Source organism: Desmodus rotundus, chromosome 7 (genome assembly GCF_022682495.2).
Source record: "Desmodus rotundus isolate HL8 chromosome 7, HLdesRot8A.1, whole genome shotgun sequence".
In the NCBI taxonomy this organism is placed as follows: domain Eukaryota; kingdom Metazoa; phylum Chordata; class Mammalia; order Chiroptera; family Phyllostomidae; genus Desmodus; species Desmodus rotundus.
This window is the reverse complement of record NC_071393.1, coordinates 94,148,947-94,215,743: the sequence shown is the minus strand read 5'-3', so window position 1 is coordinate 94,215,743 and position 66,797 is coordinate 94,148,947. Positions and strand designations below refer to the sequence as shown.

The 66,797-nt window shown below is 53.8% G+C and overlaps 2 protein-coding genes and 1 long non-coding RNA gene across 5 annotated transcripts; 2 read left to right on the top strand and 1 right to left on the bottom strand.

Moving 5' to 3' along the window:
- Nucleotides 1–1,370: 1,370 nt before the first annotated feature.
- PIF1 (PIF1 5'-to-3' DNA helicase) lies at nt 1,371–10,705 on the top strand. 2 transcript variants are annotated; one of them, XM_053929114.2, is made up of 13 exons: nt 1,371–2,315; nt 3,251–3,798; nt 4,696–4,828; nt 4,914–5,039; nt 5,162–5,315; nt 5,410–5,524; nt 5,607–5,713; nt 6,942–7,081; nt 7,424–7,530; nt 8,272–8,359; nt 8,500–8,645; nt 9,508–9,699; nt 9,922–10,705. In XM_053929114.2, the coding sequence occupies exons 2-13, from the start codon at nt 3,262–3,264 to the stop codon at nt 9,979–9,981; spliced, it is 1,905 nt and encodes a 634-aa protein (XP_053785089.1). In that variant the 5' UTR covers nt 1,371–2,315; nt 3,251–3,261; the 3' UTR covers nt 9,982–10,705. The 2 variants fall into 2 exon arrangements, with proteins under 2 accessions (XP_053785089.1, XP_053785090.1); XM_053929115.1 differs by lacking the exon at nt 1,371–2,315 and adding an exon at nt 2,487–2,542.
- Nucleotides 10,706–29,663: 18,958 nt separating this feature from the next.
- Nucleotides 29,664–39,228, bottom strand: LOC139441044 (uncharacterized). Its single transcript, XR_011651444.1, has 3 exons — nt 39,091–39,228; nt 31,533–31,683; nt 29,664–29,753 (listed from the first exon to the last, which is right to left on the bottom strand). It is a non-coding gene; the product is annotated as an uncharacterized lncRNA (long non-coding RNA).
- On the top strand, nt 38,787–63,705 carry RBPMS2 (RNA binding protein, mRNA processing factor 2). 2 transcript variants are annotated; one of them, XM_045202073.3, is made up of 8 exons: nt 38,787–39,162; nt 53,743–53,820; nt 54,423–54,461; nt 55,142–55,204; nt 55,543–55,693; nt 56,207–56,358; nt 62,369–62,463; nt 62,570–63,705. In XM_045202073.3, the coding sequence occupies exons 1-7, from the start codon at nt 39,082–39,084 to the stop codon at nt 62,429–62,431; spliced, it is 627 nt and encodes a 208-aa protein (XP_045058008.1). In that variant the 5' UTR covers nt 38,787–39,081; the 3' UTR covers nt 62,432–62,463; nt 62,570–63,705. The 2 variants fall into 2 exon arrangements, with proteins under 2 accessions (XP_045058008.1, XP_024424177.1); XM_024568409.4 differs by having other exon boundaries at nt 38,788–39,162; nt 62,369–62,438.
- The last annotated feature ends 3,092 nt before the right edge of the window (nt 63,706–66,797 follow it).

Here is a 66,797-nt window from a genome sequence, read left to right as displayed (position 1 = left end):
GAATGGAACAGGAACAAGAATCTAGAACCAGGAACCCAGAAGGCAGAACCTAGAATTCAGAACTTGGGTTTGAACTGCAGTTAGAATACAGAATGAGGAAAATAAAACAAGTGACAGATCACTTGAAGAGGGGTTCCTAATACAAGACAGTTGGAGAGAGGCTCATCTGTTTCTACATGAGGTAGAAAACTTGAATGTGTAGTTCCAGTCCTTCTGTGCAGGGAGATTCTCCTGCCTTCCTTTTCCTCCCTGCAGGCAAACGAGCAGGCCAGGGCCTGCATTTCCCTCACCCTGCATCCCTTTTCTCCCTGCTCACATTCTATCAGCAACCACCCTCATTCTACTGGGCCACCAGGTGTGTGGAGTGGGGGCCTCCTCAGTGACCCCCACACCTCATGAACCTCTGGGTAGCCTGATTCTGCCTCCCATTCAGGGAAAGTTGTGCTGGAGTTGCTGATGGAATCAATTAAATGTTTACTATTAAAAAGCCCTGGCTGGTGTGGCTCAGTGGATTGAGCACTGGACTGCATAGCAAAGGGTTGCCAGTTCGATTCCCAGTCAGGGCACATGCCTGTGTTGCAGGCCAGGTCTCCAGTGGGAGGAGCATGAGTGGCAACCACACGTTGATATTTCTCTCCCTCTCTTCCTCCCTCCCTTCCCCTCTCTCTAAAAATAAATAAAAGAAAAAAATGCTGCCAAAACTTGAGTGCTGCATTAAAAAAAAAAAAAAACATTTGTTTCTTATTGCTGTTGCTACTGTATCAAATTACAACAAATGTAGTAGCTTAGAACAACACAGATTTATTATCTTGTAGTTCTGGAAGTTTGAAATGTGTCTTACTGAGTTAACATCAAGAACTGCATTCTTCCTTCTGGAGACCATAGGGGGCAACCCACTTCCTTGTCTTTTCCAGCTTCTAGAGACCTGTATTCTTTGGCTTGGCTCATGGCCTTTTCCTCCATCTTCAAAGCCAGCAGTAACATCTTCAAATCTCTCTCTTTCATCCTCCCCACCCCCCTCTGCTTCCTTCATCACATCTTCTCTGACTCTTTCTGTCTCCTTCTTTCCCTTATAAGAACCCTTGTGATTCCATTGGGCCCACCCAGACAATCCAGGATAATCTCCCCATCTCAAGATCCTTAATTTATTACATCTGCAATGTCCCTTTCGCCATGTAAGGTAACATACTCACAAGTTCTGGGGATCGGGATGTGGACATGGGGGCGGGGGGTGGCCTTTCTCTGCCTACTGCAATGACTTTGAAATTTCATGCTGCTCGTACTTATAAGACTACACTGAAGAGGAAACATATTTCTCACGATTTTTTCCTAACAGTTTTATTGAGATATAATCTACATACCATACTTCACCCATTTAAAGCAAACAATTCAAATAGATTTTTCAGTAGTCCCAGAGTTGTGCGATCATCATATTTTCACCTTTTTCCCGGTTTTTTTTTTCCCCCCCACATTTGTGGAAACAAAGGCTTGAGGCATTAAGGAAATTTGCTTAGGGTAACCTCTAATGGCAGGACTGGGGCATTGCAGGGGCCGTTAGGAGCTGAGATTCCACTCCAGGCTTGGGACTCCCTTCCTGAAGACCAGTAGTCACCCGGGAGCAGCGCGGGGCAGCAGTGAAACACACAGGTGCTTCGGCCAGGTTAGACTCGGGTTCGAGGCTTTATTTCTGCTATCTACAAGCTATGCGATCTTTGGTGAAAGTCTTGGAGCCTTGGTTTCCTTATTTGCAAAATGAGGACTATAAAAATAAATGGGAGGAGGGGAGAAGGAACCGGACTCACCTGTAAGATCCCTTCCAGTTATGTAATTCCAAGCTTCAATGGCGGGGAGGGAGGGGAGTAATTAAAAATAAGTTCCCCAAGCATCCAGGGGGCAACAGAGGGATGGATAAGTATTCTCTGTAAACGAACTCAACGCTTCCCTGGCACAAGCCTCAGAGTTCCTCACTGAACGCCCTCAGCAGGGTGGGATAGACAATGCGTAAAACGACCCTTACAAAGGCAAAGAAGGGGTGGGAAGAGTTGAGGCCTTGGGGTGGTCTGCCCAGAAGTGGGCAATGATCCCAAGAGTGGAAGCAAAGGTGGGAGGGATCAGTGAAAGCTCTTCCCCAAGACCAAGTTCAGCCACTGTGTAAGGGCTAAATGGGAGGGGGAATGAGTAGGACGGATGGTTCTGAACATAAATCTTCGGAGCGGGGTTGGTGGACACCACACCTTGTGCAGCGCAGCGGCAGCCCCCACGACTGTTTCCCGCCACGCCCACTCGTCCACACACGTAGTACGCTCCGCCACCCAGTAAGTCTCCTTCCTCTGGCCTCTGGCGTGCGATTGGTACCGCCAAAGCTGGTGGGGAGGCGGAGGGGGGGGGGGGGACACGCCCCTGGCTCTGATTGGCTGGAAAATTTAAAGATCCGGCCACGGATAGGGTGATTTTCTACTGCGAGTATTTGAAAAGTTTCTAGAGCCTGAGCAACGCCGGCAAGTCAGCTCTGTTCAGCTAATTCGTCCGAGTACCCGCACAAGTGAGTGTCCACCCGATCTCAGAGTTGGGAGGAAGACAGCCTGTTTCTTCCAGGGGTCTCTGCCGGGAGGGTGCAAGCGAGGGGGTTAGTCGGAGGGAACACACGTTCCAGGGCCGCAGGGTCCTCTCGGCGATTTCCCCAGCCGAATACTCTACCCCTTCCCCACCTTGGAGATGGGAAGCCAGGGCTTCAGAAATCACACCACCCGGGACTCCTACCAGACGTGTGGGCTCTCCCAGCCCGTTTCCACTTTTGTGAACGAGGAATAGTGAGACCTGCCCGGCTACGTGTAAACCAGTGAACGTACCTGGAAGGCGATAACTACCTGTCAGCCCCCTTGCTCATCTCCCCACATGCGATTCCCCTGCTTCCTGGGGAAAGGACTCTTGAGTATCCCGTGCCCTCCCTGGGTCTCCTCGAAACCGACTTCTTTTCTGTTCAGGGTCTCCCTTCTTCTGCGGCCCTGGCCGGACAGCCGAGGCTCCTTCCCCCAAACCAAGGGGCATTTGACGCTGCCCACCCGCCACTCTGGAAATTATTGTGTAGGACAGTAATTTCTAAGTGAATTTCCTAAGTTGGCCCCAGGATCCTTTATCCATCACTGTGACCTTTTTGTGTTACCGGGCTCTGCGTCACGGCCTCTATAACATCTATTATGTCCTTGAGTCCCTGTTACCCCCGTGCTCCGATCCTTTTGCTGACTTGCAGAGGTGGTGACGATGCTGTCGGACGCTCTGGCTGTGGCAGCTGAATGTGAGGACTCGGAGTTGCGGTGCCGCGTGACTGTGGAGGAGCTGAGCCCCGGCGGGCAGCCACGAAGGCGCAAGGCCTTACGCATCGCGGAGCTGAGCTTGGGTCGCAATGAGCGGCGCGAACTGATGCTGCGGCTGCAGGCGCCTGGGCCCGCGGACCAGCCTCGCTGCTTCCCCCTGCGCGCCACGCGCCTCTTCACCCGCTTCGCCGCCTCTGGGCGCAGCACGCTGCGGGTCCCGGCCGACGGCGCTCCCGGGGCAGGCACGGTGCAGTTGCTGCTCTCGGACTGCCCCCCAGACCGCCTGCGCCGCTTCCTTCGCACTCTGCGCCTCAAACTGGCTTCCGCCCCGGGTCCCGGGCCGCCCTCCGCCCGCAAGCAGCTGCTTGGCCCGAGGTCCCGCGACTTCTTCACCATCAGCCCTGTGCAGCCCGAGGAGCTGCGACGCGCAGCGGCCACCCGGGGTCCAGACACCACGCCGGTGAAGCGGCCTACGGAGTCCCAGGTGGGGGCAGAGCCCAACACTGTGAGAACACGAAAGGGGGAATGAATGCCTTAGAGACTGGGTGTGCCACTAAGTTGGAAAAGACCGAGGATACCCAAGTTTTGGGAGAAGATGTTATCTCAGAGGAGATGCCCATTGGACATCTGAGTATGACAGAGATTCGGGAATTGGGCGGGTGCTTCTCATAGTGAAATCCCTGGGACTAGATAAACCAGAATAGGGAAAGGGGGCCCAGGTCACATTAAAAGAGAAAGCAGAGAAGGAAGGCCTGAAAAGGAGACTTCAAAAGAAAACTGAAGAATGTAGTCCCCCTAAAGAAGAAGAAAAGCTTTGGGGGCAAACGAAGTGGTCAGAAGTATCCAGGACGCCAACAGGTCCGATCAGATGGGGGTAGGGACAAAGTCTGGTGGTCTTGACAGTTTCTGAACTGGGGCAGACGAATCGCAGACCACTGAGGTTTGAGACTAAGCTGGTGAGAAGATGGAGGTGGGACCAGAAGGGGTCCTGGCTGGGCAAGCTTTTGCTTGGGTGTTTCAAGGTGAGAGATAAGTTTGTGGCAGGAGGAGAAGTGAGAAGGAAGGATGGGTGAGAGGACCAGAAGAGGTAGGGAACCCAGGGAGGGAGCTGAGGGAGGACCCAGACCCACACAGTAGGGTCTTCAGGGAACCAGGAGTCAGAGGAGACCCAGGCTTGGTCCCCTCCTCAAGGAGAGACCTGGACTGCAGTTGTTACTGGCAAGCTCTCCAAGTGAGCCAAGGCTTCCCAAGGGCTCCAAAGAATGAAGCCAGCAGAGACTCAAGGACTACCAGGCCTAACATCGCACCTGGGCCAAGAAGGGGTGGTGGCGGCAATGCCTGGAGCGAGGCGGGAGGCTCTGAGACAGTCCTGTCTCCCCAGGAAGGCCCAAGGTGGCCGCTGCCAGTGAAGAGGCTGAGCTTGCCGCCCACCAAACTACAGCTTTCTGAGGAACAGGCTGCGGTGCTGAGGGTGGTCCTGAAAGGCCAGAGCATTTTCTTCACTGGAAGTGCAGGTTGTGGGGGGCAGAGTGAGGAGGGAAGAGAATGGTGGTAGGGTAAGACAGAGGAGAGGTGGTCTTAACTTTGCCCTCTGCTCAGGGACGGGGAAGTCTTATCTGCTGAAGCGTATCCTGGGCTCACTGCCTCCCACAGGCACTGTGGCCACTGCCAGCACTGGGGTGGCAGCCTGCCACATCGGGGGCACCACCCTCCATGCCTTTGCAGGTAAGTGAGAGCCCCTGGGGCTAGAGCTGGGAGCAAGCCAGGCCCTTGGGAAGGGAGGAAGGGAAAGTCAGGGTTGAGACAGGGCTGGGGTCTTTGCCCAGGCTGACTGATGTCACTCACAGGCATTGGCTCAGGTCAGGCTCCCCTGGCCCAATGCGTGGCCCTGGCCCAGCGGCCAGGTGTGCGGCAGGGCTGGCTGAACTGCCAGCGGCTGGTCATCGATGAGATCTCCATGGTGGAGGCAGACTTATTTGACAAGCTAGAGTCCGTGGCCAGGTCAGTATGTGCAGTGAGGGCTGGGGTCTGCTGGTTTCCCACGAGGAACCTGCCCCCCACCCCCACCCCTAAAGCACTGCTTGCTTCTCTCCAGAGCTGTCCGGCAGCAGAATAAGCCATTCGGAGGGATCCAGCTCATCATCTGTGGGGACTTCCTACAGCTGCCACCTGTAACCAAGGGCTCCCAGCCCCCACAGTTCTGCTTCCAGGTACCTACCACTCACCCTCCTGTCCTGCCTCCCCACCCAGAGGTCTGCTCTGCTTCTTGACACCCCCACCTTCCCCCACCAGGCCAAGAGCTGGAAGAGGTGTGTCCCAGTGACCCTGGAGCTGACCAAGGTTTGGAGGCAGGCAGACCAGACCTTCATCTCTCTGCTGCAGGCCGTGAGGCTGGGCAGGTGGGCTCTGTGAATGGAGAAGGGGTCACAGATGAGCATCCAAGTGTGTGTCACAGAGGAGCATGTGGACCCAGAGAAGGGGAAGAAATGCTTCCTGGGCCTATAGGAGATGGTCACTCCATGAACACTGAGCCCCTGCCTCCCCCAGGGTTGGGTCCTCGTTACCCAAACAGGGCCTGGCACAGAGTAGGTGTCAGGGAACTATGGGCAGGTGGACACACAAAAGGAGTTTAGAGATGTCAACACTCTTATTTCACAGATGCAGAAACTGGGGCTCAAAGACGTGAAGTGACTTGCCCAATGTCACAGCTAGGAAGTGACTGAGCTGGGATTTAAACCTGGGTCTGAGTCTAAAACCTAGGTTCTTTCCACTCTTAAAGCCCGTGGGGTCACTTGGTGGGAGGGGGGAGGTTGCAGACATGATCCCAGCCCAGCTAGGACAAAAGGTTGAAATGCTATGACCACTCTAACATGGGAGTGGACAGGCCAGGAGGGCCGATGACATGGGCCAGAGCTGAGCCTTGAAAGCCAGGTCAGATTGGGACGAGCTTGAGGAGGGGTGGTGGTAGTGAGCCGCTCTCTATGCCTGGGGACAGGAGGCAGGTAGGAAGGTGCACAGCTTGCACCAGTATGCATGGGGGACAAGAGGAAGACTGAGTAGCAGAGCAGGGAGAAATGGGCCCAAGTTGGCCCCCGTCCTCCCACGGGAGTTGCTGTTGCACCCAGGCTTCCCCCGGTGGAGGAAGGCTGGAGATGGGGGGAAATAGAAACACAGGCTCAGTTTTTTTCCCCTAAGGCAGCAGGCTGGGGGCTAGAAGATTGTCCTCTGGAGGCTGATCTGATTAGGCTACCAGCATTACAGGTATCAACCTAAGTGCCTGGTCCAGGTCCTCTAAGCCCTCAGACTGTGTGCACTCAGCATGTCACATGTTGTGGGGAGCACTGGGGATGGGGAGGTATCTAGTTCCTTCCTGGGGGCAGGCACAGGAAAGGGTACACACCCAAGATCATAGCCAAGCACCCCAAATATCCCATGCTCAGCCCCCATGTACAGGGCCCAAGTGGGAAAAAGACAAATTGGCCAGCCTGGGGCCAGCCATTCTTGCTCTGGTGCCCCTTTCCTGGCCCCAGGCCTGATCCATGGGCCACTGCTTGGGCCACACCACATTCATGCCCCACCTTCCCCAGTGTTCAGGTGGGCTCTGCCCTAACAGCCCAGCCCCCACAGGTGCTCAGATGAGGTGACCCGCCAGCTTCAGGCTACGGCCACCCACCAGGTGGGACGAGATGGGATTGTGGCCACGAGGCTCTGTACCCACCAGGATGATGTGGCCCTTACCAATGAGAGGCGGCTGCAGGAACTGCCAGGTGAGCAGCGAGCCAAGGCTGGGCAAGACCAAGTGGGAGGGGCTCTCAGGCAGATAATGCCCCTCCAAGGCAGCCTGGGCCCTTGGGATCATGTAGATATCTAGGCCCCAACCTCTGTGGCCATAAGGCCCTTACATTTGCAGAGGAACTGATTTTGAGTGGTGTGACCTTGAAAGGGTCAAGATCATGCAGCCAGTAAGTGCTGGAAATGAGTCTTAAATCCAGGTCTCTGAGTCTAAAGCCCCAGCTAGGCCTGAGCTACCCCCACTACCTCCCCCCATGACCTGGTCTGATGTGGTTTTGGAAACTAAGCCATAAGTGACTAGTAATCTTTTTTCCCAGGCAAGGTACACAGCTTTGAGGCCATAGACAGTGACCCTGAACAAGCCCGGACCCTGGATATCCAGTGTCCTGTTAGCAAGCTCCTTCAGCTAAAGCTGGGGGCCCAGGTGAGTGGAAAGCAGGACCTAGAACCTGGAAGCTTGGGCTTCCCCAACCTTTGCCCCTCTGCCCAGGTTGCTCCATAGCCAGAGCGCCCAGCTGCGACCACAGCAAACTCCCTTCCTCCTACTCCCACACACCTTCCTCTCTTTAACTTTCCACTGCCCTCCTGTTTCTCTGCCTGGAGCTGCAAGCAGTGTTGCTTTGGATAAGTCCCTTGCCCTTGCTGGAGCTTGGTTTTCTCGTCTCTAAATCGGGGAGAGAAATATCCACCCCACACAGTTGCCCTCTGTACTATACCCTATACTGTGAGAGTCTTCCTTCCTTCTACCATGTTGGGGCTGGGCCAGATAGGAGCCTTTCCTCGGGTTCCGAAGGGCACCTAAGGGAAAAAGGCAGGCACCGTGTTGTTGGAAGAGGCATGGCAGGATCTGGGGGCTATTCCTCAAGACTGTGGCCACACACATACCGAACGAGAGACGTGGGAGTTTTCAAAGCCCTGTGTCCTCTGTTATCTTATTGCTCTTTACCCTCACCTGAGCAAAGGCCTTTCCCCTTGACACAAGGGGAAACTGAGACCTGGGGAAATAAAGCATCTTGCTGCAGGGGTCACAGTCAGCTAAGGATTAGGACTCAGTCCCTCCATGACGGGTCCCGGCCTCCCAGAACTGCAGCAGCGACTGCTGCCCCTGAGAGCAGGCATGGGAGTGGAGCAGCTCTCCATGCCTCCTGTTCTCTTTCCCCTGCAGGTGATGCTGGTGAAGAACTTAGCGGTGTCCCGGGGCCTGGTGAATGGCGCCCGAGGGGTGGTAGTCGGGTTCGAGACAGAGGGGAGAGGTGAGTGATGGGGATGCAGTCCTACTCTGTGGGGCAGCAAGTCCCCCAGGTAAGTGTGAGGATGGAAAGCTGAGGCCTGCATCTCACCTCTGAGCCCTGAAACAGGGTTGAAAAGTTGGACTTCTCCATGTCTCCCTCAGGGCTGCCCCAGGTGCGGTTTCTGTGTGGAATCACCGAGGTCATCCGTGCTGACCGCTGGACAGTGCAGGCCACTGGGGGCCAGCTCCTCAGCCGGCGGCAGCTGCCCCTCCAGCTGGCCTGGGCGATATCCATCCACAAGAGCCAGGTGAGCAGCCAGTGTGGGGGATGGGGATAGGGCAGGGCAGAAGGGGTACAAAATAGGTCTGGGGCATGTTGAGGGGGGCCTTAAAGGCTTTATGGGGGTTGAGCTTGCCCTGGATGGAAAGTTCCAGACCAGTGGTAGAATAAACCGGTTTTTTTTTAGACTTTACTTATTTATTTTTATAGAGAAGGGAAGGGAGAGAGAAAGAAAGGGAGAGAAACTTTAATGTGAGAGAGAAGCATTGATTGGCTGCCTCTAGCGTGCCCCCAACCAGAGACCTGGCCTGTAACTCAGGCAGGTGCTCTGAATGGGAATGGAACTGGTAACTTCTCAGTTCACAGGTCAGTGCTCAACCCACTGAGCCACACCAGCCAGGGCTAAACCCTTCTTTAGTGCATTTCCCAACCCACTCCCTCCCTTTCCCCTCTGTCATCTCCTGCCCTGCCATTTTCTGAGCCACTACCGGATATGTTAAGTGTAATACTTCAACAACTATATGAGGCATAGATGCAATAATCACTCCTGTTTTTACAGAGGTGGAAACCGAGGCTCAGAGTGGTTAAGTAACTTGTCTAAGGCCACACAGCTAGTGAGAGGCAGAGCCTTGATTCCTTTCCATGGCTGTCTGAACCAGGCCTGAGTTCTTCCTTTCACCCTTATCCCTCTCTCTCATCCTGTCTCTGTCTCCTAGAGCCCCTCCTACTCAGATGCCCAATCCAGGGTCACCTAACCCTCTGCCTTGAGAATCTCTGGACTGGGCGAGGAGATCCAGGGGCAATAGCTGGGCTGGTGACATAGGGTCAGGCTCTTGGACACAAAAGACTTCAGGCAGATCTGGCTCCATTGCTGTCTCTCCATCCCGCAGGGCATGTCCCTGGATTGTGTGGAGATCTCTCTGAGTCGTGTGTTTGCCAGCGGCCAGGCCTACGTGGCCCTTTCCCGGGCCCGCAGCCTGCAGGGCCTGCGTGTGCTGGACTTTGACCCCACGGTGGTTCGCTGTGACCCCTGTGTGCTGCGCTTCTATGCCACCCTGAGGCGGAGCACTGGCCTTGGACTGGTAAGAGGGAGTTACCCAGTGGTGGACCACATGGCCGTGGGCTGCCTAGGAGCTAGAACAGAGGAAAGGCCAAGAGACCCTGAGTAGGGGTGGCAGACAAGCCAGAACCTTGTCCCTCTGGCTCTGCTGGGGACAAGGGCAAGAAGGAGATGCTGGCCCCCCAGATTGTGGCCCTGAGGGACAGCAGAAGTCCGTGACTCGCGCTCTCTGGCTTCAATCTAGGAGCCCCCAAATGACGACGAGGCAGCCTCAGACAAGGAGAATGTGGACCCAGATCTTTGAGCTTCAGAGAGAAGACAAAGGATGGTCTCCCCCTCCTCCTACTCCCCAGCGGGTCAGGGCCCAGGGATAGTAGGGGGAGGCTGTGCCCCTTTCTCCCTTCACTGGGCCTCTCAGCCTCCAGCAGGGGTCTGGGGATAGTGCTTCCCACCCATTTGCCCTCTGTGCCTCAGTTTCTCCCCTTGCCCTGAGTGAGCTGCTTCCAGGGCCAGGAGTAACTTTTCTGTGCCCGTTGGGAATGGGCCTCTGGTGGTGCCTGGTGTTAAGAGCACAGAGCTGTTTGTGAGGGCTGGCCGCAGGCCTGCAGGCATGAATGCTGCCCCCTTCGGGCTGCAGAGGGGAGAGGCGCTCCAGGGGCAGGAGTAGGCCACGTGGGTCCTGCGGGAGTCCTGCGGGAGTCCTGCGGAGAACAGGCCCCCAAATCGAGAAGGGAACCTGAGGTGATTTCCCAGCCAGGCCCAGCCTAGCACAGCCACGACAGACACCTCCTGAGCCTGACGACGTGACAACACGACAGCAAACTGTGTGCCCGTGTCTTAAGCTGCTTTTAGGGGAAAGAAATAGTGTGTAGGGATTGAAATGGATGTTCTCAGATTGTATTTATTTTGGGCAAATAAACATGTGAATTGTGTAAGGACTGTGAGTTGAGTCTTCTGCTCCCTTTAAGAAGGCTCTCCTCCCCAGGGCACTGGCTGCTCCCGGTCCCAGGAGGCTAAGCCTGCGGCCCTGCCCCCAGCCCTGCCTGTGCACACGAGTGTTAACGCCCTGATGGCTGAGCTCCCAGACCTTTCTGTGAGGTTTTCTTAATATCCCCGGTTACCAGTATTTGGAAAGCTGAGTTACCTGAGGTCGATGACTCACCAGGAATGACCAGATGCACCCAGCAGTCAGATAAAGACAAACTGGTGGGAAACGGGCCGTTGCGGCATCTGAAGAACGCTGGGAGCCGTGGTTGAGACGTTCTCACTTTGGGCCTTTCTGAAAATCCAGCTTGGACATTCTGATGCGGGAGGGGTCCCAAACAAACTAGCTTCAGTTGATCACAGAGCTGCTGGAAATTGCCCAGGGGCCCTCACAGACTGGTGGAAACTGTTAAGGTTCCCTGCTCATGAGCGAAAGGTGTAAACCCAGCCATGGTGGAAGCATGGATTGGCAGCTACACAAAGCAATGACTGATAATATAATAGAATCGCCAATGATGGGAGGGGTCGGGAGTAACGAAACCATGCTGGTGGCTGGGGAACAGGAAATATGAGTGTTTGAAGGCACTTACCCTTGTCTCCCAAAAGCCAGCTGAGGCCCCAGTGCACAGAGTGGGTGCTCAGGGAGTGTCTGGTTGAATGGTGGAGGCCTTTGACATGGGGGCTCGGTGCTGTGGTGGCCCAGAGGGGCTACAGCGCCTCACACCCTCACTGTGGGCCTCGTGGAGGAGGCAGGGCTATGGCCTATGAAGAGTTTGATTGACGGTGAAAACTCAGAGGATAGACCTGGCTTTCCATCCTGGTTTTGCCACTTGCCAGCTATGTGACTTTAGGCGAGTTACACCACCTCTCTGAGAGGGTTTCCTCACCTGTAAGTGCAGGTGGTAACTTCTTTTCACAGAGGGTCCTTGGAAGAAAGGCCCGCCACATGGCAGGAACTCAGTAAGTAGCTGTTATTAACAGCTGTGATTACCAATGATTATCACCACGATATCTGGTTCCTACACCGGCTCCTTTGGCAGACAAGACCTGGAAACTCAAAGGGGTGCCAGCATGGCCCCTGGACAACCTCTGACTGTCTGGCTCTTACTACCACCCTTCCTGACCTTGAGGAGTCAACTGTTTTTCCGTAGCATCAACCCTTTTCTCTGCCCCCAGTAGCAGACACTCTTAGGAGAAGCCATGCTCACCGAGTGACCCCCTCAACAAGTGGGCAACCATGAGAGCCTTTAAACATGGTACCTCGAGGGCCAGGGTGCTTCCTATCTGCCCACCTCCCTCCCAGGTCCAGCTGTTAGTAAGTCACACCGTCACCCTGCCCTCAGGAAGCTTACAGTCTGGTTGCACCATACATCCTCTCCTTCCACTTAGCACAGAGTTTGGGGACATCCAGTTCAGCGCAGATGGCATCGTCTTGTATTTTCTGGGAGCTCTGCATCCTTTGGGGTTCTTGGGTGGAAACAGGAGAAACTGACTCAGGATAACCTAAGCAGGAGAGGAAGGTAATGGAACAGAAGGCTAGCTCAGAGAAGTGGTATGAAGCCCAGAAAACCAAGGCTTGGAAATAAGTGGGAACCAGGGAGGCTAGAACCACTTGGTCAGAGTGGAGCTGGGAGCCGCTGGCCAGGAGGACCTTCGTAGCCACCCCTGGACACCAAGCACAGCCACCAGGGGAAGGAGTCCTGCCCTCTTCTGCCTCCTCTCCCATCGCCCAGTTCAGACCTAAAGGCGTGTATGTGACTGGGTGAGCTTGGTCTCCCACGCGGGTCCTGCAGCCACTGGCGAGAGGCCGGACATGCAATGAAGGTGCAAGGGGCACCGGGGCTTCTGCAGGCAGCTGACTCCTACATCGCCTCCCAGAGCTGGACTGTTGAGCATGTCTGAGGTCATCTCCTGGGATCCTCCTCTCTGCCTCCACCCTCCACACACACTGCCAAGGCGCCTGCCCCGCCCAGCCCTGTCCCCTCACCCAGGCACCGACGTCCACTTTCCCTGGTCTCATGTGGACCTGCCCTCCTTCAAGATGTCTTCCTCACAGGACTGCCTGGACATCATAAAGTCCGGCCCTTAGCAATCCCTTCTCACTGTGAGGAGACTCTCCAGAAGGCCCCTGGAGAAAGGTAAACGTGCTCTCTGTGCGGGGAGCTCCGGACACCCCCGCCTGCCGGGGCAGGTCCTCACAGCGGGTCGTCTTGTGAGGGGCATCCAAGCAACCACACAGCTCTTCATTTTCTTGACGTCTAATTTAATCTGACTTTTAACCTATATCCCTGAGGGTGTAGGGAAACCCCATCTCAGTCAGTATTGGGGTCTCCCCGCCCCCAGGGTCTTACAGGCAGGGAGGGGGCCTTGCAGGAGCAGGCCTTTCATCTCCAGGGCCTCCTGGTGGCTGCTAACACCCACAGTGACAGGCATCCACAGGCCACAACCCCGCCCAGGCTGAGGGCGAGGGTGGGGAGGTTACAGGGCGTCTTTCTGAGAGCCAGTCTCTTCAGGGGCCTTGCACCCTGGAACCCTGCCATATCTACCTGTGATGCTCTCAGGGGACCCTGTAGTGCTTTGCCCTGCTCCGGTCTTGGAGAGCCTCCTCTTTCTGACTCTCCTTCCCCCAACATAACCCCCGCAAGGAATTGGACCTAGGAAGCAAACGTCAGAAGAGCTGTCCTCAGATAGCTTCCTTTGAGGCAAAGAAACAGAGGTCTGGTGACCCCCTGAGAGTGCAGGGCAGGAGCAAAAGAACAAAGGGTGGAACATCCCCAGTAGTCTTGTGCTGAGACAAAGGCGACTTTGTCTCATTCATTCATTTCTTCCACAGACCTTTATCTGGTGCCTCCAATACGCCAGGTGCTGGACTATACCCTGGAGACCCCTCGGTAAACCAGAGTGATGTGGCCCTTCCCCGGGACCCTGTAGTGAAGGGCGGGAGACCCATTCTAAACACGCAAACAAGATAACCTCACATTGTGATCAGCGCTGAAGAACCAGCTAACAGAGTCCCTGCTGGGTGGGAGAGGAACAGTCGGAGAAAGGGACTCTGAGGCAGATGCCGTCCCCCTTCACACCTCCCTGTGTGATTCCAGCAAATCTGAAATGGCCAGATGAGCCATTCATGACTCCCCTGAGATGCTGCCTCCTTTGGGTCCCAGGACCTGGCCCTGCCCCTGCCCTTTCCTAGGCAGAATGGCCAGGTCCAGCCAATAAGCACATCCATTGTGCTGCCCTTGGCTGTGGGTCGTGTTCTGTACCACAAGGCTCCTGAGAACAGGAGTGAGTCAGTCCCGCCTCCTGCAGCCTCAGTGCCCACCCAGCCCGGCACAGGGAATGGGGCAGGCTGAGAGCAGAGAATGAATACAGAAAGGAATGAAAGAGTGCGAAGAGGCTGAGGGGGACCATGAGCCTGCCTGAGTACGCTGCCCTGAGGATGGGGGTGTCCCCTTGACTTCTGTTTTCTCCCTAGTTGCCTAGTCATAGGGATTTCCTCCTCTCTCCCCAGATCTCCGGAAGGAAGGCTGGAGGTGAGTTTGTCAGGAGGACAAGTTGGAGAAAGTCATTTAGGAAAAGGAAACTGGTAGTAAGAAGGCACAGAGGTGTTTAAGATGGAGTTCAAGGGCCTTCTGTATTACAGACTTTAAAGCAGGAGGACATGGGAGCTGGGGGAGGGAGGCCGACCTCTGGGGGCTCAGCACTGGGTCCCACTTCCCACAGGCACCCATAGGTCTCCCTTGCCTCACAGCCCCTACTCAGTGCCCGCTGGGGTCCGCCTTGAGGGTACTGATCAGTTTTCGAGTCTGTCTCCCCTTAGAATAAGGTGGTTCCCTTGGTGGCAGGAAACTTGGCCTAGCCGTCTGTGCCCCACGGCGCTCAGCGTGATGACTTTAGAAAGAGAACACTTCATAAAATGTTTGATCAATGAAAGCACACACCACAGAGCCAGGCCCCCTGAGAGGCAGGGGTGTTTCCTCCAATTTTTCTGGGGAGCTAGGCAGTGGCAGGGCTGGAACTAGAACCCCGGGGCTGCCCCTTGGGCTTCCTGGAGTTATCCGAAGGGAGAGGGGCTGGTGGAGTGCCCACCTTCACCCCACCCTCTGGAGGGTAGCCAGGCGAGGGCGTGGCCAGGCAGGACCCCCTCCTTTCTGAGGTCCTGGCATATGTTGCTCACCCTCACGGGGTCAATGGTCATGCCCAACCCCCCAATCTCAGAGCAGGCAGGCCCTCTCGACCCAAGCACCACACACCATGGACCACTAGGTGGTGCCAAGTGGTCAGTCAGTCCCTTCCCAGAGACCTGGCAGGTCCCTTGTCTTTCAGTCTGTGTCTGGTTGGGGCATAGGGACACCTCAGGAGCTGGGAGCCCAGTAAGAGTAAGGAGGGAGAGGCCCCTTTGTTGAAGGGCTTGCACCTGGCACCTGCCGAGCACCTCATGGTTTGTGTCCATTGGCCCTCTTGTTTTCCACGGTGACCCTGAGAAGGCAGGGGGGCGCTATCCCCCCATATGGGGAGAGAAAACTAACCTCTTGAGAGGTGACTTGGCCAAGGCTACAACCCAAGTCCCAGGATCCTGGGGTTTTTGCAAGGTCAGCAGAGGGCCCTGAAGTCAGATACTGGCTTCACCCCTTCCTGGGTGACCTTGGACATGCTGCCTAAATCCTCAGCCCTAGTTCCATCATTAGTGAAATGGGGCTAACAGCCAGTCCGTGGAGTTAGGACTGGTAAAGAACTGGGGTGGGGCCAGGCTCGAGGTAAGCCCTCCTGGTTAACGCCTATTGGCCTTTGATTCTCTTACCTAAAGTGGCCACCCTGCACTGCCCCCTCCTCCCCCTACCCTTTCCCTGCCTCCCGAGTGGCCTGGAGAATAACGAAGAGAATTAACAGGAACCCAGAGTAGGTGATTGCTTTCTTGCAGTCTTCCCAAAGACACACGCTGTGCCCACCCACTAGGGGAAGAAGAGAAAAGTTCTTCCCCTCTCCGTCTTCCAACAAACATGAGGCCTCAGCCCTGGTCCGTGAGTGCATCTGTCATAACTGCCCCTCTTTTTCCCCCTGTCCGTCCATGTTCTCACCAGAGTCTGTATGAGGGGCATCGTCAGGTCTGTTCACGGAGCAGGAGACGGAAGCTCACAGGTGGGCAGCTCAGGGCCTCAAGGCTCTAAACAGTGAGGCCAGGACGGGCACCCGAGTGTCTGAGGCCTCCCCGTGGTGTTCAGGGCCTTCGCAAAAAGGGGCACACCTGGGGTGCCTCCTGGCCCTAACTTTGTTCCAGAAATCCCGCTGTCAAGACTCCATTTCTTCAGGATTTCAAGAGCATCACCTGCTGAGACAGAACCTGCTGGGAAGGAGACCCTGAATAGGAGTGACCCCCAGGTGTCAGACCAGCCCTGCGGGGAAGGCGGTCGGTGTCGCTGCTGGCTGGTCCACCTCCCCCTCCTCAGCCTCTTACCTCCGGGGCTCCAGCTCCCTCCTCAGCCTCACAGCCTCCTTCCTGGCAGATGCTTCCCCCAGGGCTGCCCCTCAGGTCCCTCCCCCGCTGGTGTTGGGTTTGGTAAGCAGAACCCCAGCTCACCTGGGAAGGAGGGTGTCCAGTTACAAGCTGGGGCTGGGGCAACCTGGGTGCAGTAGCCAAAGGCCTGGGAACTCATGGTGGGGGCAGGTGGCAGAAGACTCCAACACACCCGACTGCAGAAGCCCCATCCCTGCTATAGGAGGCCCTATCTTCTGGATCCCTTGCCTCTCTGAACACCTCCCTGCTCTCGGGGCCTGTGGTGGAAAGACCATGGCATCCAGCATCACATGCCGCTGGGAGCTAGTACATGTCAGTCCCCTGACCTGGGCCTCAGTTTCCTCACCTCGGAATGGGGGTAGGGTAGGAGCAAGCTCTGCTTGACCCTCTGCCGCAGGGTGGGTCCTGGGGCCATGCTTGGTAAACTGGAGGACTGTGCACAGCCCTGGCCAGGTTGCTCCCTCCTTCAGCCCCACTCCTTTCCCTCCACCACTCAGGGTGGCCTCCTCCCCCTCCCCCACCCTGGGCCCTGGCACAGCACTCCATGCCTATTTAAGGCAAATCTCCTGATCTCTTTTTAAATAACATTCTCTCCTTGTTGTGGAGAAGACAAGCAGGGCTTAGGGAAAGGGGAGGAGAGCCCCAAGGATCACATCGGAGGGGGAAAGGGAGATGTGGGGGTAATGAGGCATGGCTCCCCTCCTCCCACAGTGAGGCTGGGGAAAGTCTTTGCTCTCCCCATTCCCCAGAGTCCCATTTTGGTCCCCTCAATGCACAGGCCCTGGATTGGTTCAAACCTCTTTAGAGGGGCTGGGGCAGCCCCTTGCAACCGTGGGGCTGGAGGATGGGGAGTAATGCTAGTCCCGGTCCCTGGGGGCATATGCTTGGGGGATGAAGTGGTGGCCAGTGAGGGTCGAGGGAGGGTCTGGGGCAGGACTGAAATCTGATCTCACAGCCTGCCCAGTGTGAAGGACGAAATGCAACTGCTCTTTGGTTCTAGAATCCAAGGCTCAGAGAGGCCAAGAGACCTGCCCAAGACCACACAGTGAGTGAGTGGAAGGGTCTGAAATCCAGGCCTGCAGATTCCAAATTGATGCGCTCTCCCCTCACTGCCAGGCCTCCTTGAGCCTGAGGTTGTATGCGACGCCCGACAGTGACTCTCACCAGGGACCAGACATCATTCAAAGCCTCCTGCACATGCCCTTCCTCTGCCTGTTGCACCTCTCAGGTGGGGCCCTGGCCCCTTCCCTTCTGCCTCCCTCATCTTTTCTTCAGGCCCGCCACACGCTTCTTCCCTTCTCCTCCGTTCCAAGCCCACCCCAACAGCCCTTGATTCACACACTCAGAAACTTACAGCTGGTAGGTGGCCTGTCCCACACCCCTCCAAAGGACCCAGGCCAGGCACCTTCCCACGGCAGGAGCCCAGCTCAGTTCTACCCCCTTGAGGCCCAAGGCCCTCTCCTGCTTGCTTCTCTCCCCTCTTCCCAGTCTGTCCCCAGGTGGCTGCCTCCCCTGCCTCCCATCTCAGCCCGACTAATCCCCTGTGGTCCTCACATGACTGAGGCGCCCTCTCCGGGGTCACAAGGAGAGGGTCGGGGCTCCTTTACAGATCATGTTGCCTCCTCGGGAAGGCACCACTCACTCCTCAGGCATGTGAGCCAGAACCCCTCCCTCTCCCTCCCCCGTTGGTGTCAGGCTGGACTGGGGGGTGGGGAACAGAGTGAGGAAGGCCCAGCCTCATCTTGTTCTGAGCACTTACAGCAGAAAGGGGCCGTATCAGTCAGCTGGTCCAAAGGCCTCATTTCACAGATGAGAAAACTGTGGTCCAGGGAAGGAGAAGGGAGGCTGGAGGTCCTACTATGAGATGGAAGCCAGGCTGGGTCCCATTGGAACCCCTGATAACCTCAGGTGTGGACTTGATCCCTGGAGGAGGAGGGTCTATTATGGGGGAGATTGAGCTCCTTGTTTAATGGGGGTATCCTTGAGCTTCCCAGGGTCTTTCTAGCTTGGCTCTACCATTAACCCATTGAGTGCCCTTGGGCAAGCCCCTTTTCCTCTTTGGGCCTCAGGCTTTTTGTGTCAAACAGGTAGGTTGGGTAGATGATCTCTGAGATCCCTTCCAGATCAGATCTTCCCCTCCCACCAGCCCAGCCTATTCCCCCAGGCCTCCGTGTCCAGGCTCTGGACCTGCCCCAGGCCTGCCTCCTAGCTCGCAGAGAGCTCCAACAGACTCCGCACGTTGCCAGCCTCCTCCATTCTTTTCCTGTCTGGAGAGCCACCCCACTATTGCTCAGGTAACCCGAGGCTTGGGAGCCTCCCATGGCCTCCCTCAGAATAATCCACCTCATCACCTGGCACTCAGTACATCCCACCTGCAGTCTTGGACCCTGGGCCCAGTTTCCTTACCTGCCAGGCACACTAGCCATCCCTCTCTTGGGGGACTGTGGTATGGATACACAACGGGGCACACTAAAGGGGCATGGGAGAGGCTGGAGAGCCTACCCGGCACTCCTGGCATCTCTGTGCTAGAAAGGCTACCCACTCCACCCTCACTCTCCCTCATTCAAGTTGGTGAGGTCCTCCAAGGCTGGTTCGAGTCCCACTGCCTCCTAGGGAGGCCACCCTCTGGGGCCCATCAGAGGTGACCTTGCCCAGTGGAGCTCCCACAAGGCTGGATTCCACTTGCCTGCCTGCTTTCGCCTGTCTGCACCACCACCCTGTGGGGAACCTATAGTGGGGGTCTCCTAGAGAACCAGCCAGCCAGGTACTTGCTGAGGGGAATCCTGGGTCTCTGGGCTCCAGCCCACTCTCCCTCCCTTCCCCCAGGGCTGTGGTTTTGACACAATTATCTTTAACCCTCAGAGACATCCTTACTTAGCTCTAACTTCAAAAAAGCTCATAGTTAGGCCTCAGGGTAGACTCCCAGCTGGAGGTTTTAGACCCTGTGTAGCGAGTTCAGATGACTAACCAAATCGACACTCAGGAAGCTTCCCCAAAGGCCCAGGAAGTGATAGCTGGTAGAAAATGCACTTTATTAGAACAGACTGCTAAGGGAAGAGAAGCCAGACCTAGAAGTTTAGAGACTGTGCACCCGGGAGTCTGAACAATGTTTCAAACACTTACTACCTGTAGGGCCCTGAGCAAGTTACCTAATGTCTCCGAGCCTCAGTTTCCTGATCAGTAAAGAGGAGACAATAATACCTATCTCATCCTATAACAAGAGAATTAGGGGATGCATGCTTAGCTCATGGGCTCATAAACCCTCAGAATGTGCTAGCTGTAAGCCTTATTGAAGACATTTGGATCAAGGCTCCGGGCTGAGGGTGGGGAGGAGGGCTGTCGAGAAGTAGGGAGGCACCAAGGCACAGGTTGCTTAGCCAGAGGAAGGCAGCAGGGTAGTAGCTGGAAGAAAACATCAAGTCCCAGGCCTGGTGCTAAGCAGTCTACACACATTATCTCATTTAAATCTCAGTCTCTTCCTGAGTCAAAAATAGGGGTTTGGAACAGAAGCTTCCTAAGGCCTTTCCTATTCAGTGACTACTTGTAGAAGTTTTCAATTTACAAGGTATTTTTCACTTTATAGCATCAACCTGTAATTCTGTGAGTCTAGTAATAGTTTAGTGCGTGGTCCCAGATCCACGCACGAGTAGATCTGGGACCAGAACCAGGACGATGTCTCCATCTTGCCCCGGAACCTGCTGGCAGACAGCTCTGAAAGGGATGGGTGAGGCCTGAAGCTCCCCCAAGGGCCCAGGGAGGGGCATGACGCTTGCAGACGACGTCATGGAAGCGTGGCTCTGGCTGCTGCCCAGCGTCCGGTTCAGTCAGGCTCTGCTGAGGCCCAGAGGTTTGGGTCTGGATCTCATCAACCCCACCTGTCAGCCCTCCATGGCCGGCTCGCTTGGCCTTTGGTTATCACTAAGGAGATTGTGGCTTCAGTCCAGGGGCCCAGAATCCCGTCCCTGCTAAGCAACCTTAGGGCAGGGAGCTGTGTTCCCATCAGCCAAACATCCCCAATTTGACTGAGCTGTTATGTGACAGGCACTGCAAAATATGCAAAGACCTCACTATTCATAAATATTTATTGAACACCTACAGTGTGCCTGGCCCTGAGCTGGCTCCAGGGAATCAAACGAAAAGTCCCGCCTACACTCTAATAAAACAAGCCATAAAAGAAAGCTAAGTGTGATGGGAAATAGAAGAGAGCAATTCACTTTACACAAGGAATCAGAGAAGGCCTTGGAGCTGAGAGAGGGAAGTGCAGCTAGAACAAGCGTTCCAGACAGAGGAAAGGGCCCACGAAAGGCCCTGAGATAGGGACATGTGGAGTACTGGAGAGCCCAGGACCAGGGTGAGGTGGGCACTCAGCAAGCCCTCCCTTAGTAAATGCCAGCTGCCCCAATTAACAAATGGTCACGAGGGTTCCTGCTTCCAGCCCCGATGGAGTAACAGGGACTGGATTTACCTTCCCACCTAAGACAACCAAAGTGCCCAATAAAATACATAAAACAATGGTTCTCAAGACACTGAATGCCAGACAATGAAAAACAGTGACTCCTAAGCCCTGGCTGGTGTGGTTCTGTGGTGCCTGAGTGGTGGATTGAGCGGTGGCCTGAGAACCAAAGGGTCACAGGTTTGATTCCTAGTCAGGGCACATGCTTGGATTGCAGGCCAGGTCCGCTGCAGGGGGTGTGCAAGAGGCAACCACACATTGATGTTTCTCTCCCTCTTTCTCCCTCCCTTCCCCTCTCTGAAAATAAATAAATGAACTCTTTTAAAAAAATTATCCCAAAAAAACACAGAGGGAAAAAAACTTAAAAATAATAATATCATGGCATCAGGGAGCTGCGAGACAACTTCAAGCGACTGAATATATATGTGTAATTGGAATCTCCTCAGGAGACAAAAGAACAGAAGTTCTTTGAAGAAAAAAAATAACAAAAATTTCCAAAATTGATGAAAACTATAAATCCACAGATGTAAGACATTTAATAAACTCCAAGCACAATAAACATAAAGAAACTATACCAAGCTCTCTAACCCTCTCTGTTCAACAGACAGCCACAGCCACGTCTGAGACATGATGGTGCAGGACAGAGTAAATGGATTAGGCCAAAATTAATTAATTAATTAATTAATTTCATTAAAGGATTTGGCCATACTGAGTACTGGGTCACTAGCACAGTGGATGTTGTCGCCATTGATGACCTCTTCATTGACCTCAACTACATGGTCTACATGCTCTAGTATGATTCTACTCACAGCAAGTTCAAAGGCACAGTCAAGGCTGAGAACAGGAAGCTTTTCATTAATGGAAAATCCATCTCCGTCTTCCAGAAGTGAGATCCCCCCAACATCCAATGGGGTGATGCTGGTGCTGAATGTGTTGTGGAATCCACTGGTGTCTTCACCACCTTGGAGAAGGCTGGGGCTCACTTGAAGCGGGGAGCCAAGTGGGTCATCATCTCCGCCCCTTCTGTGGTTGTCCCCATGTTTGTGATGGGTGTGAATGAGCAAAGTATGACAACTCCATGAAGTTGCCAACAATGCCTCCTGCACCACCAACTCCTCGGCACCCCCGGTCAAGGTCATCCATGACAACTCTGGCATGGTGGAGGGACTCATGACAATATCCATGCCATCACTGCCACCCAGAAGACCATGGGTGGCCCCTCTGGGAAGCGGTGGCGTGATGGCCAAGCAGTTGCCCAGAACATCATCCCTGCTCCTAGTGGCGCTGCCAAGGCTGAGGGCAAGGCCATCCCTGAGCAGAATGCGAACTCACTGGCATGGCCTTCTGTATCCCTTCCTCCTAATGTATTAGTTGTGGATGTGACCTACCATTTGGAAAAAGATTCAAAATATGATGACAACAAGAAGCTGGTGGAACAGGCATCAGAGGACCCCTAAATGGCATCCTGGGCTACACTACAGACTAGGTTGTCTCCTGTGACTATAACGGAGACCCCATTCTCCACCTTCAATGCTGGGGTTTATATTGCCTTCAACAACCACTTTCTCAAGCTCATTCCCTGATATGACAGTGGATTTGACTATAGCAACAGGGCGATGGATCTTATGACCTCTCTATGGCCTCCATATCCCCTGGACCATCAGCTGTACCAAATACATAGGAGGAAAAGAGAGGCCCTCAGCTGCTGGGAGTCCTTGCCCCAACCCAATCTCCAAATACACTGAGAATCTCTCATCCTGGACACAATTTCCATCCCAGACCTCCTGAAGAAGGGGAGGGGCTTAGCATGTATCATCAATGAAGTACACTGTACCCAGCCAAAAAAAAGTGGGGGGAAAGAGACAATACCAATATATATCATAAACTGCTTTTAAAAAGTGATAAGAAGAAGCCCTGGCTGGTGTGGCTTAGTGGATTAAGTGCTGGCCTGTGATCCAAGGTGGCTGGTTCAATTCCCAGTCAGAGCACATGCCTGGGTTGTGGGCCAGATGGGGGTGTGTGAGAGGCAACCGATAAATGTTTCTCTCCCTCTCTTTCTCCCTCCCTTCCCCTCTCTCTAAAATAAATAAATAAAATCTTTTAAAAAATAAAAAGCAATAAAAAGAACAATTTAAAAGCAGCCAACGAAAAAGGACATATTGCATACAAACAAAAATAATGACAGCAGATTTTTTCTTCAAAAACAATGCAAGTGAGAAGTGGAGCCACATTTTTAAAATACAGAAAGAAAAAATAAACATCAACCTAAAATATTTTACCCAGGAAAAACATCTTTCAAAAAAAAAACAAAAACAACCCCCACGGGATGAAATTAGAAATCAATGACCAAAAGAAATTGGGAAAACTCACAGACACATGGAAATTAAGTGACAACTCAAATACCAATGGTCCAAAGAAGAAATTACAAGGAGAGTTAGAAAAAACTTTGAAATAGGTGAAAATAGAAGTACAACATACCAAAACTTATGAGAGGCAGCCAGCGCAGTGCTGAAAGGGAAATTCATAGCTGTGAATGCCTATATTACAAAGGAAGAAAGATCTCAGGTCAATAACCTAAACTTTCACCCCCACAGACAGGAAAAGGAAGAGCAAACTCACTCTAAAGCAAGCAGAGGTAATAAAATAATAAAGATTAGAATGTAAATTAATAAAGAACAGAAAAATAGAGAAAAAACAATAAATGGAAAGCTGGTTTTTGAAAAGATCAACAACATGGACAAACCTTTAGTTACGTTGACCAAGAAAACTCAGATTACTAGAATCAGAAATGACTGCTAAATTACTCCGATTTCTAGAATCAGAATATTGCTACTAAACTGGCAGAAAGAAAAATAATTAGAAAGGAATACTAGGAACAACTGTATGCCGATAAATTAATTAGATAACTTAGATGAAATGGATAAATTCCTAGAAAGAAACAAACTATCAAAACTGACTCATGAAGAAAGAGACAATTGTATAGACCAAAATAAGAAAGAGATTGATTAATAAAAAAAATTACCCACCAGCTGAGGTGGCTTCACCGATGAATTCTACCAAATGTTTAAAGAAGAATTTAAAGAATTAATATCAATTCATTACAAATTCTACTAGAAATTAGAAAAGGAGGGAATACTTCTCAACTCATTCTATCACATCAGAAATACCCTGATACCAAACCAAACAAATACATCGTAAGAAAACTATAGACCATTCTCTCTTATGAATATAGACACAAAAATCCTCCAAATACCAGCAAAAGAATCTAGCACCGAATAAACGGAACTGCACCATGAACAAGTAGAATTGATACTAGGAACGCAAGGTTGGTTTAACATCCAAAAATTAATTAATGTTATATATATATATATGTATGTGTTAGGATAAAAAAGCAATGGCAAGCACATGGTATCTCAATAGATGAGGGGGAAAAAAGCCTTTGCCAAACCCAAAACTCACTTATAATAAAACAAAACAAAACAAACTAGGAATAGAAGGGAATTTCCTTAACCTGATAAAGGGCATTTACTCATAAAACCCACAGCTTATATTACACTGAATAGTAAAAGATTTAGCCCTGGCTGGTGTGGCTCAGTGTACTAAGCGCCCGCCTGCAAACCAAAGGGTCGCTGGTTCAGTTCCCAGTCAGGGCACATGTCTAGGCTGCAGGCCAGGAAGGGCACACGAGAGGTAACCACACATGGAAGTTTCTCTCCCTTTCTCCCTCCCTTCCCCCTCTCTAAAAATAAATAAAATCTTAAAAAAAATCCAAAACCCTAAATAGTTGACAGACCTAAAGGTAAGACTTTAAACTATAAAACTATAGATACTTGTTAAGATTTCTACTAAAAAGACTGACACCAAAGATTTGGTGAGGATATGAAGCAACTAGAATTTTTGTACACTGCTGGTGGGAGTGTAAAACAGTATAGCCACTTTGGAAAAGTTTTGGCCGTTTTTGAAGAAGTGAAACATAGCATATACCTATCATTACGATCTGGCCATTCCACTCTAGGTATTTCCAAAAGAAATAAAAGCATACAGGAATGTTCATGATAGTTTTATCTGTAACAGCCAAAAGCTGGAAACAATAAAAAATGTCCATGAACAGGTGAGCGTTGTTGTATATCCATGTAGTTGATTACCACTCAATTATGCAGCCAAAATGGAATGATCTATTAGGATATACAGGTTCTGCCCTGACTGGTGTAGCTCAGTGGGTTGACGGCTGGCTGTGAACCAAAGGGTTACCAGTTTGATTTCCAGTCAGGGCACATGCCTGGTTGTGGGCCAGGTCCCCAGTACGGGGTGCTCCAGAGGCAACCACTCATTGATGTTTTTTTCCTCTTTCTCCTTCTCTTTCCCTCTGTCTAAAAATAAATAAAATCTTTAAAAAAAAAGAAGATATACAGGTTTTGACACAAATAATGCCCCTTTTTATTACAATTTTTTTATTACAAAATCATAAGCATGTAATTCTGTAACATAACAATATCCCACTCAAGCACACCATATGACATTTTGGGTGAAATGTTCAAATTAAAACTATAAATGATTACACCCACATTATTACCCCACCAACCACACTCAAGCAGACCTTACTTCTGCTGGACCCCATATAACAAGATGGATGCATCTCGAAATAATCATGCTGACTGAAAGAAGACTAAAAAAACCCCCCCAGCTCTGGCTGGTGTAGCTCAGTGGATTGAGTGCCTGAGTGAAAACCAAAGCGTTTGCAGTTGGCTTCCCAGTCAGGGCACAGGCCTGGGTTGCAGGCCAGGTCCCCAGCAGGGGGCGGGTGAGAGGCAACCACACATTGATGTTCTCTCCCTCTTTCTCCTTCCCTTCCCCTCTCTCAAAAAATAAATAAATAAAATGTTAAAAAAAAATACATAGTGTATACATCCATTTACATAAAATTCTAGAAAATGCAAACTAATCTGTAGTGACTAAAAGCGGTTCAGTGGTTGCCTGGGGTGAATGTCAGGTAGGAGCTGGAAGGATTAAGGTCAGGCAGAAGCAAACTTTGGTGGGTGATGGATATGTTCATTATCTTGAATGTGATGGTTTCACAGATGTATAGCTGTGTCAGAGCTTATCAAATTGCACACCTTATAATATGCGTATGCCAATTTCACCTGAATTAATCTGCTTAAAACATGATGGGGAGCTATATATGACGTGGTGTCTCCACTGCTAACTCCCTATGACCTCAGGCACGCTGGTAAACCTTTCTGAGACTTTCAGTTTCTTTTTCTGTAAAAGTCAGGAAGTATCAGAATCCACAAGTACCACTTTAGGCCCCAAAGGGAATTTACTGGGAGTAAAGCTCCGAAAGTGATGGAGCCCAGGAAGCCTTCTCTAACACTAGTCCTTGCTTCTCTGATCACAGCTTTCTCTGGTTCCCCACTTGCACGGTAGAAAAGGAAAGCTGCCAGCTCTGCATGTTCCAGGTTTAATTACTCAGAGGGGTGCTGACTTGACTCACTCTTAATCCCAGGCCCAAGTGTAAATTCTCAGAGAAAGACTTATTAGCCCACTTGGGTTAAGGACTCCACCGTTTGCCAGCGTACCGTGGTCGGGGAGAGGAGCCAAATTGGATGAACCTGGGGCTGGTCTTGCATCCTATAGACAAATGCTAGGAAAGTGCTGGGTGTACAACCACAAGGGGGCTGTCAGGAGACCTGTCTTGGCCTGAGAATCATGCCTCTGGATGGGGCAGATGTGTATGTAAGATTCAGATGAGCAGCAGGAGATCATTGGATGAAGAAATTAATTCCATTTGGGCAGCCCAGGGAGACTTCATGGAAGAGGTGCCATTGGTATCAGGTCTGTGAGAAAAGTTATGTCCTGCATTTGAGTGGCTTGTAAAGTTTACTAAGTGCTTTCATATAGTCTCTTAGAGTCCAGACCCATCCTCTCAACTTCGCTTTGGGGCTAGCATTATTATGCTAGCCTTTGCACAGATGGCGAAACTGGCTACTGGAGACATTGAGTGATTTGCCCAAATTCACACAGCTTGGCAGGGTAAGATGCAACCTCCAATGTTTCGACTCCAGAGCCCTGACTTGTTCTCTCTAGCTGAGGTTGATTCTAAATGGGAACAGGGATGGGGGAGGGGGAGCGATCAGTGAGTGTTTTCAGGGATTGAAAGGGGAGGGTAGCTCAGGTAGCATCCCCCATTTCCTCTGCACGTCCTCTCCAGGAGATGCCCCACCCCCGTCCTCTGGCTCCGGATACACAGAGACCACCTTCGAGCTGTGCTGCAGCCTCTCAGCCGGTTTCTGCTCCAGACCTCTCTCCTGCCCTCCAGTCCCACAGCTCCAACGGCATGTGGAATCTCAGACCCAAAATCTGAACTCAGGGAGTCCTGCGGAATGGCAAAGAAACCTCAAGACCACCCCAACCACCTGAGGATAATGAGACTGATAATCAAAACGATGTAAATAAACTAGTAATCTAGGAAAAAGAGGAAAAAAACAGCCCATGTGTATGCCTGTACCATATACATACACAGGCCTTGACCTGAGCGTGTTACACACGGTTCTGTATCTCATCCGCACATGCACTGTGAGGCAGGTACTATCCCCATTTCACAAATTCGGGGAAACTGAGGCTCAGATAGTATATTTATTGTCCTAGGTCACGAAGCTGGTAAGTGGTAGACCCAAGTCTGTCTGATGGCAAATGAACTCTGATCATCCTACAAAACTGTTTCTTCCTCTCAGCCTGCTGGTTTCTACCAGCAGCAGCACCAAGCCCCCAGGCCCGGGACAAGCAGCAACAGAGCTGGAGGCTTGGGCAGGGTGGCAGGTGGGCAATCCGCTGAGGTGGTGGAAGGGGAAGGGGAACTGACTACTTCACATACCAGCCATGGATTTAATGGCTGCTGGTTGGGTTTTTTTTCACCCTTACCGAGGACATTTTTTTTTTCATTGCTTTTAGAGAGAAAGGAAGAGAGAAACATCAGTGTGAGACAGAAACATCAATTGGTTGCCTCCCATACACGCCCAGACGCTGGGTGCTTCGTGCCAGCACACACTAGATGGGGGATCAAACCTGCAACCCAGGCACGTGCCCTGACTGGGAAGCAAACCCGCAACCCTTGGGTTACTGGACGTGCACCAACCAAATGAGCCACGTCTGCCAGGGCTTAATGTTGCTACTAACTTTTCATCCAAACTTTTTAAGAGTTAAATTTAATTGCCAAGTTGCATGCCCTGGAGGTTAAGAGAACTTTGAGGTCAGAAATACTTGGTTTCCATTCTTGTCCTGGTTTCCCTATACGCCTGCTCTGTGATCTTGGGGCAGCTTCTGGAAAAGAGTTAGCAACCCCAACCTTTTGGGTTAAAAATCTCGTGAGGGGAGATGGCTTCCTCAAGGGGCGGCCAAGGCTCAGGCTGCCTCAGTTGCGGTTACACCTGCCCCACCACACTTATCCCATCCATCCCTCTCAGGCTAGTCTACTTCAAAACCTTGGAAAAATACCCTCAACCTTATCAGATGGTTACTTTTAATGCCTGCTTTAGTTTACCTGTCTGGAATGTTCTTCCAGGAAGTCTTGTGAGCCTCAGTGAGACAACCCCCACCCAGCATCTAAATCAATCTTGTCTCCAACACCCACTTCTCTCTAAGCCTTTCACATGCTAATGCGCACTGTGGCCCTCCCAGGGCTGTTGGGGGCAGGGCACAGGGGGGGCAAGGGAGCCTCCCCAACTTACTTCCTGCAGCACCTACTGAATCCAGCTTTCTTCTCTGTCCTGTCCTCTTGGCCCCGAGACTCACTGCCCCTCCCTCACCCCTTCCCGCAAAGCTCTGTGAGGCCCAGCACTGGTCCTTCTCTCCACCTCCTGATCTAGCTCACACCAGGGCCCTCCCTACATGGGCCCGATCCTCCTAGTCCTTTCCCCTGACTCCCCAGCCAAAGCAGACCCTGCACACACTGAGTTTCCCCACACCCATGTCCTTCCCTCTGCCTGGATCGGCCCCCCGTGACCCATCTCCAGGCTCAGGCTCCAGTGCCGCTGCCTCCCGGGGCCTTCCCAGCTGGCCTGGCTGAAGGCTGCTTCATCCCCGGGGCGGGGGGGGGGGGGGGGGGGGGGGGGGGGGGGGGGGACGTAGTCTTTGGTATACAGCAGGTGCTCATAAATGCCTGTAGTTGCAAACAGTGAGTCTAACCCTACTATATTTTACAGTGCAGGCACAGAATTGACTGAGGGGTGCCTCCGGGAGGGCTCCTCCACCAGCCAGGTTCTTTCCTGCCATTCACTTCGGAAAGGGAGTCCTCCAGGGCCACGTGGGCCACATTTTGCTGGGAAGACAAATGTCCAGAGCTCACCATACAGACTCCAGCAGAGAGGCTGAGTGGAGGCCTCTTGTCAACTGGCCTTCAGGCTACCATCCCAGACCGCACCACCCATGATGCCTACTCTCTCGGTCTTGCCAGGGCACCCCACAATCCCCAGCACCACCACCACGGGTCACTGCCTGAGGCAGAAGGGGCTTAGGGATTATCCATCCAGGGGGCCCAGAAAGACCTCAGAAGGTCTTTAACCTCGCAAGCTGTGTGCACAACTCTGTATGTCTGTACGTTTCTGGAGCCAGCACCCAGAGATTCCGCCTGAGTCTCAGGGAGGTGGGGGGCAAGACCCAAATGTGATACAGGACAATTACCTGTCTGGCCTGTCATAAAGGTGTTAATATACGTAAGGTTCAGAGACTGTACCTGACCTGTTGTAAGCGCTAAGGCACGGGATGTCCCATTGCCAGGTTGTACAAATAAACTTTTATTTGGACAGAGACACGCTCATGTTTTTGTATTGTCTGTGGCTGCTTCCCCACTAAAGCTGCAAGGACAGAGCACAGTGGTTGCCACACCTGCCACTGTAGGCTCACAGACTCCTCTAAGTGCTGGTTGCCACTGCGATAAACACTAGGCCCCAAGCTACACGGCTGATAACCTAGAGCTTGAATCTGTGTCTCCATTCAAGGATTTTGTAATGAGGCTTTTGGCCCCCCTTCACTCACCCACCTCTGACAGTGTTCATTTATCCATTCAGCAGGGCTCAGGGATCCCCAGCAGGGCTCAGGGATCCCCGGCTGTGCTCTCCAGGCTGAGCGACTGGGGACAGAGGAGAGGGTGGGAAGAAGCTGACTTGATGGCTTTGCAGAAAGATACCACTCAGCCTCCAAAACCCTGAGTGATTAGACCTGTGTACCTCTGCCACCTCCTTTGCTCCAGTCACTTGGCCTTCTTCTTGTCCGTCCAGTACACAAATTTTCTTTCTGCCTCAGGAGCTTTGCATGTGTTGGTTTAGCTGGTTCTTTTTGTCCTCCGGGTCCCAGCTCAGATATCACCACCCAATTAAGACTTCAGGGGCCAAGTCACTCTTTACGCTCGCTCACGTGGCACTTGTAAGTGCTTTGTTTACTTGTTTTTTTGTTGGTCTCCCTGAACATAACATGAGGTGTCTACTCATTCACTGCTGGGGCCCAGGGCCTAACACAGTGGGCTTTCACACGTCACTCAAACTGTTTATTAAAGGGATGAAGTGATTCCTGAACATATAGTGTCTTCTCTTCTGGCTCCGCGAACCCACTCCCAGAGCCACATCTCCCTTCTCTGTGCCTCAGTGGCCTCCTATGTAAGGTGGAGTGTGAGGGTTGGAACAGAAGCTCCTAGACTTTTGGTTTGAACATTCTGTGACTCGAAAGCACTGCCAGGGGCCTGGCAATCGTAGGTTTGGTGATAATAGGCTATAAGTGACTTGAGTCTCCGTCCCAGCCCAGGCCCTGGGGACAGATGTCAAATCTCTAGGGCAGGATAAGGGGAGGAGGAGGTGGGGGAGGAGGAGGTGGGGAGTGGGAGGAGGAGAAACCCAGTATGAGGCAGGCAGGGAAGGCTGAGAGCTGCAGGCCCAGGGCCAGGAGGAAGTGTCCAGAAAAGGGAGGCAGACAAGAAGAGGAAGCAACCCTGCCTCAGAGGCATAGGACCGGGGTTGAGGGGAGGGCTTCTGTCATATTTTAGCCTTCGAGCTTCAGAGATTGAAATTTGTATATAAATATGCATTAGTTTTGCAACTGGAAAATTAAAATGCACATGCCCTTTGACCCAGCAATTCCACTTGTAGGAATTTCCCCACAGACAGAGGTTTGTGTGAAATGCCCCGGTGCCTGTTTGAAGCAGCAAGACTGGAAACAATCTAAATGTCCGTCAGAAGGGGATGAGCTGTATAGCCCAGGGCATATCCACAAATCGGAACACTATAGAGATGTTAAAAAGAACACAGCCAGTCTGTTGAAGTGCTGATGTAGAATGATCTCCAAGATCTCTGCTAAGTAAGAGAAACAGGGTGCAGAACACTGTCTACAGGATGCTGCCATTTATTTGAAAAACTATACACTCAGATGCTCATAGACGCTCAGAACATCCCTGGAACTTGGACCAGTTGCTAGGGGATAGGGTTGAGGGGTAGACTTAATGTTCAATATTCTTTTTATAAGACTGAGTTACAATTCACATTACATGAATCACTTTAACCATTTTAAAGTGTACAATTCAGCGCCTTCAGTGTTGCTCAACCATCACCTCAGTGTGGTCCCAACATTTTCATTACATAATAATAATAATAACACCCTTGCCCCCATTAGCAGTCACTCCCTGCCTCTCCTCCCCTAGCCCCCGGCAACCACAAATCTGCTGTCTCTAAGGAGCTGCCAATTCTGCATATTTCATGTAAATGGCATCATACGACATATGACCTTTTGTGTCTGGCTTTTTCCACTTAGCATGTTTTTGAGATTCATCCAGGTGGACCCTCCTCCTGGGTTTTTATATTCCATTGTATACATGACTATGCCACTGCTATGAACACTCACGCACAGACTTTTGTTTAAATACCTGCATTCAGTTCTTTTGGGTGCATATCTGGGAGTGGAACCGTTGGGCCACGTGGTAGCTCTATGTTTACCTCTTTGGAGGCCTGTTTTCGCCATTCCTTTGTACCTTGTGAATCCTGTACCATGAGCACCACCAGCAAATATCAGCTCTTCTGAAAACAAAAACAAGAAAATGGAAGTGTACATTTAAGTTGTACACCTTAAATTTACACAGTTACGTCAATTATATCTCAATAAAGATGGAAAAAAATTTAAAGGTGTACATTTATTTTTTTTTAAAGCCTACTGTTTCAATATAAGAAGTTATTGCTATATACGAAATTAGCAAATATTTATCTAGACGATTCCTGGAAGAAAACTGCATTTTGGACTTAGACCTCAATTCCAATTCAATTCCTTTGTTTTCTTTGTAGTTCCTGTGGAGGAGCATGCGAAGACCTAGGGCTAAACCCCAGTCCTGTGGGTCTCAGCTGTGCGTCACTGTATGGGTTACCCAACCTGTCTGCATCTCACCTGTAAAATACAGAAGAATCATCTACCTAGCCAGCTGTGAGAACTGGCTGAGTTCTGAGACGTGTCCTGCCAAGCCCCCAGCCTGGCTCGCAGCTGGCAGCCCAGGTCGGCGGCCTTACGCAGGGTTGGGGAGCTGCTCTCTGCTTCCCGAGATCACTGTGCTTTCGGCCCTTTTCACATCAGGTTTTCCGTTTCCCCACAGGCTCAAAGGAATCCTGGAGGCCTGGTCCTGCACAGCAGCAGTCCCTTCCCACAATATGTCACTGCCCCTAGGGCCAAACAGTCCAGAGCAGAGGCCAAGCACGGTGAGGGAACAGAAACCAGGGTCAGGGGCTGGGCAAGGAACCTGGGGCTGGTCGCCAAGAACCACCCTAAGACAGGGACCATGGGTTTGCCTTGTGGAGCTGCAGAGCTGAGGGCCATGTGGGTGGAGGAGGCAGGTAAAGGAACAGGGAGACAGACCTGGGTTTAACCTGTGGCACAACTTAAACTTTCAATCAACAGGACAGAATGCCAAGCACTGCTTTAGAATTCCATGCACACTGTCCCCATTTCACAGATGAAGAAATTGAGGCTCAGAGTCCTTAGTCACTTTGGACAAAGTCACAAAAACAAATATAAAGTGCACAATGTTTGAGCCTAGGCCTGCCTCAGTCTGGAACTTGGAAGCTTAGACTCTGTGCTAAGACATCAATGGCCAAATATTTGACAAATGTTAACTATCACTAATTACTATCCGGTAAAAATAATGCTGTAAGCAGAGCCAGAGGTGTAGCAGTGGAGTGAGCCATCTGGGTTGGGTGATGTGAGTTGCTTCTCTACAAGTTCGGGCAAAGGCTGGAATAGCACTTGGTGGAGATTCAAGTGTTTGATGCAGGCAGTTGGATTCAGGTCCTAGGGTTCTAGCTGCTAGGGTACAAGGAGATTCCAAGGTGTGACCCTAGAGATTTGGATATAGTTGTTTTCAGATGGGCCACAGAAGTCTGTCTTCTTGGAAAGGCAATTCTGGTCTGCAGCCAGATGGAGGCCCATTGGCTTGAATGGCTGCTAGGGCCCCTTCTAGTCTGTGATCTGCAACGCCCACCTTGGGAGGAAGCATCCTTTGGGGTTAGGAATTACCCTCTCCCCCTACTGCCTCCTTAAACCCCTAAAGTCTAAGAGAGAATCAGTGCGGCTGTTCCCTTCCCCTTAGGAGGAAGGGACTTTTTAGAAGGCAAGAAGACTGTGAAAGGAGCCTTCCTGCCACTTTCGGTGGTGAAGTTAGAGCCAACTGCCTTCCCTCCTTGCCCCTCCCACCTCACTCCACGCAGAGCCCCAGAAGACTGTCACTTGCTCCACTGGACCCTGGTCAAGCACAACTATTTCTACTTTTAGTCCATTGGTCTTTCTCGGAAACTCTCTCATGGGGCCAGCTTCCCACCATGCCAGGCAATTCTGCAATGCCTGGCTTGGGGGGCCATCTCCCAGGCTCTGGAGGACCAGCAACTCAGGCAGGGCAGCAGGCCAGAGTGGCATGCTCAGTGACCTTTGGTTCCCTGGGAAGGACTCAAAACCAGTAAAAGTTTAGCAAGTGCCATTTAATCGTTGCCAGAACTTAAAACATTTTTTGAAAAACACATACTTTCTGGGGGAAAAAAAGATCATTTGAGGCTCCATAGGAAAAGATCTTTGATTAGTTTGTTTTTCTTAGAAAGAAGATTTCTAAGCCATCTGCCTTTGAAATGAAAATGAACTCAATGCCTGGCCATATGACCTCCAGTGAGTTGATTCCAGCTGTTGAACCTCAGTTTCCCCATCTGCAAAGGCCACTGTCCCAGTGGTTCAACAAGAACTGGCAGTAGGGCAGGGGCTCCAGCTGCTGGGAGGGAGGTGTAAGATGGGAGGCCAGAGTCCAGGCCAGGAACCTTTGACCTGCCCAGACACCTCTTTTGGGTTTCTGATTGTTGTTTTTTAAACTTCTGCTTACCTTTCAGGTGCCTGGTATCTATCGCATATTCTCCCCCTCAATGGGAGGGGGAAGAAAAAGCAGTCATTGACATGTTAGTATAAAATATTTCTCTTAGGGATTTTTCCATGGTAACCCAAGCCCCTCATTCATTCAATATTTATTACTAAACCCCCTCTACCAGGAGGACCTGACCTGGGCACTGAGAATTCCAAGATGAAGAAAAGATACCATCCCTGTCTTTAGGGTCCTCCCCTAGTTTTCAGCAGAATGGGAACAGAAGAAATAACATTATTTGGAGGGAGGGGAGTGGCACTGCCTCTTGGGAAGGCTTGGTTCTATTCCTTTGCTGATTTTATAATCACTCCTCTAGTTGCCCTAGGGCTTGGAGGCCTTCATAGAACTTCACAGCTAGCTCATCTAACACTCAAGAAAGCCTGAAAGGCTTCTCTAGTTTTACCATAGAAAACAAAGCCTTAGGGAGATTAAACTACCTGCCAGTGGTCACACAGGTTGCCATGGTCATCCGAACTCAAACCCAGGTCTGCTGGCACAGCTTTTTTTTGAAATGCTGTTTGCTTTGAATTTGAACCTGGGATCTAGTGTGGCCCACAGTAAAGGAGGAAAGAGAAGGAGAGAGCTCAGGAACTTTGGGTTGAAATGACCCAGTCTCTGATCTTGACCTGCACTACTCTGACCTTAACCTTCAAACTAGTAGTAGGATCAGGAATAATAATCACAAGAGCTTACCATGAGCTCTGACTTAACCTATGTAACACACCCCTGAAGTTGTGCACTCGTATCCCCATTTTATGGATGAACATCAACTGGTAGGTTGCCCAAGGTCACAAAATCAGAATCCTGTCACAGGGCTATTTCACACTTCTCCCATCATCCACGTCATCCACTGGCAGCTAGACAAGTTTCCCTACTACTTCTGGGCCTCCGTTTTCTATTCTATAACTAGGAATAGCAGGAACAGTGGGAGGACGATGTGAGACTACACATTAACTGCCTGGGACAGGAAGAAGTAGGTACTTTATAATAATGTCAGCACCCTGCCCCCTACCCTCCCTGAGACCTCCTGCACCCAAGTGGAGCTGAAATCTGTAAATGCCGAGAAAATATGCCTCAGCTATAGCCCAGCCTTTGGGCTTCAAGGTCACATCTCTACCTGCCTTCTTATTGCTTTCTTGATGGTGGGAAAGCTGGGGTTAGAAAGTAGCCAGGCGTACCCTCAGGGTGCTGAGTGGGTCCCAGGGCAGCATTTCTCAGGAGTGAGACCACCTGACTCTTTTCCAGACCCTAAGAACGAAATGCCAAAGGACAATGTATGTACAGTATATCAAAGCGAAATGGTCACATGCCCCAGATAACCCAGAGGCCCAGGAATGGCCCAGCATCATGTCAGCAAAGGTTTATTGAACATCTACCACTGCAAATGCCCATCATTCATCGAGCTCTCTGCTTGAGGCTGGGGGGCTGCAGGGATTGAGAGGTGAGGCTATATTCTCCTAGCAGGGTTTGTGGATACTTCTGAGTCAGATATTTTCCCACCTGGTAGGTAAGACTGCAAGACATGGCATTCCCAGACTCAAGACACAAGAAGGCACTCTTAGGGCAGTGGGGAGTGGGGACAGGGAGATCAGGAAACTGGGGAAGGAGCTGGGGGTGGCTCCAGGCAAAGGGAACAGAAATGTGAGGAGCTCAGAGGTGATGGGAAGCCTGGCACTGGGGAAGAAGAGTCACTGGAGAGGGTCTAGAGGATGGGCTACTAGGTCATGGCTGGGGGAGGTTGAGTTAAAAGTTCTCGCCCTCCAGACAGTCTGCCAGTGTTGCACACCCTGAACTCTTGTCTCCAGTCCAATTTGCATCGCCCCCCAAGCTGGTGGCATTACTGGGTACTCACACCACGTTGGGTGGGAGTTTTGCCTTATATCCTCTCCAAATCCCTCTGAAGTCACAGATTCTTCCATTTCGTGGGCTGTGGAGGCTACAAGGAGTTATAAGACAGTTGGTGCCTCCAATGTGCTGAAGGGCTAGGCACACATACAGGAAGCCTGGAGGTAATACAAATGTCTAACAACAAAAAATAAATAATGGCTCGTCTCATGGGGGTTAAGCAATCATTAAAAATTAGGACTAAATAATTTAAAAGTAAAACGTTTGTGATAAATTTAAGAAAAAAGGAATATTAAAGCTATGGTCAGCACAGATTACAGTTGTTTTCTAAAATATGCAGACAAAAAGACTAGAAGGAACCCTGGCTGGTGTGGCTCAGTGGATTGAGCACCAGCCTGCAAACCAAATGGTCACTGGTTCGGTTCTGAGTCGGGGCACATGCCTGGGTTGCAGGCCAGGCCCCCAGTGAGGGGTGTGAGAGAAGCAACCACATACTGATGTCTTTCTCCCTCTCTTTCTCCTTCCCTTTTCCTCTGTCTGGAAATAAATAAATAAAATCTTAAAAAAAAAAAAAAAAGACTAGAAGAAAATACTAATAGTGCTCTCTAGATGGCAGATTGTTTTCTAAACTATTTTATAGCTTACAACTGTTCAACAATATGCATGGACTGCTATTAGCATCAGAAAGGTAATACATATTATTTAAAAATAACCATCAGCTTCATGTCATGGAAAAATACAGTGTAGACCCTGTGTCATTTGTCACCTCTTTGGTTCTCAGCTGCCTTCTCTATAAGATGAGACTCCCTTTCTCTGAAAAAGTCAAACTTCTAGGGGATACCTGAGTTTGGAAAACTGGCCAAGCTCCTCCTGGAAAAAAATGGAGTTGAACTGAAGCAGGAATGGGGGTGAGGGAGTGGCGGAGAGGAGGAATAATATTGCTGGGCCAAAGTTGGTGGCAGGCCTGGTGGGAAGATCTAGGGAAGGAGTGGGAGAGATCATGCCAATGGACTGAGGCCTAAGGAGGATGGCCAGGGCATCTATAGGCTCACAAATGTGGCTCCATCTGGAGGTGCCAGAGGCTGGAAGTGCCTAAAAACTTTGGGTAAAGTGAAGCACCTCTCACGGAAGGGCAGTTTCCTTCATACTAGAGCCTGAACCAAGTGCTGGCAATGGGGGTGGTGGGAAACCAGGGTGCTTCTGGCCTAGCCACCAGCACACAGTAGGTGCTCAATGATTATTTACTTAAAGAATATGTCGTTGGGAAAGATATTCCTATTTCTAGGCCTCAATCTATTTAACTGAAATGGCAGGCTAGGAAGGAGATTATGATTTGTTGTAGAGGCTAGGGAACATTGTATACTCCACACTCGATACCCCTGTGTGTAGTGCCCGCCTTCTTTAGGAGGTCGGCACACTGAGGCTCCGAAGGGCTGAGCCACCCGTTCAAGGTCTGAGATCCCAGCTGGTTTGTGACTGCGAACCCAACTGTTCCCACTCCACTGCCACTGTGCGTTGCTTCCAACCTAAAATCCCAGGTGCGCGGACCAGGTTTGGCCGGGAAAGTGAGCACAAACTAGATGCAGGGAGGCAAATCACACCTGGCAACGCCTCATCGCGGCCAGGGTCCCGCCGGCCTTCCCAACTCCCCGCGGAGGCGCTGGCCGGTATTCCCCGGGTCGCCGGTCGAGTTCCGAAGCAGGGGCGCCAGGGAGGTGTCCCGTCCAGAGGCAGTTCGGTCGAGTTCGTGGCTGCTGCGCTACAAGCGCGACCCGAGGTGGGCGCGGCGTTTTACAAGGTGGCAGCAGTCCGAGCGAGTTTTCAAAAGCCCGAGGAAAACCCGACCCGGGGTCCGCGCCCTTGAGACCCGCGGAGGGCAGTCACTACCATCCGCCGAAGCCGCGAGGCTGCGCTCCCCTCCCCCTGCCACCGGGTTCCGAAGAGGAGTGGGGGGAAGGTGTGTTCGTGTCGGGGGCATTTAAGCCGAGGGAAGAGAGGACACCCAAAAGCTGGCGGATGGGGAAAGGCACCTTCTCGGTCATTCGGGGTAGCCCTTCCTGGGGCTAATGACCATCTGGGTCCCACAGACTCGTCTCTCTCCGCCCTGCGTCCTACTCGGGAACTCGGAGCGGGAAGGGAGTTGAGACCTAAGCCCCGCCCTCTGGGCTGGAAGCCTGAGGCCAGAGAGGGGAAGTGATTTCCTCAAGGTCACGCAGCAAAACGGCGCCCAGCCGGGGCCAAAGCCCAGGTGTCCGCACCCACCCCCCGCCCCGCCATCTTTTCCAGAACCCGGCCCCCCAAAGCCCTGAGCTCTCGGGAGGGAGGAGAGCGTGGACCGGGTCTGCGCGGCTGAGTTTGGGGGTGAAATGAGTTCGCCGGACCCTATAACCCCAGATCAGGGTACAAGCGGAGCCTCCTAGCTCCTGAAGCCGACGACCCCGGAGCCTCGCGGTGGGAGCTCCCCTCCTGGGGCCGCCGGGGCGGGGATGCCGAGGGACGAAGGGTCGCCGGGCGCCCGGCACCCAGCTCCACACCCCGCGGGCTGGGACGGCGCGTTGCGCGCGGCCCCTTTAAGAAAGTTCGCTGGGCGAGTTCATCAAAGTTTAAAAACTTGTCGCGGAGAAAGGAAAAGGGGAAAGATGAGAGAGGGAGAGAGACGAGCGGGAGCGGGGAAATGCCCCAGCCGGGGGCGAGCGCGCCGCGGCCCGGGCCGGGGCGAGTCCGCAGTGGGCGGCGGGGATTGGCTGCGCGTTCCCCCGGAGACCGCGAGGAGGGCGGGGGGCTGGCCCGGCCCCAGCTGAGGCCGGTTCCGGCCCCCGCCCCCCGCCACCGCCCGGCGCCCGCCCCCTCCCCCGGCGCCCGCCCCCCGCCGCCGCCGCCGCCGCCGTGGGCGCACTCGGCGGTCGCAGTGAAAAGGCGGAGGCGGCGGCCGCTCCGGCTCGGCTCCGGTTCCCAGTGCCTCCCCCGCCGCACCCCCTCCCCGCCTCCCGCACCCGCCAAACTTGATGTGACCCCATACCGACGCGGCGGCCACCCCTCTCACCGCCCCGCGCCCCCCACCGCCACCCCGCCCCGCACCCCCGGAGCGCACCACTCACCGCGCCCCCTCCCGCCTCCTCGCCGGGGCCCGGCGCCGCGCTCGCCCTCCGCGTTCCCTTCCTCTCGCCGCCCCCACCCCACCCCCCGCACCATGAGCAACCTGAAGCCGGACGACGAGCACAGCACCAGCACCGGCACGGGCTCGGGCTCCGGCGGCACCTTGGAGGAGGAGGTGGGTCTGCGGCCCCGGGACTCGTCGGGTGAAGTGCACGCGGAGGTGGGCGGGGGAGAGGGCGCGCGGGGCCGGTGTGGCCATCGATCCCGGAGCCTTTCCGCCGCTGCCCTTCGGCCCGGGAGGAGCAGCCGGTGCCCGGCGGGCGGGGGCGGACAGCCTGGACTGCCCCGCCGGGCGGGCATTGTCTCCACGCCCTCCCGGGCTCGGGGCGGGCCACCCCACGCCTGCTGTCCGCGCGTCCCTCGTTCTCCACTCGGCCCCGGCTCGCTGCCCTCTTCCCAGGCGCTCCTCCCGCGTGGTCAGGACTCCCGCCTCAGCTGGAAGGAACCCAGGGATTAACCGGCGGGTGGGCGGGCGGCACAGTCCTTGCCCTCTCCACCCTGACCCCTCCCCGTGACCTTGGAGGCCCGCTGGCCCGGCACCTTCGTTCACTAGAGCTGTAGTTGTGGCGGTTGGACGGGCTTCCCTCGCATCCCCAGAACCTGGGCTTTGGCGAGGTCAGCCGGCTGTTAATTGAGTTGGGAAGGAGATGTCGAAAGACACTTCCCGGTTCTCCCCCCTTCGGTTTTGTCCTGGCAGCCAAGCTAGGACCCCAAACGTGGCCTGGGTGGGATTCCTCAAGTAGAGGCGACTCGATTATGTCCACCGACCATGTGCTAAGACTCGGGAGTATGAGGCAGCTTCGTGGAATCTCCAGTTGCTGGTTGGTTAATGGGATGGCGAAATCGAGGAGGATGGGGGGGTGGGGGGGGTGGATACGGCTATCAGTGAATGGAGACCAGGAGCTGGGCGGGCAGAGACAAAAAAAAACTGGTGTAGAAAGGGGACATGGTTTGCAGCCTCCGGCCTCTGCTGTGTCACTCCAGGGCTGAAAGACCCTTCCTGCCCCGCCCTGGCATGCTCTTGCCCAGGAAACCAAGGGCCAGTTATCCACCCTGCACTCCCTTCCCCTTGGTTTGGGGGAGAAGCCGCAGAGCCCCTTGGTGGGGGCTGGTATTGCTACCTCCCTCAATTCCAGTGGCGGTGCTGCTGGCCGTGCCATAGGTTTGGTGCAGTATGGCGGCAGCACCCCACTGCTGGGCTGGGCTCCTTAAAGTGGGAGGGATGGTGGGAGGGTCACACTGCCAGCTCCCACTCTTAGCAATTCAGAGGCCTGCTGCCAACCCCAGTCCACCAATGGCATGACATCTGAGAATCTAGGTCTAGATTCTTCTTTTGGGGGGTGGGAGGGAGAAAGGAAGGAATACACAACCCTTCACTCTGAAGGGTGACAAGGGAAGGCCTGACATCTGTCCATTAGTGTGGTGTGGGCTCCAGTGTGGTGGCATCGTTTTGGCTCCTGAAGGTCTTGTCCTCCTCGGTGCCCACAGGTCCATGGCTTTGGGGACCTTAACCTCATCCTTATTCTACCTGGTGGTTCAGAATCTTCCCCCTGAGAGTTGGGGGTGGGGGGGACAGGATTGCTGACATGTGTGGGGTCTCTGCTTGGCCTCCTGTGGGCTGAAATTGAGGGAGAGGAGCTGTCTCCTGTGAAGCTGGACAAATACCCCAAATGCCACTTCTTCTGGAGGGTTGACTTTAACAGGGACCTCACACTGCCCAAGAGGCCGGGCTAACCCCTCAGACCCACCACTTTGATGTGGGAAGGCGAACCATGTGGCCAGACCAGTCTTGGAGAAAACATTTCAGGTACTGGCCACTTTTTCTAAGTGCCTTTTCTTAGACAGAGGGAGAATCCTCAAGAAGTGGAGTCCTTGCTACTCCCTGGGGATGGAGGTGGCCACGGCCCTGTGGTGGCTCAGGGAGTTAGTGCAGCTGGTGTTGGGGGAGGGCCCAGGGCTCGCGGTTAAAGGTCTAAAACCAAGGCTCTGGGCTTCTCCTGGAGCCCAGTGTCTGCTCTGGTCAGGTAAGCACGAGTACTGGCTCCCTCCCCTGATGAGCGACTGAACAGTGGGCCGGGAGCTCTCTTGCTGCTGTCCCAACTTGGATGGGTGATTTGAGCTAGAACTGGACTCCTTCTCTGTAGCTGGGATGCCCTTAAGCAGTTCCTTCTGCAACCCCTAAGAGCTGCCCCCACCCCACCCCACCCCACCCTGGGGAATCTGCATGAGCAGTAGTGACTTATTCTCTTGGTTGACCTAGGCTGGCTCTTCCCAGGTGACTCTTAGAGATTAACTGAAGCAACCCTGGAAAACCCAAGGAATCTGACTTATCCACCCTAAGGCCTCGGTTCCGAAAGGTGTGAGATCACTGGGAAAAGAGGTGTGGGTTTTTTTGTGGTTCCAGGATGGGGTTTCCAGGGGCTGCTTGTCTTTTTATAGCCTTGACTCTTGACAAATGCTTTGTTTGTATAGCCTGGACCCTCCCTGCTTGCCTACCCTACCCATGGAGGCTTCAGTCATATCATAAGCATTAGGTTCCTCTTCCAAACCAGGGTCAGGGATACAGGTAAAAGATCACAGACTGGGAGGTGAGAAAGATTTGCCGGGAAGCGATGGAATGTTAAATACACGCAGATAAAATGAAGGGATGTCAGCAAGCGGTACAGCGGTGCCACTGAGAAGTTAGAGGTCAGCCCTCCCTGAGATATGGCTGAGCGGGCGGTTGTTAGACCTAGGGGAGTGGGAAAGGCATTCCAAGGAGGGAGAATAACAGGGTTGATTGCAGAACCAGATGGCTTGTTTGGGTGACTACCAGAAGTTTGCTGTGTTGTAGCATTATTGGGGAGCACACTATGGTTATGCAAGCTTGGGGACAAATTGGCATTTTTCAGCCACTTGGGAAGGAGATGTGTTAGAAGCGTTGGCACCCTTTGAAAGCTAAGGAGGGCTACGAGGAATTACGGGGAACATCTGCAGGGGAAGAGCCAAGTGTCAGTGCCGGTGCAGAGGCTGTACCCTCCCCCGGGCAGGTCCTGCGGTGCCCAGGCTGTGGAAGGTTAGGTGATACGCCACATGGGCCCTGCTCGGGACACGCTTGCTTCCGATGCTGCTCAGCCTTGGACCCTAGCATGTCCTGTCTGAGTGACTCTGGAGGGACCGCTAGGTAGTACAGTGTTTCTGCGGAGGGGGGGGGGATGTGGTTGGAAAACATTCTATTTTGAAAAATGGAGACCTTACTTTCATAACAGAAGGTAATGCTAAGTTATAGTAATTACTCATTGGGGTCCCGGAAGGGGAGGGAAGCGTTTGGAATCTTGGGATGAGGGATGAGTCTCCAGGAGTTACGGAAGTTTTCTGTCAGCCTGGTGGTAAACCATAGGCAGGGATTAACGGCAGCTAAAGAAAGGGGTGACAGTTTGCCTTGAGAGCCTTGGTCCCTTGCTGTCCTCCCACCCCCATCTTTTCTTGTTCCTTGCGTTCCCTGTTGCTGGGCCACGGCCTGGTGCCCCTGGGCCCATCATATTCCCTCCGGGGACCAGCTGCATCCCTGGCCCGTCCTACCAGGGATGAGTGTGATGAATGTGAAGGGGTTCTGGGGTCCAGTGTGCACCCTGGGCACGCCCCTCTCATATATTTTTTCTCTGTCATCAAAACCACTTGACAGAATCTGGGACTTTTCGGTACTCCGTCTCCAGGCTTTTACTGGTTTAAGGGAAGGGACACATCTCTGCTTCTGGCTTTTACCTGGGAACAGGGCCCAGCAGGTGGATTCAGGCAGATCCCAGTAAGGCAGGCTCCTCTCCTTCCTGGGTGTGGCCGTGGATGGGTCCCCTCTGCTCAGGTGACCTATGGGAGAGGCTAGCTAATAACAGTGAGTCCACATACAGTATTTGAGCCAGACATCGCTCTGAGCACTTTGCCATTTGAACACCCGCAGCTCTCACCACAGCCCCATGAGTTACTTACATCATTAGCACTGGGAGCGAGGTTAGGTAGCCCTCCTGCAGCTTGCGAGTGGGTGAGCTGGGATTTGAATCCAGCGTTTGCTCTTTGCCACATTATACCTGTTCTGTTTGTATTAGGGTTTTTCGTGAGTCTTGGGGGCAGGGCGAGAACAAATCCTGCAACTAAAGTTTTCGAACTCTGAGCTTTGGGGGATGCCCAGTCTCGGTAGAAGCTCAGGAGCCGGTCCCTTAGGTCTGGTGGCATCCCAGGACTGGGTGAGGGGAGCTGTCCGTCCTTGCCGGGTAAGCATTTGATCACAGGTATTGTTTCGAATTGCCATCTCGCGGTGACAGTGGAAACCAAACCAGGTCATTTTCACTTTCCTGTTCTCTGCAGGCAGGCGCCCCCTTGGCCCTGTCGGGGGGCTGACCGCCCTCGCACACCGTGACTAAAGTGCTTTCGGCACCTTGGCTAGGAAGCCTGTGCTTGCTCTTACGTGACTGCCTGTCATTTTGGGGGACCACTGCCTTGGAACTCCTCCTTATGCCCTCCTTCCCTGCACACAGACAGCTTGGCTAGTGTGCCCCAGGGAGAGCCAGCTTCTAAATCTCTCTCAGCGTTTGGACTTCTGACTTCTCATCCCCATCGTCAGTGGGTAGCTGGCGACTGTAAACAGAGGCAAGACAGGACCTCGCAGGATGCTGGGCCTTTGCTCGTGATTTCCACTGGACCTCCAGGCAGGCCTGGCAGGTGGCGGAGAGAAGGAGCCCCTCCTGCCTGCCCTGACGGCTGAGCTCCTGGTCAGAGGCCACCTACCTCTTGTCATTCAGAGCCGAGCAAGAATGCTGGAGTTCTCTGCCATCCCCTGACCATGGCTGCCTCAGAAGGGTCCTCATGCCCCCGGCAAAGCCGTGAGGCGGTGGGGCAGAGCCCATTGCTGCTCTTCAGGAACCGTGCTGCTGTGAGCGGCGGTCTGCAGGCAACCCGTGGAAATTGTATGCCAGGACCCTGTCTGCGTCCCCAGGGACCGGCACAGGCGCCTTGGTTTCTGCCTCTCCCTCTATTCTGCCCTTGGATGGGAAGAATAAGGTTGCCTCAAAGATGTGCCAAGGCTAGACAGGTGGCAGAATTGTTGGGTCCTCCCTCCCTGAAGAGTCCGTCCACTGGTGGATCCATCTGTGCTAGGGGGCTTTGGAGTACAGCAAGGGGTGGGTGTGGTGGGAGGGTCTGCCTAGACCCATCTGCCATGGCCTTTAGTCATTTATGGCTGACTGAGCAGAAGTTCGTGGCTGTCACAAGTCATCAAGACCGCCTGTGTAGTTCTGAACAGGACTTGGGCTCCCAGGGAGAAGGGGTAGGGCCTGACCTGGACGAGGCCGCTGGGTAAGTGTCTGCAGCACCTAGCTCCTCTTGGAAATGGCCAACCTCCCCTTCCCCAAATGGGTCTTGGGCTTTTACTGGTGTGGGGGGGTGGTCAGGAGAGGTTACTGGAATAGGACCTGAGGCCATTTTTGAGAACCTTTGTTGCTGTAAAGAGCTTCTGCCTAGACTGTCCTCTACTCTTGGTGGGTAGTTGTGGCCAGGTGCAGGCACAGCTGGGGACGGAGGGACCCTAATGTGTTTATGACAGGGCAGCTTCCACCCCTGGACAGCAGCCTCTCCCAGCAGGACCCTTACTTTAGGAAACGTCCCTTGCCAGGCTCCGTCAGCCAGTGGGCGGTGTGGGGACCTCGTCCGTGTGTTGCCGGCATGGTGTGTTCATGCTAAAATAACAGCATGTGGGTTAAGGGGTTGGAGGTATTGATTTTGGAGCTGCGAGAGGGGTGTGAGGTGTCCCTCAGCCAAAGCTTTGAGTCTGTGGGGTGCTGTGCGGCAGTGGTGACAGCTGCAACCCTTGTCCGGTACAGGGGACAGGCGATAGAGCTGCATTGGCTGACCACACAGTACCAGGAAGGATGAGAGGTGTATGTCACAGAAGGGCAGCGAGCCTTGCTTTGGGGGCTGCCATGCCGGGGGCCCTAGGAGCCTGCCACTCCAGGGTGCTTCTGAAAGCCCTGGGCCCTGGTCTGTCTGGAACCAAATGGAAAGCAGGCGCTTGGCCACAGCACCGAGTCTGCCTAGCTCGGCTCGTGCTGGTTCCCTAAGCGAGGTGTGGGTGGCGCTCACGCCCGGCTTTGACCAGGTGTGCTGCGCAGACGGTCAGCCTATTCCTGGGGTAGAAGTAGAGCCGGTGTGGGGTCTGCAGCCTTCTTATCGAACACTTTATACATGCCGGCCCTGTCTCTCACTTTAGAAAACTTGGCTCCCCACCCCTACACACACCCAGTCAAAGCCTCAGGCACCTTGCAGGCTCTGGGGGAAGAGCCCCAACTTCCCAGGCAACTTGGACTTGATTCCTAGTTCTGCCACTGGCTGGCCAGGCACCTATTCCCTTAGCTGGTTTCCCCATCTGTGAAATGGGCCAGTACCGCTCTTGCCTATCACATTAGAGGACTGCCGAGCTCCTGAGCCAGTGATAAGCGTGAAGAACCTGGAAACCACGAAGTGCTGCCCGGTTGGGGCCTGAGAGTCTTGCCCTGATGATACGTGCTTTGGGGCTGGAATTACAGCAGGGGCAAGCAGAACACTGCAATAGACCCTAAGCCTGGACTCCACACCAAATTTTAAGACTGTGACGACAGTGTTGGCGACCTGAGCCGGGAGCCGAGCAGCCCAGAGCCCTTGGAGGAAGCCCGGGAAGTGCTGGGGTTCTGGGAGCATGTGCATCTCCATTCCTGTCCACTGTCTGGCTGTGTCTGCTTGCTCTTTATTCCTGTGCCCTTGTTCAGCCCTTATAAGTCCTGGGTCTGGAGGCCATGTCGCCACATTCCATCCACCTCTCGTCAAGTGGCCTCACTCAGAGGGACTTCTTTCCCCCCTGGGAGGGGTAAGAGCACCATGCTGGTGCCAAGCCTAAGCATGGGACCCAGGCAGAACCCAGCCCCCACCCCACCCCCTCCAGACATACACTACGGGAAAACCCTGGCCACAGAGATCTCTGCACGGGAGGGGAACCGCTCTGAGCTTTCCGTCAGGCGGCCCTAGTATTGCCCCAGCAACGACTCCTCTCACACCCCAGGCCCAGCTCGGCCCAGGGCCTGGCTTCTGCCCTCTGCTCTCCTACCCCCTCGTTCTCTAGCCTCTTTTTCACTGCTGTCTTCATCCTCATGTGGGCAGAAGGAAAGCATTAAAGCTCAGAGCAGATAGAGGCCACCTTCTGCTGCTCCCTGGTATCTTAGAAGGTGGGTGTGAAGAACCCTGAGACTAACCCACCCCTCTCCTTTACTGCTGAGGCAGTGGAGGGGGCCACGAAGCCACCTGCCTGGCAGGGCTGCGACTTCAACCCAAGCTCCCTGGCAGTTGGTTCAAGGCTTTTTTCCTTTTGTGTCCATGTCTGGTCAGCAGTGGTTTGCTGAGCAGGAGGCTGAACCCGAGTCCCCTGTCTTGGTTCTCAGTGAGGTCCCTTTCCCTGGGAGAAGCCAGGTCAGAGCTGGGTGTGATGATGGCTGGTGTAAGCTCAAAAAGGATCTTCAGTGTCTTTATGTCAGGAAAGCCATAGCTGTATATAAGCAAGCTACAGCTCATAAACCTCCATGGACTGGCTGGGGCGGGGGGCTGGTGCGGGGGGGGGGGGGCCTGGGCTCAGGCCTCCTTAAGCTACATGCGCCCAGCTGTCCTGTCCAAGGTGTGCGAGGGACCCTGCTCTAGCCTCCCACCCCCACCTCCCCTAGTCAGTGGAGCACAAGGCCATGCTCAGCTGCTGAGAGTTGGCAGTCTGTCAGTTTTCCCTTTGACCTCCTTATAACTAACTGTTGGGGACCGACCATGGAGTCATCCTGTGGGACCCCCCAGTTGGCCTTGTGTGAGGGCCTGTTTCTGCCCTCTTAGCTCAGGAGCTGAAGGCCACCTACCTGTTCCCAGGTGTCCCAGGCTGCCCCCACTGGAGTCTGAGTGGGTGGCGGTGTGCCATCATGGTTTGCAAAAGAGCTTTGACTTGTGAGCACCTGGGGACCCTGGGTCTGCCTCTGGTGTGCTCCGTGACCACAAGCAACTTGCTGGACCCCAGGGGCCTTGGTTTCCTCACCTAAAAATAAGATTCCTTCCAGCTCAAATATTCTGCATCTCAGTCACTGCTGAGGGCTGGGAGCTGGGGAAGGATGTGGGAGGGGCTTATGAGAGGCTTGTTTTTCCCTTTTTGGATTCCACCCCCTTCCCTAAGTGGTGTTTTCCATCCAGATGACACTGGGAGAGTTCATGCTAAGCAGCCAGTAGGCGGGATTTGAAGTAAGCGCGTTACTTGAACATTTTGACGGAGTAGACAGTTGAAAGAGTTTTTCCTTTGCAGATTGAATTCTAACTTTCAGAGATGCTAAACTAAGGAACTGCTACAAAGAATCAGTTTTCAAATACCATCTTTACCTCTTTGGTAGAATGTTTCTATCACCCTGAGTCAAGTTTCCTGACTGTGTCTTTCCCTGAATCCCAGCCTCATGAGGCTGGGATTTGCCTAGAAGGCAGGAGCCTGTCCTCTGGAGCAGAGTGTTCCTGGTGGACCTGTGGGATCTATTTGGGAGTGGAGTGGGGAAAGAGTGGGGAGTGGCCCTCATGTCTTCCTGCCTCAGCATCCTTTGTCGAGAAAGGCTCGTCCTTTGAGCAGGTGCACCCTGGAGCACAGGCTGCCGTCTTGGAGCTTACCGGCCGGGGTAGGTAGAAGGCTGTGGTTGTCCTTCAGAGTCAGAGGGAAGAGGATGTAGTATCCGCGGGCATACCACTGTTTTTGAAAGTTGTGTTTCCCCTTTCCATCTTTAAAAAAAGCTGGTGCTTATGGAGCCTGTTCTCTGGGCCGCAATACCCTGCTGCTGCCCTTAACCGAGACGGTGAGTGTTTACTGGCCAGTATGAAGGAGGTCTCTTGTGTTGAAAAGTTGGGACAGGGTAGAGCTACAGAGCCCTCAGCATCAGGCCTGCCCCTCCCCTTGCAGAGGGGGGCACACACCTGGTGAGAAGGGAGTGGCCAAACCCCAGCCTGGCCTCTGATTGAGTATGGGGTCTCCTTCACTGGGGAGGGAGGGCTCTGGCCGCTGCTGACCTCACCTAGGGGCTTTGCTTGGCTGCTTTCCTCTGTGTAGAACACCCGCCCCCTCTCCTCCCCTGCCAGCCCGTTTCCCCTAATTCCTGCAGGTCCTGCTGTGAGCTGGGCCTATGTGTGCCCTGGGGAGGAGGGAGACCTGAGCAGCCACCCTCGAGGAAGCTAGACTGGCGTGGGGACCCCTGAGTGACAGGCCTGCCCATTGGAGTGTCCAGAGCCAAGAGAGATGTGCCCTGGATGGGTAGTGATCCATCAGTGTCCTGTCTGAAAGCTTTTGCCACAGAAGCCTGAATTTGTGCTGTGAGGCTGATGCCTTAGGTGTCCCTGCCACCTCGCTCCTGAAGGCTTTTGTTTGATTTCATTTTTTTCTGAAGATCTTTAAACAGATTTCCATTTTCCTGATAGAAGAACATCATGGACATATAGACGTGAATGAGCTTGGCGGAGCCCCTTCTTCCTACTTCTCTTTTCCCTATGAAAAGTGAGGTGAGCTCTTAACCTCTGGGCTGAGAGGGCTGCAGAGAGGAGAGGAAGACCCGCATGACAGTCCGCAGCTCCCCTTCTTATCACGAAGGAAAGGACTGGACAGCCCCGGGAGCCTGCGTCCTCTGTCTCGCTGGTATTAGAAAGTGTGATTGAGCCCTGGCCTGCAAACCAAAGGGTTGCCAGTTCGATTCCCAGTCAAGGCACATGCCTGGGTTGCGGGCCAAGTCCCCAGTAGAGGGCATGCGAGAGGCAACCACACAGTGATGTTTCTCTCCCTCTCTTTCTCCCTCTCTAAAAATAAATAAAATCTTCAAAAAGAAAAAAAGTGTGGTTGAGAGGCTCCTCCTAAACCTTTTTTTAAATTTTATTTATTTATTTTAGAGAGACGGGAAGGGAGGGAGAAAGAGAGGGAGAGAAACATTGATGTGTAGAGAGATACTTCGATAGGTTGCCTCTCACACGCTCCCAGCTGGGGATGCGGCTCACAACTCAGGCATGTGCCCTGTCTGGGAATTGAACCAGCAACCTTTCAGTTTGCAGGCCAGCACTCAGTCCACTGAGCTGCACCAGCCAGGGCATCCTCCTAAACTTTTCTTCTGGGAGGGGAGACCACCCCTTCCTGTGCCTTTCAGGCACTGTGTTTCTTGGCCCCTCCCTTGGAGCATTGGGAGTGAGATTCTGGGGCCACCAGGGGACGAGGTGAGGCGTGGTCAAGAGGTGGTTGGGAACCCGTAGGCACTCTAGGTCCAGCACTGGCTGCACGGGAAAGAGCCCAGGAGCACACAGCAAAGACCCAGACAACCCCAGGAAGTCCGCCGACCAGTGAGAGCCTGTGGACTTAGAAGAAGGGGCTGGACCTCCCCCCACCCCTTACCCACAGCACCTTCCGAGGAAGACTGGCAGCAGGACTTGCATAAGGAAAGAGCTGCCTCAGGAGCCCCCAGAGCCTTGCTAGACAAGGGACTCGGTTGTGCCAAAGGGCCAGCTGGTTCCTGTGGGCAGGCCTGGTGCTGGCTGGGACCTCCAGCAAGGCCGAGTCTGCTCTCGTGTCGTGCAGGCCACACAGCCATGTCTGCGATGTCCTGTGTGGTGGGACACCTCTCTGGGCCAAGTTCTTTGCATTGAATTTGGTGCTTCCCGTAGATTTCATCAGAAAGAGCTGATGTTGATGTTCCTCAACATATTTCTTTTACTGACTTCTCAGGATGCTCCCTCCATCCATTCTGCATTCCCACCCCCCCAGCCCCCGCCCTAGTACCCACTGAACCCCATCCCAAACCATCTTCCAGTTGTGCTAAGGACGTGGCCGTGGCCTAGCACCATCTGCTCATACTTGCCATTGAAGATGGTCGTCTTACAAGGGCTGCGGTGTTTTCCCACGTATCAGGACAGGAACGAAAATAATCCCATGGGTTGTGTGGCCACTTCTGGAGAAAGGGCGAGTGTACAGAAGGAGAAGGGCCACGTAAACGGGCTCGGTGACTGCTAGTAACCTGGGGTTGTGGGAACAACCCCTTTTGCTCCCTTCAGATACTGAAAACATTTTTGTGGTGAATTCTTACAATACATTTGTGAAGTAGGTAGGACGTGGGTTCTCTGGTGGATCATCTTGGCGTCAGCCGGTCGTCAGGGGCTGCATGCAGCCCTTTGGTGCGTGCTGGGCCCCATCGTCAGGAGACTGGCACCAGCGAGGGGCACGGGAGGGGCTGTCTGATGCTGGCCTGAGACACAGGACTAAACTGGCCAGGCCTTGGAGGAGTAACTGCATGTTGCTGTCCCTGCAGAGATCCTGATTGTGCTGTCAGCTTGCTTTGTCACCTTCCTATTCTGACCCTCGGTTTCCTCGTCTGTAAAATGAGGCGCCTTTCCCTCAAATGTTACCTCCCTGGTAAAGAGAGAAAAGGAACCCAGTGACCGGCTGAGATCGTCTCACCTGCATTGCCAGCTCCAGACTGACCTGGCACTGGCCCAGCCTGCCCAGGCACTTGTAACTAAGTGGCTCGTGGTAGCTGGTGGGTGAGGTTTGCGTGCAGGTGACTGCTGTGATCACAGGAGCCCTGAGCAAATGCACATTTTGTGGCACCTCCTGTGTGCCAGGCATGGAGTCGGGCACCGTCCTGGAGGTCGGTGGTGTCCATGTTGTGCAGATACACAGATTCCAAGACATGAAGCATCTTCCCCAAGCCAGGCCTGAGGCTGGGGTGCAAACTGTGGCCTCACTAAAGCTGGTCGTCTTTGCCATTTATGGCATTACTCTGTCGGCCACTCTGAGCCCTGTCTGTCTCGGACTGGGAGTTTCTTTGGAAGGACTAAGGTGCACAGAGAGGTTGGATTCCCACTGCCGAGGCCTGGCTCTCAGTGCTTTGGAGGATATGAAAGATTTTGAGACCTGGCTCCCTCCTCTGGGGTTTTATAGAGTCTGGGTGAGGGATAAGCTCAAACAGGTAGAAATGATGTGAAGGACCCTAAGGGCCCCGTAGGACTTCAGAGGAAGCAAGGGGAAGTGAGGTAGTGAAGGATGGGTGGGATGGGTGCCCTTCTCTTAAGGAACGAGGGAGAGTGACCTGAGAGGCGGCACAAGCAGCTGCCTTGAGACCAGCTGTATTTGGTGCCCCTGGAGCTTTTTGGGGACCTGGAGGAGATGGGCTGCGACAGGACCAGAGGGAGTTGGACGCAGAAAGGCAGGTGGGTGGGCTCTAGAACCTCTCGGCGCGTAGCTGGCCAGCCTGCTGCGCCTCTGCCTCCCTCTACTCCGGTTTGCTGGTTTCTTGCTCTGCCCCCATCACTCCAGCTTTGCTGTCGCCCTGAACAGGTACCTAAGGAAGGGACTGACTACTGAATGGCTGATGGGCACACTTGACCCACCATGAGGCTGATGAGGCCACCCAAGTGCCACTCCATCTGTCCCCACAGCCGTGGATTGCTGGAAGACCAGACGATTGACTCAGGGTGCCTGGGCCTTACCCAGCCTTGAGCCCTTCTCAGGCCTCAGTTTCCTGCCTACACAGAGGCTAGGCTGTCATCTGCCAGGGTAGCGAGGATCAAGTGAGAACCAGAGAGGCTAGTCAGGCCAGGTTTCCTGTGACTTAGCCTCCCAGACTTTGATCCCAGCCAAGGGTCTGTGACCTGGTGTACAGGGACCCACCGCCTAATCCATAACTGCTTCGGCCTCAGTCTGTTTCCGGGGAGGCGGCCAGGGACACGGCAGGAGCGGTATTGTAGCCCTTCGAGCGCTTCCGAGCCTAAAAGACAGAAACCACGAGAATAGTCTAGAAACATCTGGCCCAAAGGGAGGGCTGGAAACAAGGATCTGAGCTGGGAATGAGGGAAAGATACCCTCTCCTGCCCCCTCCCCCACCCAAGCAGGAAACTGTGCTGAGAACTGGCTATTTAAGAGGGCCCCTGGGGAGGTCCGGCCAGAAGGGAGCCATTTGAGGAAGGGTTTAAAATTAGCCGGGGTGAAAAGGGTGGCCCAGGAGGAACTGGGACAGAAGTTTCTACGGGGTGACTCTGGCTCTGTGTGTTTGGCCCAAACCACGTCCCACCATCGCAGGACAGAGGGCGGGGGGTGACCCAGGCCCACCCAGTGGGCCCCTGGCTGGCTTGCACTCCTTCAGCCCATCCTCTGAGGGTGGGCTGGGTGCCCAAGTCCTGGCACCCAGAAGCAGGTATCGTCTCTGCGAGTCCAGATGTGTGCCAGGTCTGCTGCTGTTTGAGGAAAGCTGGTGACCCTAGCAAGTCACTTCCGTGTAGGGGATTACATGGAAATTAAAGGCCCTTCCTTCAAAGGGCAGAGGGTGTAGAGGATGGTTGCCTTCTGGAGTCCAGGGGCTCGGTTGAGCCCACCCTGAAGCCTCGGCTGTCCAGTTTCTCCCAGGTGCCTCTGGGAACAGGCCAGCGTTTGAATGCAGCCTGTACAGGGGCTCGGAGTTGCCGGGGAGTGCAGTGACAGAGCCTGCTCCCCGGGCCCGGGAGCTGGGTGTGTCCGGTGAGGGAAGGGCATGACTAAGGCGGAGGCCATGTGCCCTAAATGGCAGGGTTTGCTTCTTGGCAAAAACTCATGTGAGAGAAGAAGCTTGTTCTTACCCATTTTTTTAAAATCAGGCACAGGCTCGAGTCATTCTTGTGGGGGTGAGGGCGCTGACACCGGTTACCAACAGCTGGGCTCCTTAGCCATTCCTGGCTAAGTTGTCGAGATGTGTGCGCATCGGCTGTGACATTGCCGGGCTGCCCCGGTTCCTCATCAAGGCATTGTCTAGAGCAGGGCTGTTGGCTGCGTCCCACAGGCCGTCACGCAGTTCAGGAAGTCAGGTCTGGCTGGAGTCACAGGGTGGACATCTGGTGTCTAGACCTGGCTTCACCACCAAGTTGTGACCGCGTCGAGGGCAAGGCTCATAACTTACAGCATCACCTGCCGCACTTGAAGCTAGCGAGATCGTGCTCATTCTTCAAAGCCCAGCACAATTGTTCCATCTCCGAGTTCTTACCCAGGTCTCTTAGTCAGTAAACAGTACCAGCACCATACTAGGAGCTGGGCATAGAGGCAAGAATAGAACATATTCCCAGCCACTGAAGAGCTTATATGAGAAGCACTAGGAGATGGATGTGGAAGTGGTGGGCCCTCTGTTGAAGTCGCTCTAGGATGTGGCGTAGCACCTGTGTTCCATTTGCATCTTTGCCTCTTCCTGAGACCAGGCAGAGTCTCTCAACCTGGGGTCCTTAGGTATCTGCGGGAAAATATATACATTTTAACTTGTGTGTTGGGTGGAGGTGGGGCGGGACATAAGACACCATAGTTTGCTTCGGATATCAGAGGGTCCTTCATCTGTGCACTTATTAAATAGGGCTCTCTCCTGTGCGCGCGCCCTGGACAGCCTCGCCCAGAGGTGCAGAGCAGGCGCTTGCTGAGTGACACCTGCACCGTGAGCCTAGAGAAAGGAATGCGCACAGGAAGGGCTTCAAAAAGTTAAATGCTAAAAAACTCTTGAGTGTTCATTTGCCTTGGCCTTCAGAGGAGGCCCAGGAAATACAGAATTCCTCCCTAACTCTGGAAGGATCCAGTTCCTTCCTGATGGAAGGGCCGTCATCCCTCCCCCTCGGTTAGTCTGGCCCTGACCACTGTGGTCTCTGTCCCCAGGTCCGGACACTGTTCGTCAGTGGCCTCCCTGTGGACATTAAACCCAGAGAACTCTATCTGCTCTTCAGGCCGTTCAAGGTGAGTCTGGGCCCAGCCATCCACAGGCGGGGATGGAGCCTAGGGTGGAGGCGGAGCATCAGGAATGAATCTCTGACCTGGACTGGGCAGCAGGAAGACGTAGGACAGTCCCAAAAACTGAGATCACACACCTGACTCTGTCCTGGTGGTGTTAATTCACATGGTGCTTTCTGTTGGTTGCTTACCCCCTCTGAGCCTCTGTTTCCTCATGTGTAAAGCGGGGATGTGGAGAATCTCCGTAGATTTTGCCATATAAATAATCTTTGAGATTCCCTGTAGCCTTTTCAGTTTGCAGATGAGAAAACTTAAAAAGGTAAGCTTGGTACATCTGGATTACAAGTCAGTGGAGCGAACAGGAATTTGCGCGTGAAATGATGACCGCTGTGGCGTGATGCCCACCCACGCGCCACTCCATGTGATTCAGAATGCAGGGTGGAGGCCGCCCAACAGTGGCGGAGGGCCGAGAGGGTCGACTTTGGGGGAGAGGAGTGTGAGAATGAGACAGGAGAGCAGTAGGGAAAAGACGGGCGATGTCAGGGGCGGCTGGGACAGCACAGCGGTGGCTCTGACCTTCCCTGTTAATGACTAACCTCTCTCTGCAGGGGTATGAAGGGTCCCTGATCAAGCTCACGTCACGACAGGTAATTTCTCTCCAAGGATTTTCTTCCTCTCAGCCCAGCCCAACTGCTGAGCTTGGAACTATGTCTGTCGCCTTTTCCTCCATCTTGAGGCATTTTGGGAGCTGAGACCTGCTCCCTGTGTCCCTTTTCAGTCCTGGGCTGATGAAAGTGGCCCCCACAGGTTCCTCCTTCTTACCAGTCAGCTCCTGGCCCTCCCTCTCTGACCCTTGAGGAGCCACAGCCTGGCGCCAAGGCGGAGGCCCAGAGACATGGCGGCGGGGGGCCGTTCGGGGTCTGGACTGAATCTTGGCAAGATGAAGTTGGGGGAGTTTCAACCTATTTGCCCTTGACTGAATCTGGAACCTCCCCGTGCACTTGGTATATTGGAGTCCCTTACTTCACGCAGAAAACATGGAACTAACTTACTCTTAATTATCTGCATGCATTTAAAAAAAAAAAAAAGACTTTTACTGAGATGGCGACGTTCAATGCAGTGGGTAAAGCTCAGTCGGCATCGTTTCCCACACTGTGGTACCTGGTGGGAGGCTTCTGGTGCACCAGAACTTCTGTTCCAGCTGGACATAGGAAGGAAATGGGCGAGAGTGGCTTTTCATTATTTTGGGGGGTTTTGGTGTGTCTGTCTGTGGAGGGGAGATAAATGTTGGGAGAGATGCAAGGGTGTTCTCTCTTTTTCCTGCTAGCCTGTTGGTTTTGTGATCTTTGATAGCCGGGCAGGAGCAGAAGCAGCCAAGAATGCATTGAATGTGAGTAGACGGAGAACAGGTTTTTCTCTCACCCGTAGACCCCCTGCCCAGGCAACGCGTGTCCTTGTTCTGTCTTCTGCAAACCCTCCCCAACTCCACGCCCAAGGACAGGGCCCAGAGAAGTACCTTATTTCCCAGCAGCCCTGGGGCAGAGTCCTGGGCTGTGCTGTCTTGGCCAAATGTCACTACTCACAAGGCCCAAGCAGTGGATCCTCTGTCTTGGCCCCATGTGGGCGAGTCTTTCCGGCAAGACATTTCTGGGGACCTTTTGTACCCGCTGCAGTGACAGTCTGGGTTCTACAAAGTGAAGTCTTCCCCTCTTTTTCCTTCTGATACAGGGTGTTCGCTTTGATCCAGAGAACCCACAGACCCTGAGGCTAGAGTTTGCCAAAGCCAACACCAAGATGGCCAAGAACAAGCTAATGGCTACACCAAATCCCACCAGCGCGCACCCTGCCCTAGGAGCACACTTCATTGCCCGGGACCCCTGTGAGTGGCCTCAGAGCTACAGTCTGCTGCCCTTGCTCTTGGCCTGAGCTGAGAGCTCCAGTGGTGTTTAATACAGAGAGCAGACATTGAGACTCTCATTGAGGGAATCAGGGTGCATGCATGCCCCGCTTTGGCGGAGGCTGCTTGCCTTGGCACATCCACAGCCACCTCTCTCTGTGGGTCCCACACATCTGTCCTGCCCTGCAGCCTTTGCTGGACTTCAGACAGCCTGAGCCCCTAAGCCATCAGCCTTGCCCAGCTTCCCCAAAACTGTCTCTGATTTCTCTTGTTTAAGATCGGAGCAGGCCCATCGAGAGCGTCTCAAAGCAGACAGGATGTTCACCCTGCCCGGCCAAGTTAACACAGCTTCTTACCCTGGTCTCAGGGGGAGTCTGGTCTGAATGGGGACCTTATGCTTCAACCGTAGAACTGAGTCCCCTTCTCTGTGTGGAATGGGGTGGTGGAAGGGAAAATCGGTGTTCTGATGATGGGGCCTATTGTCTCCCTTTGTAGATGACCTGATGGGGACTGCTCTGATCCCCACATCCCCAGAGGCCTGGGCCCCCTACCCTCTGTACACCACAGAGCTGACCCCAGCCATCTCACACGCTGCATTCACCTACCCAGCCGCTACTGCTGCTGCCGCCGCCGCCCTGCATGCTCAGGTAAGCTCTCCCTCTTGGGGAGAAGCAGAAAGGGGGGGAATTAAGCCTCTAAGTTGGCCAGGCTTTGTACCTGCCCGGCCTCTGGGCCACGTGTGGTGTCTCCAGAGCTTCAGCAGAACTGCTGTCTTCTGTGACAGTGTCGTGAGGACTCAGTTTCTGACAGAGAGGAGGGAGGGACTAAGCCATGAGGCTGCATCGAGGGTCCGAGGCAGAGCCCTGAGAGAGACCCAGCTCTGGTTCCACCACCCCCCGAACGCTCGTGGCACTGCACTGCGTGCTGCCCATGGCGACAAAGCCACAGTTCACATCCCAAGCTGAGTGTGGTTTCTGGGGCCCGGCTGCCTATTCCTGCTCCTCCTGTCTTTATGAACTTGAGAAAGCTCTTGAAGATTTCCAAGCCTTGATTTTTTTTTTTTATAAAGATTTTATTTATTTTTAGAGAGAGGGGAAGGGAGGGGGAAAGAAGGAAGGAAAGATCAATGTGTGGTTGCCTCTCTTGCGGCCCTCACTGGGGACCTAGCCTGCAACCCAGGCATGTGCCCTGACTGGGAATCGAACTAGTGACCCTGTGGTTCACAGCCCGCGCTCAATCCACTGAGCTACACCAGCCAGGGCCATGCCTTGATTTTTAAGTCTTGTGGAAAGGAGGGTAATACTGTCTTCCTCAGGGTTGTCATGAGACTTAAATTACTAACACATGAGAGGCGCTAGAACGAACGGTACTTGGGCCGAGCATCCCGAGTGCTCAGCGAGTGTTCCTGTTCTCACCGAGCCTGGGTGCTCTCGCTTGTGCGTGGGCTGGAAGGAGGATGCGAGGACTTCCAGGGGAGGGTCAGGGTGGGGGAGCTGGGCCAGGAGGGCTCTCTGCTCACTGGGTGCTGTGCCAGGTGCTTGAGAGGCAGACAAGCAGGTGGGCAGGTACCAACTGGTCCATCCCTGTGAGGCAGTGACAGGAATGCCAGCTGTATGGCCAGGCACTTCCAGGTAGCACGGAGGGGCCGAGGGGCAGCGGCGAACCCACCTTGGCCTCTGATCAGTGGGAAAGAGTGACCTGGCCAGGGCGTGCCGTGCTGTCTAGAGGGAGAGAACAGAGGCTGCCTGGGCTGGGCCAGGGTGATGGAAGGGGATGAGGAGGAAAAGGAAATGAGAAGCCAGGAAGGAAGAGTTCACAGGAGCTGGAAGCTGCAGCGGGAGGAGGCGGCTGCTCTGGCCGAGGGCTACATTCCTCTCTGTCTCGATCCTCTGGAGTCCTTAGTTACATCTGGGTGGCTCAGTTCCAGGGTGGAAGGTTCGGATTCTGGGGCTACTCCCCTAGCAAGCCATTTTCCCCAGCAGGGGCTTCCCCCGGCCGTGGCCACTTTGGACTGTAGTGACAGTGGAAGATGCTAACCCGGGCTCTGTTCCCAGCTGCACAGCACAGGCAGCTGGGAACCTGATCAGGGCAGGAAGGTGGTAAAGATCTTCCCCCAGAGGGAGACGTTTGGGTGTTTACCACAAATCGGGTTCTGTGGTGGGCACAGAGTGGGTAGCAGGGAACACTGTCCCTGTCATCTCCGATGGCTCCTGGCCATGTGGGGAGTGTAACTGCTGGGGTCCTTGCCTCTGATCCCAGCTTTGCCACCAGTCAGCTACCTGACCTTTGGCAAGTGGTTTCACCTCTGGGCCTCCGTGTCCTCATCTGAAAAATGAGAGGGTTAGACCAGATCGGGTGAAAGGATCTGCCTCGCCTGCTGACGCCTGGCCGAGACAGTGAAAGGCAGAGGTTGGGAGCCAGGGACAGTGTGTCAAATGAGTAAGGAGAGGCGCCTCCATCCTTCCCTTCTCAGGGTAGCCCCCTGCTGGGTGGGGCACTGCGCTGCTACCTGCCCCTGAGGGGCCCATGCCCTCCTGTTGTCCTCCATTCCGGCTGCCCCCCACCCTCCCCAAGCCTTGTGGTTGGCCACCTCCAGTCCCGCTGCCTCAGTCCAGATCCTGGCTCTCTCTTTTAACACCTGTGTGACCTTGGGCTAATTACTTAACCTCTCTGTGTCTCAATTTCTTTGTAGAATGTTGATAATCATACCTATTTTAGGGGGGGTAGACAGGGCAGGGGAGAGCAATGGGGGAAAAATGGGGACAACTGTAATTGAACAACTACTAAAAAAATTTTCTTTAAATCATACCTACTTCTTGGGGTTGTACAAAGGGACAGCTATAGAAGTACCAGGTCCTACGGCTGACACTCAATCTCACTGTCCACTTTTCTCCCCTGGCCTCTCCGAGACTGGAGGCCTCAACGCGCCTGAGCTCCTGCCTTCTGGTCACCCAGGGAAGAGGGTGGAGACCGTCTCAAAGGATAGTGACATTTTGGGGGAGGGAGACTAATGACTGGAGATCGGTCCGAGTAGTAAGTAATTCTGCCCCTGCTCCTCGTTGTCTGGAAAGCCACGTCCTCGACAGTAATGCCGAGGACATTGTTAGGGCCGAATGCAGTAATAGGCATAAAGGCATTTCCCAAGCAGTAGCATTTTTTCCTTTTCCTTCCCAGAGTGCCTTCCTGCCCATTGACAACGCTGCCCCAGAAGTGGGGGCGAACATGCCTAAGTGAAGGTGCTGGGCCGTGTAGGTCCTAAGGGGATTATTCTGACCCTGGAGGACCAGCAGAGCCAAATTTTTCTGCCCCCGGGGGGAAGGAGGTGGCAGCTGAGGGGCAAGAGGGGATGAAGAGCAATCCTTCCTTTCTCTACTCAGATGGGCACACCCCGCCGCATGCCCTTGCCAGTAGCTCAGCCTGAGCCACAAGGGACCGGGCCTGCGGGAAGGGCCGGGATGGGGTTCCTCCCACTCTGTCTTGGCACGAGGCCATGTTGCTCAGCCTCCGACCTGCCTGACAGAAGCTTCTCCTTTAAGAGGGTGAGGCAGGCCAGAGGTGTGGGTGGCAGAGGCACACTAGGTTCTGGCATGTACAGATAGTGGCCTAGAAGCAGGGGTCCTCCATGTCCCCTTGTGTCCCAGGGTCCTCCTGGACCAGACTTTGGCTTCTGTTTCATCTGAGGGAGTGGGGTCTCTCACTGTGGCTCCCCCGCTTCCTCAAACTGGCTCAGCCACTTACTGATGACCTCGAAGTTGCATGAGCTTCTGTACCTCTGTGTTCTTGTCTGTATGGTGGAACGGTAATAGCGGCAACTTCATGGGGTTTTGTAAGAATTAAAGGAACTTGGTACATGAAAACTAGTTAGAACAGCACGTGGTACATGCTAAGTATTTCATAAGCATTAGCTACCAGAGGTCTGCATTTATGGAAAAAAAGAAGGCTGGTTTGTTTTTTTTCTTGTTCTTCTTTCCCTTTGGTTTATCCTCCTGCTCCCTAGAAAATTGCTACTTTTAGTCCTTAGACTTGGCAGATAGTTGGGTATAGGTTTGTAAGTAAATCTCTGTATAGGAATCTTTACAAAAATTACCATATACACACTTAATCATTTTAAACCCTAAATATCAGGACACTTTCCCACATCAGTAAATGTCGCTCTGCGTTCTGGACGTCCGACAGCCCACTGTGGGAGCGTGTCGGGTCCCTGTAGACGGTAAGTAGGTTGTTTGCACCACTTCTCGCCACCGACGGGCCGGGTGGCAGCGGGCGCCATTGCTCACACCTCTCTGGGCACCTGTCCTGCTTGTTTTCCTTATGGATTCCTAGAACTGTTAGAAGGTCAAAGTGCAGGCTTGCCCATCTGGGTTAAGTAAGACTGGGTATTACTTTAATTGATGAGTTCTGATGAGTGAGGCTCCTGTGTTTATTGACTGTTTATATTTCTTCTCGTGTGGATTCATTCCTTTGCCCACTTCACTTCCTGGCGTACCTTCTCAGTCAGTCCCAAGATGTGAGCAGGGACTGAGTTCATGCCCACTTTTGTTGAGATGCTGGTCCTCTCGGAGCCTGGTTCATTCTAGATACCCAGGGGCACATCCTCTCAGGACCCCAAGTCCCCTGTGAACAACTAGAGGGCCTGGAGGTCTGTTATCCTGAGCCGGCACAGGAACGGACCATGCTTCCGAGAGGACTCGGACCGCCGGCCGAAACGAGGTGTCTGAGGGAAGCAGAAATGCAGCCCTCTCCAGGGCAGGCCGGCCTCAATCTCAGAAATGGGGTCTCTCCTCTGCTTCCTCCCTGAGAAGATGGCTGACCCATCTCAGGCTGGGGGGAGCTGCTGCCTTGGGGGCAGGATTCTAGCGCTTGTAGAGAGAGTGGGGCTCCCTGAGGGACCCCTTAGGCAGCTGCAGGAGGCCTCCAGTGCCCCTCCCACTCTCATTCATTATCGCCCCCTCCTCTAGCCCTGCAGGGCACCCAGCTTGGCGGTGGCGCTTCCTTATTGGGGCCGCTCCAGCTGGAGGCTGGGTGGAGGCTGGGTCAGGACCCACCAGGGGCTTCCCTGAGCTGGACCGCAGGCTTATCTGGTAGCAGTGGTGCTGGTTTCCTCGTTGCCCTTCTTGGGGGTTGAGCACTAGTGTCCAGCTGGGCTTCCAGCTGAGACGCACCCATGGCCCAGTAAAGGGGAGGAGAGGCTTTCTGCCACTCAGCTATCAGCAGGGCAGGAAGGGAACCACCTCCAGACGTTTAGGAGGCAGGAAAGAAGATCCCATAGCCTCTGAGGCTGGACAGCTCAACGGCTAGAAGAGGCTCTTGACCCTTTCTTTGTGGTGTGGGGCTTAATCAAGGTAGTTCTAGCAGCCTGGGGTCCGCTGTGTCCTGGTGACAGTGATGCCATGTGCTCGGAGCCCAGAGGAGAGCCTGGCATTGGTCAGGTGACCTAAGACTCTGCCCTGCTACTTGTTACATCCCAAGCGCCCCTGACTTCCTGCCACATGTGGTGGCCAGAGCTGGGCGCTGCACAGAACAGTGCCTCCCAGTTGGAGGCCCAGGAGCCAGTTCTCAGGAAGCTTCCACCCACCCCCCATTGGCCTGTCGTTACTCGATAATCTTTTCTGCAACCCCAGGTGGTTATTGGGTGACAGCCTCTCACAGCTGCCCCGCCGCTACTCATTTCTACATCAGCTCTATGTGCCAGCCCTTCCTTTCCTGAGGGGACCCGGGCTCCGTCTCTGGGTGGTCTTCCCCCTCACTTCCCCGCTACGGTGCCCTGGCCCCACCCTCACCCAGGCAGCCATGCTGGCTGTAACTGGGGCAGTGGCTTTCCCTGCAGGCTTGGCTTGGCCCCCAGCACAGCTTACCCTCCAGACAGCAGGCCTGTGGGGGAGGGGGTGCATGTCTGGGACCTTCTGGAAAGTGCTGGGGTTCTCTAGCTGATGGCCCGCACTCGAGGGCTCAGCTGGTGGGTTACAAATCTCTAGGCTTCGGAGGGTTAACATGGAGGGAAAAGAGCGATAGGGAAGTGGAGATTGGGAGGACACGCATCTGGGTCTTGTCCTTGACCTCCCACAGAATTGTACAAGGACAGGACCAATGTCTGGAGTCTTGCCCTTTGGGGGACTGACTTTGCTTTGGTACAGTTTTTACATCCTGTCGTACTGACCCCTCACACCTGCGCGTGATGTAATCACCTGTAGCCTGTAGCTGCATGAGGTCACTGGGACTCAAGGAAGTTGAGCAAAGATGTATTGGGTTTGTTCTTTTAATGTTAGGAATTCCGCTCTCTCCCCGTAAAGAAAAGGGAAGGGCGGATTGTTGGCACCAGTGCCCCTGGCTGCCAAGACTCCACCTGGTGCGGCCCGGCACGTCCCAGTTGGGTTCAGTGGAGGGCACAGCATCGGAACCATTCTCTCTCTGAACCCTCACCCTGAGGAGGAGGAGGAGGAGGAGGAGGAGGAGGAGGAGGAGGCGGCGGAGGCCAGTGCGGTGGCCTCTCCCATTTCAGGTGAAGAAACTGATGCCTAGAGGTGAGTGACACTGGCCCGTCGTCGGCCAGTCAGGGACAGAACCAGGACCCCAAGGGGACACAGGAGACCGTGCGTGCCCGGCTCCCGGTCGAGGGGAGACTGCAAGGCTGGCTCCTGACCTTGGCTTCTCTTGCAGGTGCGCTGGTACCCGTCCTCCGACACGGCGCAGCAAGGATGGAAGTACCGCCAGTTCTGTTAGTTCCTCAGTAAGTGCTGGCCGGGAGGCCCAGGGTGAGTGCCCTGACCGGGGCTCCCGGTGGGGCCTGGTCCCCGCACCCCTGCCCGCGGACTCCGCCCCATACCTCTGCTCACCGCCACCTCTCCCCTCCCCCCCCAGGTCTTGTTACCGCAGCTCGAAGCCCCCTGCTGGGGAGGAAGCTGCCCCGAGCTTCCACTGCCCCCGGGCAGCCTGTGGAGAGCTGCCACCTCCCTCCAAAGACTGTGAATTTTAAGCCTGACTCAGTGGACTGCTTCCTGCTTCCTTTCTCTCCTCTTCCTCAGCCCCGCCCCGCCCCAGAGCCCTCCTCCCAGGCCTCAGGGGAGGACTCAGGGGCCTGCTCTCCGGATCCCCGGACACCCAGACCCGGCTCTGCTCCGGGGGCCGCACTGGGACGAGCAAGGCCTGCCCTCCGCTCCAAACTTGCTTCTGTAGCTTCACCTCAGAGAAACGAGGCATTTGATTTTGCATGTTTTCTGGCATGAATTAAGACACTTAGACTTGTGTATATGTGAGTGTACAGTTTGTTCTCGCATTTTGTCACCATAGCAACAGGTCCTGGCCTTTCCCGGTTCATCACTCCTGGTCCCTCTCTCCACGCCCCTGCCCAGCACCCAGCCTGCTTCCGCGGGGCCGAGCCCTGCGGCCAGTTCCACCCTCCACTTCCCACCGCTCCACACACTTCAGGCTGAAGAGCTGCGACCGCCCAGCAAAGAGGAGTGTTTTCATTTCAGATCAGGGTCCTCCGCTGCCCCTCAGACGGGCCAGCAGCGGTTCGGAGCATCCTCCTCTGCCCACTTCGCTTACCTTTCCACCACACACCCTGCCCCTGCCGTTGCTCCTCGTTCTTTCCAGACTTCGAAACCAACCAAAAAGTGAAAGTATTTTTGTACCCTGTGTAACAAAATATTTATGCATCATAAAGGATTTTTCGTGTGTGTGTGCAATTAATTATTGAAGAGACCTTGTTCGCCCTGTCAGATAAGTTTAATGTTTAGTTTGAGGCATGAAGAAGAAAAGCATTTCCATTCTCCAGCCGTGAGCCTTTGTGTCAGGCGTTAGTTTAAGAAAAATGAAGGGAAAATTGTGCAATTTTTTGTTTCGTGAGCACGTCGGTGCTTCGCCTTAGGCCGCGGCTGTGGCTCTCCGGCCGCTTGCGGACTTCGGAGGCGAGGTGGCTGTTGCAGTTGCTGATCCTGCGAGAATGTGAATCTGGATGATGTATGAAATGCAAAATAAAAAATCGTCCGAAGTAACTGCTCTCCGACCTTTGCTTCCACGGGATGTAGGCTGCCGTCGGGGGGCCGTGACTGGAGATGGACAGATGTCGAGGGTTCAGCGGGGGCAGCAGTGAAGTGGCTCGGCCTGAGAGCTCTTGCAGCCTCTCTATCCTTCCCTCTTTTGTGTCACTGGAGTCTGAAGGGGATGCGGTCTGCCAAGGGCCATACGTCAGGTGGGGCAGGGGTACGTCCGCCCACCTGGTGTTTGAGTCATTCATTTCATTTCCCGAGTCCCAAGAATGGAGCCAGAGATTCTGTGCCTCCACAGGAGCCCTGGGAGCGAGGCTTCACTCTCTCCTGGTGCTGCTACCCACTGGCCTGGCCCTTCGTGGCCTGTGTCTTTTGCAGGCCCCCCCATAGAGGAGGGCTGTGGCCTGGGAGGTCGGGCTTCTCTGTGTGGTGTCCCTGTGAAGCTGTGACACAGGCGAGGGCACCCAGCCGTCTGGAGGAGAAATGGTGAGGCTCATCCGCCCCGTTGGGCCCCAGCTGCGTCTCTGATTCCTGAGAGAAGGTTTGCTGGGAGCCAGTGCACAGAGTAGGAAGGTCGGAACAGGGTGGCGCCGAGGCCCCGGGCTGCACCAGACCCGTCGGGTCGCCTGCAGCTGGCCCTGCTTCCACTTTGTGACTTGGGGTAACATTTGCAGCCCCAGCTGGTACCTGCAGGTGAAGAGAGGACACAGAACCCCTAGGTTCCAGGAGGGCTCTGGCCTTGTGTGTAAATGGGTTTCAAGTGGTGGGTTATCTGGACCCTTGAGGGAGGCTCTGGGAGGAAGGGCAATGGTGTTTGTGTCCATGCCAACAAGGGGGGGGTCGGGTGATGCTTTCCTCTCTGTACTCCCCACCTCAATGCTGTATTTGGGTCAGCTGGGCACTTGCCAAGCAAGCCAGGCCTGGCCAGCCCACTTCCCCTCCTAGTGCTAGTGCTTGGTGGGGAAGCTGTTCTGAGCCCCACACCCCCACCCAGGGCCAGGGTGGTAACTGACCTACTTCGGCTGTGTCGGGAACCACTGGGTCTTCCTGAGGTGGTGAATTATTTAGCTGGGTGCTTGGGCCTTTCTGAGAGGGGCTAAGAAAGCTGCTCCATAATTTAAAGGCCCCTGCTCCTCAGGCTTCCCTGGGGGGCCTCCTTCACGCTTCACTGAGCAGGCCTCAGGCCCGGGTCTGAGAGGAGGAGCCGGGAAGGAGGCCCTGAAGCCACCCCAGAGGAGGCTCTTCGGTGGGTCTGGGGCCTCTGCAGAAGGGCCTTCACAGACAGTCACGGTTGGACTGAACTGCAGTTGATGGTACTCAACTGAGTGACAACTCAGTCACAGGGCTTCCTGGCAAGGACGCAGGGAGGCCGGGGTCAGAAGCAGCCAGGTCCCGACTCCCCATCCTGAGCTCTTTCCAGAAAGCACCTTATTACTGGGCTGGCCGAAAAGTTTGGGTTTTTTTTCCGTACGATGGCTCTAGTGGTGCTTAGTTGTCTTTAACTTCATTCAAAACAATTTTGTTAGAGTGTATTGTGACAGCTGTCATATCAGTGCATTTAAAAAATACTTTTAATATTGAAGAAGGAAGAAGTTTGCAACATTTTCGGCATTTATTATTTTTAAAAGGGTAAAAACAACTTAAAAAAAACGGTTTGTGCAGTGTATGGAGAAGGTGTGACGGATTGAACGTGTCAAAAGCAGTTTGCAAAGTTTCATGCTGAAGATTTCTTCCTGGACGATGCTCCAGGATTGGGTAGACCAGTTGGAGTTCACAGCGATGAAATCGAGACGTTAATTGAGAACAATCAACGTTATACCATGCGGGAGATAGCCGACATGAACTCAAGACATCCAAATCAAAAAAGTTTTGGTGAAAATGAAAAAAGCGTTTTTTATTTTATAGAAAAAATGATAACGCGCTTTTTGACCAACCCTGTGCTTTTCAGATCTGCTTCATCCTGATCTGTGGGTGGAAGGCTTCTCTGAAAGGGCGTGGGCACCCAGGAAGAACCGGGGCTCTCTTGCTCATGGGTGAAATTCCCCTCATGGCAGAGGAGACCATCTTCACAAGTGCACACGCCTCCCACCCCGCTTCACACGCACACGAGGCTGCTGCTAAGTGGGTGGTTGTTGAGGCATGGGGAGGGGGGGGTGGCTGGCCTAAAGCCAGCTCCACCTACTGGGAGAGATAGGGTGTGGCACCCCAGCTGGGCCATTCTTGGGTGCTGCTGCCTGGCCAGCCTTTCTAGGGCTGTGACTTATCTCGGAGCCTTCCCAGGGGAGCAGGTTTCCAGGCCGCCTTTGGAACTTCCAGGCTGTGTGGCCCAGCAGTAACCTTTCCTAGGAATCAGGGCAAGACAAAGGCTCAGGCTCCCTGGGGACCTGGCGGTCTCCCGAGGAACCAGGCCCACTTGTCTCTACCCTCCCACCCTGCCTGCCAGTCATGCATGCGTCCTGTGGGGCTCCACTTCCTGAGGTCTTAAAGCCTTTTTCAAAGCCTTGTGCGATCTGTAATCATCCCTCAGAGTAGGGTTAGGGAACATGCCAGAAGGGGACCCTGGGTGGGAAAGGTAAAAATGGGGGAAGAAGGCTTTCCTGCAAAGTCGGAGGAGGGAGCTGCTGCAGCTGCAACCTGCCTGCTTCCGCCCACCCACACAAGGCCTCCCCAGTGGGCCACCCCCAGGTCTGCAGGCCCTGCTCCCCAGCCTGCCCCACCTCCCCACCTGCTCCCTCAGCAGCAGAGCAGGGAAAGGAGGCTGTGCCTACCACTGCCCTGGGACCATTCCGGGACTGACAGGAAAATGGCACGAGCTCCTGAGGCATTTCCCCTGGGCTGCCGCCTTTTTTTATTTAAAAAAATTTTTTGAATTGATTTTTAGATAGAAGAAGGGAGAGAAAAAGAAAGAGAGAAACATTGGTCTATTGTTCCACTGATACATGCATTCGTGGTTGCTTCTTGTATGTGCCCTGAACCTGCAACTTTGGCGTATTGGGACTACACCGCCAATACACCAACTGCGCTGCCTGGCCAGGGCTCCACTGGGTCTCCTTGACCGTCACTGAGCCCACCCACACCCTCTCATCAGTGTGGACAGC

Excerpts from the sequence above, each read along its gene's own strand:
- PIF1 (XM_053929114.2), top strand. The coding sequence starts at position 3,262 with ATGCTGTCGGACGCTCTGGCTGTGGCAGCTGAATGTGAGGACTCGGAG. Across the intron at positions 7,531-8,271 it reads AGCTAAAGCTGGGGGCCCAG|GTGATGCTGGTGAAGAACTT; the intron begins GTGAGTGGAAAG and ends TTTCCCCTGCAG. Across the intron at positions 9,700-9,921 it reads GGAGCACTGGCCTTGGACTG|GAGCCCCCAAATGACGACGA; the intron begins GTAAGAGGGAGT and ends GCTTCAATCTAG.
- RBPMS2 (XM_045202073.3), top strand. The coding sequence starts at position 39,082 with ATGAGCAACCTGAAGCCGGACGACGAGCACAGCACCAGCACCGGCACG. Across the intron at positions 54,462-55,141 it reads TCAAGCTCACGTCACGACAG|CCTGTTGGTTTTGTGATCTT; the intron begins GTAATTTCTCTC and ends TTTTCCTGCTAG. Across the intron at positions 56,359-62,368 it reads CCGCCGCCCTGCATGCTCAG|GTGCGCTGGTACCCGTCCTC; the intron begins GTAAGCTCTCCC and ends CTTCTCTTGCAG.